The sequence below is a fragment of the Ammospiza caudacuta genome, chromosome 2 (genome assembly GCF_027887145.1).
Source record: "Ammospiza caudacuta isolate bAmmCau1 chromosome 2, bAmmCau1.pri, whole genome shotgun sequence".
Taxonomy (NCBI): domain Eukaryota; kingdom Metazoa; phylum Chordata; class Aves; order Passeriformes; family Passerellidae; genus Ammospiza; species Ammospiza caudacuta.
The window spans coordinates 90,538,716-90,591,515 of NC_080594.1; the positions used below are offsets into that span (position 1 = coordinate 90,538,716).

The 52,800-nt window shown below is 43.5% G+C and overlaps 1 protein-coding gene across 1 annotated transcript; it reads right to left on the reverse strand.

The window, feature by feature from the left end:
• Positions 1 to 11,143: 11,143 nt before the first annotated feature.
• LONRF2 (LON peptidase N-terminal domain and ring finger 2) lies at positions 11,144 to 45,047 on the reverse strand. Its single transcript, XM_058824603.1, has 12 exons — positions 44,288 to 45,047; positions 30,578 to 30,696; positions 27,237 to 27,359; positions 26,189 to 26,350; positions 25,502 to 25,727; positions 23,405 to 23,501; positions 22,921 to 23,035; positions 21,572 to 21,693; positions 20,590 to 20,748; positions 17,488 to 17,650; positions 15,390 to 15,539; positions 11,144 to 15,038 (listed from the first exon to the last, which is right to left on the reverse strand). The coding sequence occupies exons 1-12, from the start codon at positions 45,045 to 45,047 to the stop codon at positions 14,880 to 14,882; spliced, it is 2,355 nt and encodes a 784-aa protein (XP_058680586.1). The 3' UTR covers positions 11,144 to 14,879.
• Between the last annotated feature and the right edge of the window lie 7,753 nt (positions 45,048 to 52,800).

The window sequence follows — 52,800 nt, forward strand, 5'->3', positions numbered from 1 at the left end:
CAACCCCTGTATTTCTGTGGGACTGAAAAATTGGCATTCTGGAGGTCCCAGTTCAAAATTACTGCTTTTTTTACCACCAAATTTAACTGTCAGGGTATCGGGTTACTATTTCATATAACCTAAAGAAATTTATGGATCTTGTATTGTAAGGTTAAAAGATGTATGCTTTTATTTCTGCTGGCATTTTCACACATTTTCCTCAGTCTGCATGTCTTTTAAGATAAGAAAAGCCCCCAGCCTTTCTCCCCTTTCTCCCCCAAGGGAGATTGCCATCCTCCACCAAACTAAGAAAAACAAAATTTTGAAGCTTATTTATTTATATTTTCTGCTTTAGTACCCTGGGAAACCATAAAGCAAACCGTGTGCACATCCCTGTAAATTCTTCCAATTAAAATATCTTGATTTGCAAAGGTCATACTTTGACAAGGAAATTGTTGAATAGTTTTAGTTTCTTTAAAATCTAGGATTCTTAGGACTAACTTAAGAATAACAAACTGTTACCTCAATCATTTTGTTTTGTAAGATAGATGAGAGAGATATTATTGGGGGAACATTTATTCTGAACGACCTTATGTTTCCTCTAAGGGAGAAAGGATGCTCGGCTCTCAAGTGTGAAGCTCTGTTTAGCTATTGCTAATGATAACAGTGACCTCTTGTGGATATTTCTAAAATCTTTTCTAATTCAAGTTATTTTCACCTGGTGGTACTTTTGGATCTGTTTGTTGGCATTTCTAATACATTTGTAACATAATAAAAGAAGAAACAATTTCTCCCTTGATCAAGTTTTCTTACTAGATCCCTGATTTCACTGTACCAGATCTTTACGTTAGAAAGGAAAATAGTACATATATTGAACAGGAAGAGAGCTGGTTCAAAAAATAAATGGATGGGCTTGAAGTTTACTAATTAAGTGTGCTACTGTAACCAGAAGTCATGGACAGACTTTGGTACTTCCAATTAAAGATGTTATATCTGTCTGAGCAAAAGAAGTCAGTAGTAACTTCACCTGGGCTAACAAATTTTTCCTTTGACTTCAGACACAAAATGTAGGTTTGGACTAGTGTCACAGGATGTTCTGCACCATACCTTCTTTTTTGTTTCCAGCTGCATGCTTTATCCCAAAGCAGATGAGTCTCATCTACACTTTGGTCAAGGGCTGGTAGGTTCTTGCAGAAAGGCTGGATGGATAAACACAGGACATGATTATCTCTTTCATTGAAACACAGAGTGGTTTGGGTTGGGAGGGACATTAAAGATCATTTATTTCCAACTCCCTGCTTTGGGCAGGGACACTCCACTAGACCAGGTTGCTCAGAGCCCCATCCAACCTGGCCTTGAACACTTCAGAGAACGCTTCTCTGGGCAACCTATTTCAGCATCCCACCACCCTCACAGGAAAGAATTTCTTCCTAGCACCTCATCTAAATGCACTGTCTGTCAGTTTGAAGCCATTCCCCCTTGTCCTATCATGCCCTTGTAAATGGTCCCATTCCAGCTCTCTTGTAGGCTCCTCCATGTACTGGAAAGATGCAGTTTGGTCACCCCAAAGACTTTTTTTTTTCCAGGTTGAACAAACCCAACTGTCTCAGTCTTTCCTCATCGGAGAGGTGATCCATGCTTCAAGCTGAAAAGGAATTATGTGCTGGAGATGGGGAAAAAATACCTAATGGTTTTTGCCCAGGACTAGTCTTGGGAGAAATCCTTCCTGTTGAGTAACTCCTGAGGTTCACATACCCATGGAAGTGTTTTACAAAGCTGAAAGACATTGGCACAGAGGAGGAAAAGGAAAATATGTCTGAACACCCACAGGTCTGAATGAATGGAAATGAAATTCAATAATGCAAAATACATTTTTGGAAGCACCAAAAAAATTATCTGGAAGACAGGAAGAGAAACCTGGAAATGCTGAAAAGAGAGAAAGAAGGAGTGAGCTTATGATGACCCATCAATGGCATTGGGATCCATTAAGGGGAAGATTGAGTCTTGAGAGGGGTGTGTCTCATCCAAGGGGAAATATTGGAATATAATACAGTGTGCATTTCTAGGCATGTATATTAAGGACACAGGAACTTGAAAGTCAATCTAATGAAGAGATGGGCTACTTTGACTGTCAGAGAAGAGGACAAAGCTATCCTGCTCCTGCCAGCAAAAGGAGAAGAAAGTTATGATTATTCTGTACAGTTCCAGCTGGTCTGGAGGACATGGAAGGGGAAATCTGCAGAGCACACACCAACAACTGAGCCTAGCAGATTTTGCAGTATTTGCTTTGACCAGGTGGTGTCTGCAGCAGGTGAAGGACCAAAGTCCCACCACCATGAGAGGAACCAGAAGGGACCACAAAGAGAAGGATGGGGAGAAAAAGGAAGTTTAAACACCCCTTCCATGTATATCATGGAAGAGACAAAAGCAACAACTTACCTTTAGGTAAGAAAACAAGCCTTTCCATGAAGAGGAAATAAAAAGGAGCACACACTTGGCTGAAATGACCAGTCATTAGAAATGTGAACCAGAGTTTGTTAATGGACTTTTGGAACGTGCTGTCAGTTGCAGGTATTGGCACAGAATGATGGTTGAATGATGCCAACCTTACACAATAATCTCATATTCAGAGGACTTACAGCAAAGGACAGGAGACACTGCAAATTTTGCAAAGTGACAGTGTAGTTGCTTTCTTTATCCAGGAACCATTTATTAAAACAAATAACATCAACCCCCTCTTCCCCACAAAAAAAAAAAAAAAAAAAAAAAAAAAAAAAAAAAAACCAAACAAAAAAACAACCCAACCCAAACTATGTCATACTTTAAAAAGGGGAGGAAAAAAAAAGCCCAGAAAGTTATCTTCCTGACATTGACTGTCCCCTGCAGCTTCTTTTCAGGATCCTGTGAGATTTAATTTTCTGGTAACAGATTTTTCATTTTCTTTACTTATATAGTTAATTCATAGTGAAAACACCACCTTTATAGAAATATGTACTTAGTAAAGTAGATAGCTGATAAACAGCCTAACCACAACACACTCATATTATTTTTTGTACACATTGTACTGAGCACTGTGAAACTGGGACACACTGTACTTAAAGCACCACACCAGGAAACCATATTCCATTACCATTTCACATGGGGGAGGAAGGGGGAAAAAATAACACTGTTCATTTTGCTTGTTTTTCTTTCTCTGTAATTACTTTCTAAGATGCATCACTTAATATGATTTCCAAATTTCCATAGGTCTCAAATGTCTTTCTCGAGTTTCAGAAACATCAGACTGGCAGCAGCGCAGCCAGGGATCAGCATTTCACCTGGGCAGTGACACTGCCCCCACAGCTCTTGATTGATATCTCTTGCCATTAATGCAGGTCTCTGGCCTTCAGATGTTTAATTACCTCCCTTTGAAGTGATGCATGGTCATTCACAGCAATGTAATTGCCCTCCTGGCCAGTGTCTGAGACATGGGGTTCTCCTTGAAGCTGGGCACAGCATCCCTGTGATTCCTGGGCTAAAGTGCTCCACCAGCCCGGGGCCAGCAGCAGGGTGCTGCAGCCAGGGAGGACACGTTTGTGAGAGAAGCACCACCATGTCCCACAGCACAGCAAAAGGATAAAGAGAAACCACAGCAGTCTGGGAAAGGGGGCAGGAGGGGTACAAGGGCAGGATCACCAGGTTCCTGTCTGGAAGCCTACAAAAATAAAAGCAATCCTGAATTAGTCACAAGTCCAGGGGCCAAGCACTGCTCTGGTCACACTTGGGCAGAGCAAGGGCCAGACCCCTGCAGTGTACTGCAGGATTAGTCATGCTCTGAGGGAACAAGACAACACAGCAGATTAATACTGAAACAAGTCATTCCCAGGGCTCTCAGAACCATCCATCTCATTTTCTCAATATTTGTTTCTTCTGCTTGATCAATAATCTTTTAAAATGCAGATTTTTCCTTAGCAGGAATGGGAATTAAAATTAGTGTCTCTGTCCTCTGTGTGGCCACCACTTTTCACTAAAGCTACAAGAACTGAGGCTTCTCTCTCACGGAAAATCTTGCTGAAATCACCAAGCAGCTTAACATTTTGTGGAGGGAAGGACTGCTGCTCCAGCCATGAGACCTTACAGACTCCCACTGGCAGCAGCACTTGGAGCCCTCCAGAAAGATGGGAAGGATTACTTCATGTTTTATGTGCTCTGGGTATATTTTAACCACAATAATGAGTAGTGGTTGCAACATAACACTGCCTCTGTCAGTGGTTGTCATGGCTCAGTCCCAGCAGCCTGCAGGGGCAGGATAATGTAATTACCTCCCAGTGGCTCCTGGGAGAGGTAGCTGGTTTCAGTCATCTTGCACTGGTGTGGCTGACAACAGAGGCACAACCTTGCACCCAGGAAGGCTTTTCTGTCTAAAAATTTAGCAAGAGAAATGAGGCATTAAGGAGGAGTCTCAGTGCCTCTTTCCAGAAGAAATCAGGAACCAAGTTTCTCTGAGCAGGATGTGTGGATGCAAACAGGTTCATAGGGCTCTTCCTAAGCTTCTTCTGGGAACATGCAGGGAACTCCTGGCTCCCAGGAGTAAAGATACTCATTTTCCAAAGTACAAATATTATACTAAAAACTCCCAGACATGTAAATGTGCCTAGGAAAAATACTTACATCTGTACAGCCCTGAAGGCATCAAGTTATTGTCAAGAACAGAGTTCTTGACAAGACAAGGTTAGGGTGTGGGTGCAGCCCTTGGGCTGGCTCAGAGCAGCACAGGCAGCTGCCTTTTAGCCTGAGCAGGAGCCAAGAGGTGAGTGGAGGTGAGAGGAGATAGGGTGACAAGTCACCTGGTGCTCCTTTCGGACGTTATGCAATGAGGGGAGTTGGGTAACCAGTGGTAACCAAAATAAAGGATTTGTGTGCATGTTGTATAACATGGCTCAACCCCAGACAGCAGTGAAGCACCACACAGCCACTCACTGCCTTCTCCCTGGTGGGATAAGGGCAAGAATTGGGAGGGTATGAGGGGAAAAAATGCTGGCTTCAGATAAAGACAGTTCAACAGGTAAAGCAAAAGCCACACATATCAGCAAAGTGAAGGAAGGAATTCTTTCACCCCTTCCCACAGAAAAGGTGTTTAGTCAGCTCTAGAAAAGCAGGGCCCCATCACACATAATGGTGACTTGGTAAGACAAATGCCATCACTCTGAGCTTCCCCCTGTTCTCCTTCTCCCCCCAGCTTTATATCCTGAGTCCATAGGGTGTAGGGCATCCCTTTGGTGTGTTGGGGTCAGCTCTCCTGGCTGTGTCCCCTTCCAGCCCCTTGTGCACCCCCAGCCTGTTCATTGGTGGGGTGGGGAGCAGAAAAGGCCTTGACTCTGTGTAGGCACAGCTCATCAACAGTTGAAACATCTGTGTTGTCAACTCTGTTTCCAGTCCAAATCCAAAACTCAGCCCCAAATGAGCTACTGCAGAGAAAACCAACTCAATCCCAGCCAAAACCAGCACACCATAAGAACAGCTACACACAACTCCATGACCTCCTGCATCATCCTGGAGGGGCTGGAGTGAGTGAAGGAGTGCAGTGAGTCAGTCTGGGAAGTCAATGAGGTGTTTTAGCCAAAATACCCAAGTCCTGGCTTCTTTTCTGCTCACCTCTATGCCCTCGAGCTCCCTTGTATTCCAGTACAGGAAAGAGAACAGTAGACAGAAAAGGTCTAGGCAAAGAAGAACAGGAAAACTCGGCAAAGAACTGCTAGACTTAAAAGTTTTCAGAAGGAAAGCATTTGGATGAACCATAGAATAATAGAATATTTTTGGTTGGAGATTACACTTAAGGTCAACACGTCTAACTCTTACCCCAGCACTGCCAAGTTCACCACTAAACCATGTCCCCAAGTTCCACATCTTGTGGAACATTGGGGTCTTTCAAATACCTCCAGGGATGGCAGCTCTATCACTTCCCTGAGCAGCCTGTTGCAATGCTTGACAACCCTTTTGGTGAAGGACTTTTTCCTAATATAAACCTCCCTTGATGTAAAACTGAGGCTGTTTTCTCTTGCTTGTTACTTGTGAGAAGAAGCCAACCCCCCCTCACCACAAGTTCTTTTTGAGTAGCTGTAGAGAGAGAGTAGAGGGAGAGTAGAGCTGAAGAGGCTCCTCTGAGCCTCCCTTTCTCCAGGCTAAACAACATCAGCTTCCTCAAGACTATTCCCTTGATATTGCTGTGTCATTCAGGCTTATACCAGTGAAGGCTGACCTTGGGACATTACAGAAGGGATCTAAGTGGGAGACTAAGCCTGGACTCCCTGGTTGGGTAAAGCTCTAGTAGTGCAGCAGAAGTGGGGGAAAAAAACAGATCACCAGCTTGGAAGAACAATCCCTTTCCTTGTTCAGCTCCTGGTGCCCTTAATTTCCTCTATTGGAAGAAATTATGAGATGTTGAGGCCACCTGCCCATGGCTTTTTCCAAAAATCTGCCCTCACTAGCCCATTCTCACCCACCTGAGCCCTCCAAAGACCAAGTCCCTATTGTTTTCCTCCAATCTGCCAATGCCAGAGCTAGGGAGTGCAAAGGGCAGCTAGTAATAGCCTGGTCCAAACTGAAAAGCAGTCCTTTACACACCCTCCAGTCAGCCTGTGGAGATCCTTGCCAAAAAAGTGTATGGGTTCAAAACAGTGCCATAAAAAATAAAGGTGTGAGATGTACTGAGGGCTCTGGAACACACAGACGTCACATCTGGCTTAGGAAGTCTCTTCAGTGCTAGAGTCCGTGTGATGAAGTACTAGCATTTCTCTGGGCTCCAGATAATGTTACACCCTCTTCCTCCCCAGCTCCTCAAATTTGTCCAGTTCAGGAGCCATCCCCAACAGGTTTGTGTGAAGTTGCACATTTTGGGTGTGAAAGAGAATTTCACACTGTGGCCACACACATCTCTTCTGTGCCAAGCAGTGCCTGTGCCAGAGAACAATCTCACACGCAGCTTATGAACAGAGCAGAGCCAAAACCACCCCTGCTTTCCCTGTATTCCCTTTTCCACCTGGAATGCACAGAGGCAAAGTGACAGTGCCATTGGTGCTGCTGCCCAGCTGGCTGGGACCTGCAGCGCCGCTGCCTTGGCTCTGCCGGGCGGTGCATGAGGGACGTGAGCCCTGCTCCTGCTCCAGGAGCCGCTCCAGAGCAGGACGTGCTTGCTACAAACCCACTCCCCACCCGGGGACAGATGACTCAAGCAAGAGCTCAGAAATATTTAACTCCTCTGTGCCAAGAGATTTTCCAGCACCAGACGCAGAAGGAACAGAGTGCTGAGCAAAAGGCAAACTGCAATCAGCAGCTGTCTGTCTAAAGAGGAACACATATTGCTGCTAAAAAAAGGATGTAAACTCAGACTGTCTTACAACTGGAAGAACATCAACTCTTACTGATGCTTTAGGACATGTTCTCCAAGAGGAATTACCTCTTACTGCTCTCAACAATAAAATGAAAAAGCCTCTGTGCTGCAGAATTAGCACGTACTGAAAATATTTGAAAATAACTGGCCAAAGCCAGCACTTAGGCAGAGTCAATTGCTGCAAAGTAAACAAGAAAATTACTTTCTTGAAAGCACCATCTGGTAAGGAGGCACCTCTGTGAAATGAGAAGCTCGTGATTCAGATAAAGAGTTCTGAACACAACCTTGCAACTGTCTACACAGCAAACAAAACAGTTCAGCGTGTGAAGAGTGGGAGGCACATTTTTTGTACAGTTCCTTTACTTAGGAAAGTGTGATTGATTTGGGCCTCTCTAAGCAAAACAAAACATACCAGAAATAACAGAAGCTCTGAGCCTAGACAAAACAATCCAATGGAAGATCTTTATGCACAATTAATCTGAGGAATTGATACACTGTGTTACCAAGGTCACAATATTGCAGAATTACAGAGGGAATCTATTGTTTTTTATGAATGCCATGATTATGCCACATTACTTGCTCAAACTCAGAGCATCCCTCAAATTCTATATATAAATTTGGAAAATGAAATTTTTCCAGGATGTGTAGAAAAATCAAATTGAGGGACTTGGGACAAACATCTTGCCAGATTCTTTTAATTTTTCCCATTCATGAATTTCTTGTACTTTCCAAGTGTCTGCTAGTATTCAATATTGAGAAAGAACTTAAGACTACTTGGAAACTGGTCCAATTCTTATGGAGGTTTTACTCTGCCTGGGTGCAAATGAGCTTAATCTTGAGCTTTGTAGGTAAACCTGATGTGGGGACAGAGTCGATTCATAAGAGCAGTGAGCAAGGGAGAATAAAAACTTACTCTTAAGTAACTTCCTACCTTCCAAACAGTTTTTCCACTAGTACACACAAGGTTTGGGAACACTGCACCTTAAGCAAACCAGGCTGGGTATTTCAGCATTCACTTTTCCTCCGGAAATGACTCTGGTCCCACCACAGGCTCCGTGCCTGAGGTTTGGATGTTCCCTCATGTGCCCTCCTGCCCTCCACTTCCAGTAGAGACCAGGGAAAGAAAGAACCAGGTGATTTCTGGTTCTGGGTAAGTAACTTCTGTTTTCTTTGAATATCTCTATTTGAATCTTGGTTTCCATTGGCAAATGAACTTTGGGTCTACAACATAAGGCTTCACAGATTTACTTAAGAAGTTGATCTGAGAGTGCTCCACATAAAGAAGCACCTCTTGATGTGCCTGTAGACAACAATGTCCTTTCTACAGTGTTTCTCTAAGTATGGGCAGGGCTCCAGGCAGAGGCATGAAGGTATCAGGAATGAAGTCACCCTTCAGCAATGCACCAGGTGCAGCTTAGGCTCTAAGTGGCAGAAAGCAAATTTACCTTGACAGTTTTGGTACATCTCTTAATAGAAGAGCTGTTTTCTGTAACATACACATACACCATCACTGGTGCTTTAACTGAAGCCACCAGTCAGCAAAACCTTCCTGGGATTTTGGTTTATTTACTTTTTCTCTTTTCTCCATTGAAAAGAAAGCCAGTGGGTCACCAAGGGAAGAACAAGATGTTGTGATGAGAAGGGGCAGAGAATCACAGGCAAGATTCAGGCTGATGGGTAGTGGGTCCCCTGAGGGCTTTGTGAGCTGAACTGAGAGTAGGAGGATTTTATGATGTTGTGAACAGGTTGATGGGCTGAGGGGGCTACAGAGAGGTGCTTCCTTTTGGCTTTTGCTATAGTAAAGACAGATTATGCTCTTGGTCACTTGCTGTATACCATTCTCAACATGCCATCCTCAGATTTGCAAGGACACAGGCCTATAACTTTAAAAGAGCAGCTCTACCTTTGGAGCACACTGGGTAGAGAAAAGGGGACCAGAGCTGTTTCTGTAACTTTGTCTGTGGTAAGGTTAACTAGCCTGACCCCAACAAAACCTACTGTGTTCAAAATCCAGGTCCTCCCGGGAGCAAGGCTCCAATATGGCTGTTGCACAAAAAGAGCAGCAGATGTTTATGAGAAAAAACGTAAGCAACATTTACAAGTGAAGACATTTCTTCCATGGATGCATGAAGTCCCAAATTTAGCAGACAAGGCAGAACCCCACATATGGCAGAACAGAGCTATAAAAGTTGTCAGCAAGTGATATTCATCTCAATTTAGAAACAACTTGTTCCTACCATGTAATGTAAATGCAATGGAAAACATGTTTGTCTTTTAGCTGCAAGTGTAGTAGGCACAGTCGTTAGAGGAACTGAGCAAAGTGCTGGCATGGATTCACTTTCTTTTTATTCTTTTTCGCACCTGATAGTATCAGATTTTCTCCTGGTCCTTCTTATTCTATTATTCAATAGGTAACAGCTTCAAGCAAGTGCTGTTGGGACAGAATTAAGCAGCATTATTTTTGGTTCCTGGTTTCATTACTGATGCAAGACAACAAACCACTAAGGTTTCCACACTCTAAGAATGGCATTGCTCAGGGAAGCAGGCATAGTCTGAGATGCTGCCTTTCCAGGGCTTGGTATCTATCTATTAGCAAAGGACATGCAGAATAAGGGGAAAAAAAGCTATTTACTAACATAATGCAGTTACTTTACCTCTATTCTTCTCAAGTCTCAAGGAGCACGAGGATCTGGCTAATAAAAAGGAAACCTTGATAACCTCCTTTCTTCAGTGAAAGGAATGTTGTTTCAAAAAGCTGTTGTCCAGGGTATTGAAGCAACTCAAGCAGCATTTACAGACACTCCCACATACACTTGCAACCTAGAAGAGCAGTCCTGTAACTGATGTTTGTATGCTCATTCAGTGCATACGAACACAAGGGTCAGTCAATCCAACGCCAAAAGGAAAAAAATCATGCTATAGTATTTACAAAAATGCCTCACAGCAGTTTTGCTCCACAGCTTAGCTGGAGGAAGATGTAACTCAGGAACATAATGTGCTTTCCACAGTCTGGCTTGGCGTTTGCCTTCACATAACTGTTTTAGAAGAGAATATCCTGAGTTGGAAGGAACCTACAAGGATCATCAAAGTTTTGCTGCTGCCAGTGTCCCAGCCCCTGATACGCTGCTGCTAGCCATGCCCAGTTGCCTTGTTCTGGAACACTGCCTCACTCACAGCACCCTGAAGGTATTTTATTTCACTGGGCTTAAGACAATAAAGCATTTGTTGTTCTTCACTGTAACCATGTATTTTTTTAGCTTAGTTTACTGAGGACAGTCAGGTCGTGCTTAGGGCTACAAAATAATCCAATAAGCTACAAAAGGAAGAGCCCACTTCATGATCATACCCCATCTTTGTCACAACCCACTCCTGAGGAAGCTGAAGGTTCACTTCCTCCATCCCAGCCCTTGCTGAGGGCTCAAGTCCTCCAATGCTCCTTCAAATCCACCCCAATATTCCCACCCAGTGCCCAGCAGTCTGCCCTGGGTGCCCAGCAAACCCTACTGTGCCACAACCCCGGCAGCCTCCCCAGTTCCTTGCACAGGGGCTGGAACAATTGCCACAAACTCATGAACCCCAACATCTAACCACTGCTTCTGGGATCCATCTGCTTCCTAAAGCCTCATCAGACCAACTGTCAGCCCTTGGGCTCCTGTCAGGAAAACCAAACTATCACCCCTCTTCTGACAGCAGCACATCAGTGGCTTGTTTCATTCAGACCGTGTTCACCTCAGCTCTAGCTCTCAGTCCTCACAGTGATAAAGCTTTCCCCATGAACTCACACTCGCATAAATTCAACCTGGTTTATTCCAAATATCACATAAATTAAACACATTTCCCATGAATATTGCAAATACACATGAAATGAACACTGCAATTTTTAAAAAAAGTTTTGGCTTTGTTTATGCAACAAGAAGTGCCAAATGTGGTTAGAACATGAACTTCTCCTGTATTTACTAGATACAAAAAGGTGCAGATTAATAATTTATATTTATACATATGTACACACTCCATTTCATTTCTAGCTTTAAAACAGTAAAAAATGGTTTCAAGTTTATCTACATTAAACATACTCATTTACATCTGGTCAGAAGCCCCAGATAAGAGTTGATACAATCATTTCACAACTGCAAAATTAAGGCGCTACCAAAATACCAGTTCCACTAGTGTAAAATGTAACAGGAATAGAGTGTACAGCTTTCTATTTATCAATTTAAAAGTGGACTGGAGAAGAAGGAAAAAGGAGCAGTAAGAAACATGACAAGTTCTACAGGTTAGAAGTACAAAGAGATCTCGATGACTATCAAATGAACATATTAAAATACAGTAGATAAAAGGCCTCAGTGGCAAACAATTAGTATGCTTCTGAAAGACAAAAAAGGTTAAAATATATATATATATATATATATCATTTTGTAGCTTGAAATTTTACAGGTGAACAACAGATGTAGAGGTAGAGGGATTTTTTTTTTCTTTTTGGCCTCTTTATGATGTATAAAGAAGGGCCACATTCACCACAGTGAAAAGACTCATCATATATCCCAGCATCCTTGCTTGGACAGCAAGCAAGAAAAGTGTAATGAGCTAGAAAGGCAACAAATCCTGTCTATCTCTTCCAGGAGCTCAGCTCCAATGCTTCCACATGTACCTTGGCAACAAGTTACACCTAAGCACAGACTGGCTGTAACGTGGACATTTCCTCTAGAGAGCAACGAGACAGCTTTTCCCATGAGGTACTACTGGATGCTGCAGATATTATATGGCAGAGGTGATTTGGTAAAAATGAAACTGGTACTTCCCCTTAAAAAGCAAGTACCACAGGGCAGTGGTGATTTTATCTATTTATTAAAGCTTTGCTATTTGATCAGCATTCAATGTTTTGGAAGAAATGTCAGCTTTGGGCTGCTAATATTATTGTTTGCATCCATACACAGACAATTCCTTTGTTGTTATCCTTTATCCAAAACATCAGCCACTGAAATATTCACAAACGGCTTTAAACCTTGACTAAAAAAAAATCCCTCTACAGTTCAGCTTTCTTTTCAGTAACAATCACTCTATTAACTATGCAGGCCTTCATGAACACAGTAATGTCATTTCCCATGTAGAATGTCTTTACACATTACAGAACAGCAGTAAACAACCTCTCATTTCATAGGGTTTTCTGTCAGAAGTACCTCAAAAGTAGATATCTTGAAAAAATCACTTTTGCAGAGAAGAATATTAACATTAACATTTACTGAAGCAAAGCTAAGAAGACACTAACTAGCACCTTGATAATTTTTTTTTTCTTAAATGCACTCCTATCTGTAAAATTAAGCACATATAAGATCAGGGACCAGCAATATACAAATACCATCAGCATCCTCTTCCAGCTAAACTAGTAACACTCAAAACTAGGCCAGACACACAAACAAGCAAGATTAATGAGTCTTGGAGAAATCCACAGCATGGAAAGGAATGGGAAGAACAGGAAGCTAAACAGAAAGGATTGCAAGATCAAATACAGTCCATCTTCTGGTCCAAGAATTAGTTTGTGAAATCACCCTTCAGTAGCTCAGCTGACAGTTGGCTGAAGACCTACTGACTTCTGACATTTCCTCCCCGCAAACACAACAATTCCTTATACTTCAGTGAATTCCTCTTCATCATCTTCAAATCCTGGAGGAAATGCATTCAACTTGAATTTTGAGTATTTTGGTGGTGGTAGCAGAACTTGCAGAAGGCTACTGTAGAGGTTATGACATCATTGGTTGTACATTATGCACTTCACAATTCAGAGAATACACTTACAAACCACTTAAATAGAAAAGGCGTGTTCAAGGTAGAGGCAGTTACAGTACATTCAGGGTATGTTACAGAAACCATTTGTGGTAGCCGTTTGCTGAAAGGAAAAAAAACGGAATTCTTGTTTCCCAGACCACAGAGGTTATAACTACAATACCCAAAGAGAGCAGGTAATATATCCCAATCACTGCATTTTAATGCAGTTTTCTTCCAGAATTCATGTACAAAGTGGAAAAAAAAAAGTTTAAATACCTCTTCATTGACAAATAAGGAGAAAAGAACTAAAAAAGAAACCAGGCACTTTGACCATTTAGGTAAGCAGCCATTTCTTCTTACCAGACTTCTGCACATGAACAAGTCTTTACATTGGTCTTGCTATGCTTGCAGCACATGGAGATTCAAGTCAACTTTTTTTCCCTGTTGGTAGTATCAGTTCTAGTTATACGAAACGATGCCAATTGAATTGGTAACACTGAGTTATTTCATTGGCAGTTGAGCGTATGTTGATCATTTGACTGACAAGCGATCAATATAACAGCTATCAAAGCTAGATATTAACAAAACAATACATAAAAAAATAATCAAAGAGAAAATGAAGCTTAACACCTGACTGAAGCTTGCATTGAGACGTGCCTTTATAGGTTCGGTTTGTGACTCCTTTCATGGTGTTACTGTGGGCTGATTTCCATCACATACAGCAACTGGTACTAAACTACAATACTTTCGGTTTGAAACACGTTCAGTAGAGACCACCCCAAGGTAACAGGAGGTCAGCATGACACTGCAGGAAGGAGGGAGATGGAAACCTCCCCACTTTTCATCCTCGCTGGTTCCACTGGCAGAGCAGGCGTTCAGAGTAAACTGTAGCATGCCTCCCTCGTACTTGGGGTGAAATCATTATTTCACAGCAGTGGTTATTATACTTTAGTGAGTGGCTAGGTTTGAATTTAGCAGTAAGACTGGCTAGGATTACTTTGGGTTTTCTCTTTAAAGAAACCTAAGTATGTATTTCCAAACATTTTGTATATACTTATTCTGCTACAACATGTAAATCACAAAGGAGGGATTACCTAAGGCTACCAAATAGTGTGCTTATTCAGTAGCTATTATTCTTTCAGATAAACATCCTCAGATGCCTTGACTACAAATGGTTTCACCTGTTTTTGCCCTCAAACTGTTATTTGCTGAAGAGAGAGAGAGGGAGAGTGGGAGATGTGGGTGTATGACAGACTGCTTTCCAATTCACTAACAGAGAGTACTGTTGGTTATAGTCCTTGTGCATACTTCTGCTGGGCAGCGTAACTCCTCTTCTGTTCACTACCTTCAAGAAAGTCTAGGAAACACCTCTTCAATCCACTGTCCAGTTTCCTCTTCCTACTGAGTGAAAATTCAGATCACATGCAGGCCAATGGCACTACTCTAGTACTTAACTCTCTTGGCTAGAAACATCAATTCTATCAAAGTACTATGAAGCAAATATCCACATCCATCAGCTACATTCTAAATGTAGCACAGCTCTGCAGAGGCTCCATTTTCACCAGGACAACAGGAGAGTGTGCAAGGTTTGGTGAATACCCAGGTAAAAAACCGATGCAATCGATGGATGCAGGACGCAGTCAGAAAGGGCTGTTCCTTCTTGAAGGAATCTTTAAAAAATACAAAAAACAACCCCTCCACTTTTGCCCTCCCCCAGAACAACCTGTCATGAGATGTTTTTGGTGCCCACTCACAACACAAGTCCATGTTATCTGGGTCTTTTGCGAGTCACAAATATCAGTACGCGCCGGATGGCGATGAGACGATCCTTCAGGGAGGTCATAGCCAGTATAGCCAGCTGAGCTCTGTTTTCCAGAGGCAACACTGCCAAGAGCCACCAGTACCAGGCAGGACCACTGGGGTTGCTCTGCAAAAGGATGGAAAAACATGCAGTTATGTATTCACCAGCCCAGCTCCATGAAGAACATAACCATCCTTCTCACTTTCTATTTGCTAAGAAAGTCACCACAAAACAAGGAAGAAGTGAACACTTATTTGCAGGTGTTCTCTTTACCTTATACACCATTAAGATTTATCTCTTCAGCTACCAAATTACACAGGTATATTGTTTACCATGCTTCATGCCAACAGACCAAAATTGGGTAAATAAGAGTCTAGAATAAAGAGTCTATAAACCACAGCAACAATTTGTCAGAAAACAGTCTAGTGTTAAAATTATGTGTAGAATAAGGCTGCATAAGTAGGCAGGTGTTATTACCTGTGGCTCTGGCTCTTTTCCTGGCATAGATCCAAAATGATTGAGAATTTGCACTTTCATATTGTCTTTAAGTGAAGTGAACCAGGCAACAGCTTGATCATAGACTGAATCATGAAGGCGGACAAGTTCTTCATACTCTGGTCCTTCAACCTTGTTGTTAAAAGAAGGGAGATGGAACAAAACAGGTTTGATACCATGGAGTCCATATGCTTCCCCAGAAGCAAACGAAGCAAAATAATGCAGTGACTACAGCTGTTCAAATGTCCTTATGTAAACCAACTGTGCCTAAGTCTCAGATTTCAAACCTGTGATGCTGGAGGCTTTTTACCCTCCCCTAGGTGTTCTGAAGTGATATTTCTTGGAACAGTAACTGCCTCACTAGTATCCATTCCTAAATGCTGGCATAATAGAAGAATATGCTCTCTAACCCTGGGACATATTTATAATCTCAAACCCACAGCCTCGAGTCCCTGTCACAGAATGACCTCTGGACAGTGGTACATCATCTGGCAAAACAAAACAAACACTACTGCCACCGAGCACAGAGACGGGGGGCTACAGCACTTCAGAGACCAGCACTACTTTATAGAAGTGGTAAGGCCATGGTAGGACAGCCAAGGAGAAGGAGGAGGGTAGACACCCGAGCAGGCAGGAAGCAGGGAAAGTGATGCTTTCCCAATACCAGAAACAGTCATGAAGAAACACCCTCATTGAAGCAGAGTGTTTTAGTTGCACAGGCCTACTATTAGCTATTAGGAAAAAAAAAAGCATAAGCAAAAACCACTACAAATTGGTGATTTGTGGGTTTTTTTGGGGTTTTGATTCTGGATTTTTTGGGGGTTTTTTCCCCTTTTAACATGTGCACATCACATAGGTGATTTCACTTATGCTACCCACTCAGGTACACATCTGATCCACCTGCTCTAGATGCCCTTCACAATCAAGGAGAAGCAGTTCTAGAGAACAATTAATCTCATCTTAAGATAAGGATTTCAGAGCATATCAAACAGGTAGCTTTGGACTAAGATTTTTGACCATCAGACATATGGATGTAGAGCACTGAACAGACACCAGTCTCCACTGTGAGACAAGGTGAATCTCACTCTAATTATGAAGAGGTGGATCTCTGGCACCATCTATAAACAATGCCTGCATACCTGAGTTCCACTACTCTTCACTAGGGACTAAAACAGAGCACAACCCTCATTCTGAACAGATTGCCTATTCCAGCCTTTCACAGGCAGAGGCACCTCCATGAGCTCAACCTTTCCTGCCCTAGCAAACAACTGCATCACCCTACACAGGTTAAACAGCACTGCTAAGGCTTTACAGACTTTCACTTTAACTGTGAGAGTACTCTAGAGCTGTATGACAGAACTGATTTCATCAATCAGCAGGAGATTACTGCTAAGCTCCATGTTAACAGCTACCAAGGTATTATAGACACAGCCTAAAGATGATCCAGAAAGCATGGCCAAAAATTCAACTTTTGGTCAACACCTATCACAAACACCTGCCTTGAAGCAGCTTTGCTAAGAGGACTTGCTTTTAAAATCTACTTCCCTCTCTGCATTTCTCTCTTCTCAGTCAGCTCTAATGGATGCTCGTACAGGGCATGGTTAACTACGTGTCCCTAAGAACTCATTTTAAGAGCAGACTCCCACATTTACCTGAGGACCTGTTCTGTAAATGAGAACTTGGAGGACATATGAAGTGTGCCAACTGTCTGTTCAGTGCAAAAGAACACTCAGTTCTCTACCAACAGGAGCATGTGCTTTTAGAAGGCTTTAAATTCTGTACCAGTTTTAAAACATTACTCTGACCTCACCTACACACCATGACCTCAGCATCCTGGAAGCTACTTTGAGATCCATGAAAAGAGTGTAACACTTTAAGCAGAGATAATTATAAGGGAAGAAAGGAAGAAAGGGAAAGAAGATACAAAGTTTGTTCCATGATTTTTAAAACAGAGCTTTAGTGAATTTGTAATGATATTGGCTTAAAAATAATGCACAGCTAGCTTGAAATGCAACAAGGAAAGGCTATTTAAGTGAATCCAGCAATACATGGGTATGAATAACTTTGCACCATAGATCACCTTTTTATCTTCAAGATACTCGATGTTTGCTGTGTTATATCCATCTCGCTGGCCATGGCTTAAGACCCTAAAACGACGGACACCAACTGTATCAACAACTGAGCGTCCATCAGGAAAAAACTTTACGTCCCTGATCTCTAATATACAGCCATGATCTGCAAATCTGAAATGACAGAAGGGCATAAAAGTGGAAGTCATCAACAAGTGTTTATAGACATCAGGACAAATACTGGGCCTAATTCACCATTTCTTAGTTGAAAGAGGATTCTGCTTTGGTGACAATACATTTCTGCTTTTTCACATAAGCCACACAACCCCCACCCTTTCTGCCTTCCCTCAGAGGACCTGGGCAGCAGCATTTGCAGGGCAGGTTTATGGGGTGGGAGGGTTGGAAAAGGACAGGAAACTAAATGAAGCATGTTTCATGCTGGGAGTTGCCAGCTGCTGGTGGCAAATTCATCTGGTTTGCAAAGAAAACAAGATGGGTAAAGATACCGTAAGGAAAGTACAGAAAGTGAGGAACAAATGCATGGCTGTGAGGGCTATCCCCCTACTCCAAGGTGTAAGCAGAAGACTGCAGGCTTTAGAAGAAAAAAGTTTTCCATATAACAAGTCTTTTCTTGCATTTGTTTCCTTTAAAAAAAAAGTCAAATCAAACTCAAAATATCCTCTTCAAAAAACACTTTTATACCCACTATATTGAAAGTCGTAGCGCGTTTTAATCACACCCTGGAAACAGGCACAAAATTAACTTTTACTTTATCAAGCTTACCTAACTCTACCTTTGTGGTGCAGTGATTTCACTAGAGAGGCTGATTGCACAATGACTCTTCACCACAATACATTTGCAGGTCTACAACTCAGCCTACTGTTAAGCAGGAGAAAGCACTGTATCTAGTCTCAATCTCAAGATACCAAACTCTACAGGGTCTGATAAATTCTTTATCATGGAAATGCTTGTTTTACTAGGGCTTGGTCATCTCTTACAATGGAGTGATGAAGAAATGACTCCTGTTTCTGCTCTACCAGAAATCATGGGTTTGGGAGGGGTGGGGAACAACTGTTCTCTCCCAGCCAGTGTACAGGAAAGAATCAGGAAGAGCAGGAGGAGCAGAGCTGCACACAACTAAGTCCTGGTACTCTACCAACAGGACTGATTAATAAAAGCAAGTCTGTTAGTTTGTTATAGCAATATTACACTATACACTATTTAAACAGCTACATAACTATTGTTTTCAATTAACTATGTTAGTAACATTCATACTGGATTTTGAAATTAATACGGAAGTGATTTTGTCTTTTTTGTCCTTAGAGGGGTTACTTTTGGGTAGACGGGGACCTGAATCAGAGAGACAAGAAAGCACCTGGAGACAGGCATAAAATGTGCTGACAACATTAAGAGCTTATATTCTTTTACCAATTATACGTTAAAATGGAGACATAAACCAGAGGAAGGTAATGAACTAAACATGCTCTGTCACTGTGTTTTTAAAGGGAGGTATGTATCCATGTCTCAGCAGATGAGGCAAAACAAGTTTCCCTGCTTCTTGTATTCCCAAGTTGATTTCGCAATTTTGAATAAACAGAAGAACTTCTTTACTTGTGTAAGAAGCTGGAACAGCCTTGGCAGGTGTCTGCAGATTAAGGTTTCCTGCACTTCAGCTGTTTATTTAAGTCATCATGCTCAAAAAGTTTCATTATTTCAGTAACTCAAAACAGACATGACTTAGAAATCTAACCATACTGTTAATTTTAAAATACCCTTCATGATGCTATTTAATAAACCAATTATTGCGTTTTGGGGATTGTAATGCCATGGCTCTCTGTATTACTGTACCTGATTCCAAATAAATTTGGCTCTTCCACAAGCCTGCAGGGATGTAAGGAGAGTTATCACCGAAGTCCTAGGGTAATTCTGTCCTCACTCTCACAAGTATTCGCTTTCAGAAAATTGATAATAGACCTGAAAGGGCCTGTGGAACATCAGCTGCTGCTGGAGTCTGAACTCCACTGAGTGCAGTACTGACAGCATGCCAAATGGCATTGCAGCACAGCCACGGCTGACTGGAAGTTGCAGCATCTCCTGTACTCTTACAGCTACCTTACTGTCCAGTCTGGGAGAAAAATAACATTTCCCTCCCCCCAAGAAGCATGGAGTGGACAAGGAAAGGCTGCCAAGCCTCAGTAATGACTGACCCCTTCTCAGCTCCAGTGATGATCACATACAAAAATGCTGTTCCTGAGGATGCCTGTCTGATGTGTTCCTAAAAATTCCCATGTTCATCATCCATTCTACAGCCTGCTAATGCAGCTTCTGAAGTCAGCAACTATTGCATCTCATAAGGCAAACCTCTCAAGATCACCTCATGCTTCTCCCATGAGCATGGTCTCAAAACCCCATTATCTATAAACACTTAAACTTGAAGGTTTTAGTAGAATCAGAGGATAGCTTTGTGTTGTAAGGGACCTTTAATCTAGTCAGCCTCTGCATAGGGAGCTGGAAACACATCAGTGTCAGAATTCACAGAAATGAATGAAAGGTATGATCATATAGAAAGACAATGTAACCCACTCACTGCAGATAGTTTAGACATTGCAACACAGCAGTAAAGACAAACATTTAAATTCAACATCCAGCAGCAAAACAGACTTCTCAGCCAAGTGTATACTTTGTCTCATTAAAATGATACCACTCTTTCAGGAAAGCTATGGGAGGTCTGAATGTTTTGTGTTGTTTTTGTTTTGTTTCTTTTTAAACTGAGTAGTCAGAGGGGGAACCTTACCCAGACAGTCAGTTTTCACTGGAACAAACAGGCCAGCAAGCTTTCCAAACACGCAGCCAATTAAATGCTATTTTTGGAGTCTGTAGTAACAGGATGAGTTGCATTCTTGCTTAACCAACAGGGGAGTAATAAAATTACTTCTTTGTGTAAAAAGGAATCTTTAAAGTTCAAAACTAAGAAGTAAGCAACTTTAGTATTGGTTCATACAGGACTGGAAGGAACCACAGTGGTTTGGGGAGACAAGTATACTGTGCTGCAGTATTCCATTAGCTCACAGCAGCCTCTGCAACAACAGGACATTCTCAGCTCATCTCCTTACCCTTTTAATTCATCAGCTAAGCACATGCCAAACTGCTTGGTACCAGTTTCCATGCATCTTCTTATCATTAGGCGATAGCGAGGTTCAAAGACATGGAGTGGACAAGGGATGGTAGGAAAGGCCATGGTGCATACGAAGATGGGAACATCTTTATTCAAACTGTAAGAAAATTGTTTAAAAAAAAAATCACCTTTTTTTCTGGGTGCTGCTATATTCAGAATTTATCCTTAATAGAAGACAAATGGATTCCTTAGACTCAATCTTCGTAAATGCCTATCTCTTTGAGGTTTGCAATTTTCACAAGACAAACAATATTTCAGGACTCTTTTCCTTAGTACATTAAGTAAACAATCCCTCTAACCTACTTCCATAAAGGAAAAAAGTCAAGAAACAGCCAATTTCCCACAAACATGCACAGTGATACATCTTATACACATGGCAAGATTTTGGTGACAACTTTTCACAGTAATAAAGTACTTAAGACCCAGCCATGTTCAAAGCAAGATGGCAGAGAATCCCCAGAATCAGTAAACCCCTTTGATTTAAAAGCCATTAATCTACTTTTTTTTTTCAGGATTAACTGCACGTTTTGTTTTACTTTTTAGCTGAGTTATAGCACAACATTCGCAAGTCACTGACAAAACTGGATCCTTGAACTTTTCCTGACCTGAAGTATAACCCATTGATAATTTAAATTCTACTCCCAGAAAACCCCCACTGTAACTTCTGAAGCTATTATGTTGTTTCATAGGAAAAAGCAATTATCTTTAAGAATTTTGTTTTGCCTCTCCACCATCCAAGAACATTGTTACTTGTTCATCTGCAACATACACATGAAAAATACAAAACATCTGGCAGGTTCATTTACAAATTCATTCCTTTGGTGCATTTTCATAAGCAAATTAATCTCCCTCAGTAATTTAGACTGAAGAAGAATTTAGAATTTTTTGTAACAGCTGTCAGTAATATAAAGAGAGCCTACTTTGACAATTCCTTCATTTCTTCATCATAAACTTTCTTCCTTTCAGATAATTCCTCTGGCAAGTAACGGACTATCAGCTCTTCTGTAAGGACGGTCTTCTTGTAAGTTCTGCTTGCCAGAAACTACAAGGAACAGTAATCTCTTAAGTCTGGTAACAAGAAAACAAGTAACACCTCTTCCTCCCAGCCCATTCTTCCCTGAGGCCCAAGTGCACATTAGTTAGGACTGTACAGATTCCTTACCCTTTTAAGCTTCCAGGCACCAAAGCTTCCACTTCAGCCTACGTGGTTCACTCCACTGTCCTTTAAACCCCATCCCCTTTTTTGGCAAAGCTGTACTAGCAGGAAGAAAAGGCAGTCCATCCTCACTTTTGCAAAGATACATGCATCTTTTCCATCTACAGCTGTCAGCTTACTGGCAAGAAGCACTACAAATGGGATACCTTATATCTGTTGCTGACAAGTGTTGATCAGGGAACGACCATTCCTCATATACCACAGTTTCCACTCAAACAGGAAACTTGGTATGAACACAGCTATGGAGGGGTTCCCCAGGCATGAGCCTGATGTGAACTGGAAGGCTCCATTTCCCTAAGAACCAGCTAAACCACCTGTATTCCAATGAATGCCAAATATATCCTTGAGTAAATGAGGTCTGTACACAGCTTGATGTTGTCAGTACTATCTTGTTCTGCTTTCAAGGAATCATAGAAGTTTGGGTTGGAAAGGTTCTTTAAACGTCATCTAGTCCAACCCCTTCAGTGAGCAGGGACATTTTCAAATGGATCAGATTGCTCAGAGCCCCCCAACCAACATGACCTGTAATGTTTCCAGCGATGGAGAATCTGCCAACTCTGTGGGCAACCTCTTCCAGCTTTTCATCACCCTCATGGTAAAAAAATTTCTTACTTACATCTAATATCTTTAAATCAACTCTCTTTCACTTTAAAAGCATTGTCCCTTTACTAAAATGCCTGTCCCTATCTTTTTACAAACCCCCTTGAATTACTGTAAGGCCAAGCGCAGGTCTTCCCAGAGCCTTCTCCTCACCAGGCTGAACAACCACAACTCTCAGCCTTTCTTCACAGAAGAGGTGCTCCAGCCCCAGATCACATTCATGGCCCTTCTCTGGACTTGCTGCACCCTTGTGCTGGGGACCCAGAGCTGGGTGCAACATTCCAGGTGGGTCTCACCAGAGAGGAGTAGAGGGACAGAATCCTGCCCCCCACCCTGCTGGCCACACTGCTTTGGATGCAGCTCACAAGCAGAGCACAGAAAATCTCCACATAGATGTTTTCAGAAGAACACAAGTTTGTGCAGTTTTGTTAATTGGGGCAAGGACATACTTACTTCTGACAGCTTTTCCTTGCAGAGTGGGCAGAGTGGATTATGGTCAAGGCAACGCTCAAGGCATTTGAGGCAAAAGGTGTGTCCACAGGGTGTGGTAACAGGTTCGTAGAACAACCTTAACATGAAAGCATAGAGCAGAAAAGCTAAGCTGGAAACAAAAACAATTCCCAACGCGTGGAGAGGAAAGAGTCCTAAGAGTCCTAACTCTTTCTTTCTTTTCTGCTATTGTATAAAGCACAGGTGACAGGCATTACCCAAGGATACAAAAAAGGTTTTCCTTTTCACAAGTGGTAAACAATGGAGAACTGCATACATAATGGAGAAAACCACATCTGTAAAGATTCACCAGATGTAAGGTTCAGCAAAAAGGAACAGAATAATGACTTAGACATTCTCTGGCAGGTTTCTCTTCTTACACCATGATAACTTTTTTCAGAAGCTAGAGAGGCTTTGTTATGTTAATGCCAGGTCAACACAGTCATACCTCATGCAGAGGGAACACTCAAAGTCCGACGCATCCACCAGAGTTGTCGGTATTTCACCTGAAGTGTCAGTGGTGTTTTCGGGTAAAACATCTCCATCTAAGTAGTCAAGAAGATTATTATAGTAAAGATGTAAGCATTACTGTATTTTCCAATGTTCTTTGCACTGTTAACTTTTCCATTAAAAAAACTGATTTTTGTCTTTTCTTTTCTGAAGTTTTGTTTCTAACAAACATATCTCCTCATCTAAGTTTTAGATTTTTTGGCAGGAGATCTTTTGGAGAGCAGATGATGACGTCTGTGGCGAGAGAATACACTTTAGAGCTGAATATCCATTATTTGCTCCTCCAAAAATGATTGTTTTGTGGGTTTTTCTAAGCTAGTTTTTAAAATATTCTGCTATTGCTTTCCCATCACCACCCCCACATCAGCCAGGCCAGATGTTTTTAAGTACATTAAGTCCAGAATTTAATATGTTTACACACAGTCAAAATATTTCATCACTGTTTATTACAGATTTCTCAGCAGGGGTAATTTTTCTTACAAATATAAAAAGGCTTAGATTTTTCTAGACTAGGCTGTTCTAGAAATCCCAAATTTCAGACAGCTTAAAAGTTAAAAGGACTACTGGAACTGCATTAGCTGAAACAGCTTTTACTAGCTCAACAATCTGCAAACAGAGAGGCAGAACACTTCACTTAAAATTCTAGACAGACTGATTTTTGGGGGTAGTTTATACCTCTGGGTTAAACTAACTTCAAGGCTATGCACTTCAAACTTCACAGCAGCATTATTTAGGCTCAAAAGCTATCAGCTCCAGATTCTGTTGACATTTAAACAAGCAAATCCTGCAACTTCTTTTACAATTTGCATCTTTGTGATGAGTTGAAGGAGAGTCATGACTGCTGCCTCCACATGTTTTTTATTAACCAAATTCTTAATCATTTAAAAGCTCTGCTTTTTATGTGAAGTTAAAATACTAGGATGCTTTGTTAAAGAGTAACTTATGCTCAGCATCTGGTTTATCTCCAGCACCGACAGGATAGGTGGTGTGTGGCCTACAAAGAAAAACAGTGCTATCTTTAACCTACATCTCACATGTTAGCATTTAGTAATTGCAAGAACCTGGCTGAGTTAATTCTGCAAATAGTAACATGGCACTGGGACCTAGAACACACCAGAAATTAGTGCTTACAGGTAAAACATGATCTCTGGCCTTCCCTGTGAAGATACAGGTGGGTCAGATTTCACAATCTATTTACTAAGTCTGCAGTTCACAGGCAAGTACAGGTTTTTTTTTCCTCCATAATAACATGATCAGAAACTGGCCATATATATATATATCTTTTGTAGGGGTCAAAGACAGACAGCTGTACTTGAAAACATGGTAACATTTTCAGGCACAAATCAAAGTCCTGGAAGTGTGAGTTTTGTTTTTTTTTTTCATAAAGGGAAAAAATTCACGCCAGCACAGCAACATTTTCAAAGTCTATGTTAACCATTTATTACACTACTCAGTAAAGTATTGTCTTCAGCATTTTTAGCCCTGAGTATTAAAGCCACTCTGGAGGTCTTTGTTAGAAGCTTGAGAAGCATACAAATTTTAAGCACAGCTATCAAGTAACAGAAAACTGGGTAGTGGGGGCTTATTACCCTTGAAAAGGCTTCTTTGTTTGCTTGGAAAATTTCATGTAAAGTTGCACGTGACCGTTTCTAATGCCAGTTAAAGATTAGTTTCTGGGCTTACTTAATCTTTCAATCATATAGAAAGACAATGAAGTTCAGCTATAGCTGAGACCTAGAAAATGGAAATGGCACTACCAACAAGAAGATTAAGTGCAAATGGATTACCCACACATTACATTGGAAATGGCCCATCTGAGAATGAAAAATACAGTTTTCAGTCAGTGAACTTAAAACTGCTCTGGAATAGGGTAAATAGGTTGTTAGAGCAGAAACAGACACACCAGAGAACAAAATATTACCCCAATTCCTGTAGGGAATGTTTTATTGACCCCTATGAAAAAGGGAAGAGTAAAATCGTTTACAGTTTTTCAGTATACGCAAGAGAAATCACTTTTCTAAGCCATAACACAAACCTTTTTTAAGAATCTTACTGGGGACATCCAAACTCTGCAAATCCCTCATATCATTGGACAGCTTTCTTTTTAAGCCAACTCCAGGTAAACTGGAGAGAATAGCTCCCAAAGACTTCTGGTTGTCATCAAAGTAGAGATCCAGAACACGATGGGTAACAGAAGAATCAGTGCTTCTGAATACATCAGATTCTTGGGATGGGGTTTTTGTTAACCTGAACATAGTATCCTAGAAAAATAAGAAGTTATATACAGCATGAGACAATTTTGGTTTGCTTTTATCTATTAGTTTTATCAGCAATAGATCATTTTTCCCACAAGGAGCCTAGCAATGGAGAAAGGTCTGTATCAAAGGTCACTTCCCAATTGCATGAAGTAGGGCCATGTCTCTCCCTACAGCTCCTGTCTCTAGAAATTATGTTCCTGTCATACTAGTATCTTCAGTAGAAAAAAACCACTAACACAACTGACCCCCACATGAAGGCATCACATTGTTTTCTGAAGAAAAAGGTTCACTCTCTTAATTTTCTGAGGAAGTACATCCCAATAAGAGATCCAACAGCAATGGAGAGAACAGGCTTATCATGAAAGTAAGTGCCTACTCAGGTGCAGACAAAGACAATGGCACACAGATCAGAAAGATTCATATATTATTTTTGGTATTTTTATGTTTAACACTTTTTCCTTTACCTTTGAGGACCCAGCAACAGAGTTATCTTCCACAGCTGACTGTGTGTTTATGCTACTCAGAAATGCAGGTTTCAATCTTGTATGGGATGTTCGACTAGAGAAAGGTGCTGTTAGACTATCATGCACATTTTCAAAGGCTGGGAAAAACATCTCACACATTATCTAGTCAATTGGAGAGAAAAAAAAGGTAATAATTACAACATAGATATTTATGTTTATGTGAACACAGATGCACAAACTTCACAGTTTCTAGCTTGCAACATCCAAGACATCCTGCACTCCCCAATGCCCAGGGGAAACCTGGATAGCAGCACCCACCACAACCACAGTCACATTCCAAGGTGCTCTTCTGGTGCCCATCTCCCTTACCAAAGGATCCTGCTCCCCAATAGCAACAAGGGCAGCAGTTTGTTGCATCCTTCTCCTGATCCTACCCATCTCCATTTTGATCCTGCCTCCAGAACTCTTCAGACCATGCTTTCCCATCAAAACCAGTTAACAAAGATGTGTTTAAACATTTCTTGTGTTCTTCATCCATCTCCTCCATCCTCAAGCAGATTTAACCCCTAACCTGCTCCTCTTCTCACCAGTCCACACCAAGCATCTCACCAAATCCTCATCTCATTTTTATAAAAAGCTGCCCGTGTGGATGGTCACAAAGAACCTGATGATGGGCTGTTAGCACTTAATGTGTCTGACTCCCCATAAGGAACAAAATGCTACAAAGACTGCAGGATTTTTCCAGCACAGGGCAGCACACAGCTTCCTCTCCTCAAACCTCTGCCACTTCCCACATAAGTCATTTTTTGATGGGTACTAAAATTAGCAGCCTCAAGCCTACGCAGTGGAATTCACAAATATATAATCCCTCTGGATGAGGCATCAACCAAAACCAAGAGGTGCCTCACAATAAAAAGGTTTATTGGATAATCTCCTGAATCAAACTATTCTTTGGGTGTTTACTATCACCTGAAATACCATGAATTTTACTTGGTTGTGGGATTAAAAGCAACACAATGGCCAAACAGTCAGTAAATACATTTTATACCTTTTGGGCTTCTTTCTTCATTGAGCTCCATTCAGGATTTAAGGCAACACAATAAAGAAATTCCTTCAATGCTTCCTCAGTCCTTTCCAATCCAGACAGAGCTTTTGCTTTCACATAATGGCCCTGTTCACACAAAGGAAATGTACAATTCTAGAGATCATTTCTGAAGTGGCAGCAATACACCTGAAAACAAACCTGAAAGTCCAAGTCGTTCTACATATGAAGAACAAGATGCTTTTCAGGTAACAACCTCTTTGACAGGTGCGATTGAAAGAAATTCAGTCCCTTCTGGTGAAAAAAGATTCCCCAGGAACTCTCTGCTGCATCATCCCTTGCCAAAGGCACTGCTCATTTCCTTAGAGAAGAGCTGGGAATAAGGAGGGGTTTTTCCCCCCAGGGGCAAAGTCTGCTACACATCCCACTGTGCTTGGATACACCAGAGAACAGTTTCACATAGCAGGACAAACTTAAAAAGTAAGACATCTGCACAGAAAAGGCTGTGGCAGAGGGCAGCCTGGAAGCATCAACTGAGACACTTCATGAGAGTCACTTCTCCTAGATGTCTTATTAGGACAGAGATAATTTTTCATCTGTCTAATTTGGCCCAAAACCATCATGAATTTAGGGCAACATATCAATACTTAACCTGAAGCATTTTAGCCCACCCTACCTCTCCCGTGTGTTCTGGACTAACACATCCATGGCCAACAGTTATGGTACCCAGCTTGGGAATAAATTCTACTTTACTTGTTACTAGTAGCAAGAGTGGAATGCTTTGCCTCTGAACTTACCTGCAAATAGCAAACTACAGTTCTAATCTGACTACAGAAATTACTTCCTTCACAATGAAAAGAAACTAAGTGTGCATTTAAACATTTGCCCCTTGGTTATTAGACAGAAGCATGCTCTACAAGTCCACCCCTGACCCATGTGCACATCTCTGGGCTGTACTGAAAGTACATCTTCACACATCTGAGAGACTGGCTAGATACGCAGATCCACTTTTCTCGCTTCATAATAATATTGAAAGATCCAGTATCACACAATCTTCCTCAGCAGGTAACTCCCTCATTCTTTCAATACTGCTGTCCAAGCTGAGACCTGTTAAGATCTTTACCACTGCACTGGAATTGGAAGAAGGAAGCTTATGCCAAAAGCAAGCAGTAAGTGCTGCATAGGCCAGGCTAATTAACATAATTATCATTTGGTGACCTGTACAAGAAGTCTCAGCATACATCAATTCTCTCCAGGTGAGATACATTTTTCTTTTCCTCAATGCAGCAAAATGAGAGATACTGTGAGGCCTGACCCTGACCTTCTTACCTGGATGCTTGCACAGCCTCCAAATAAACTTTTACATGCCTGTCATCACTGCCAGCATCACTCACTGGGGAGCCTACAGGCTTGCTCAGACTCGTCCTTTGAGGCCCTTAGAGCAATGTCCTTATCTGACCTGCAAGGGAGAACTGAGGTGGGCTATCCACAGACAAAGCACCTAAAGATCCAACACCAGAAGTTAGGCCCAGGGACTAGAGGGCCCCTGTACTTCAGAGACTACCACTGCCACCTTCCCTTTCCTATTTTCATATACCCCTGACAAACATCAGACTGAAAGGGAGATCCAAGCAGGACCATGAGTAGCAGGCAGGAGGGCAGTTCTGTCTGCCTCTAAATAAAAAGACAACTGGAAAACTCTCCCTGCCCTACAGAGCCTGGTTTTCACAGCAACTGAAAAGAAACTAACTTATCTATAGCTCCAGTGACTATTGCATGCCAAGGAATTTCACCAGTAACTCAGCAAGCCACTACATCTGTTATCAATAAGCCAAAAGATACTGGTAGGTGAACACTTCCACCCTAGGAGCTACTCCCAGAATTAAGTTTAATTTTATGCTGTTTTTTTTTTTTTTTTTTTTTTTAACTACACAGCACATGTTTGAGCTAATCTCTGCCATTGGATGAGATGCTGCAATGCACAAAACAAAGCAGATGCCTAGAGCTCCTGGAGAACATGGATTCTGGGTCAGCACAGCTTATGTTGATGTCCTCACAAACATGAAAGCACAAGTGAAGTACGTCTGAGACACTGCTGGTTACGCCATGATGACAAATTTCATTTTCAATTAACATTCTTCAGAGATGTGATTAATGAAACCTTTATCCGCCTACGACTGACACACATCACATTTCCATGGATTCAGGCAAACAGAAGACACTTCAAGAAAATATCTGAACGTGCATTATTACTTTTTCTCCCTCTGCACAGAAATCCAGCCAGCATCACCCAAGATGGGGCTCCTGACTTGAGAAATTATCCAAGACAGAGAAGCAAACTGGATGCAGGGGAAGATTATGAACTGCCTTGCAACATGAAAGGTTTTAATGGGTGACAGCATAGATAGCCTTCAGAGAAAATTACCTAACTTGACAGAGACTTGATGTTTCAGACAGCACCTCTCTGCCTGCCCTGCATCACCCCTGCCTGGGAATGGAGCACTAGATGCATAGCCCTGCTTGCTCAGGCGGGAGGCCAAGGCATTTATGCAACACCTCCTTAGTCTCCACAGGAAGACAATGTCTGCCTAAAATCCTTCCCCAATTCCCCATGCTATGCTCTCCCCAGTAAGCAGCCAGAGGCTTTATCTGCTCAAACCTGTGCTGCAGTTCTGCCGCTGACAGGAGAGACTGACTGCAGGTGTAATCCTAGGTGAGGTGAACTGCTGAACACTCAGTCCAGCCTCAGGCAACCAGTAATAGTGAGGGGCACCACAAGCTTCTTCTTCCATTTCTCCCTCCAAACATCATTTCTGATACTTGCTTCAAACTGCCCACTGCTCCCTGTAGCACATGCTTTGGTTATGAAAAAAACCCCAACCCCTCTATGAAACACCATGACACAGGTAGACAGCACAGATATGAAATCTTAGGATTAAAGAGGGAAAGAAAATAATCCTGAAATACAGTCTGGATGGCTTCTCAGAAAAACACCTGGCCAGCAGGTTGTCAAAGTTACCAGTTTCCTGGGGACACATCATCCCAGAGGGACCTGCAGGGCCATCCTGGACTGCTAGAGCCTTATAGACTGATTCTCCTGCCAAGCTGCAGCACAAGCTGTAACAGATAATAGGTACCATGACCAAAACCACACCACCAGCTGCCCACCACCAAAATCCCACCAGTCAGAGAGATTTGAGGACCTTCCAGACTTATTCTTTGAAGAACTTAAGATGTTTTTGGCCCTGTTACTGCCACAATGCTCTTTCAACACCACCCCCAGCACAGAGAGAACCCTGAGAAGAAGCAGTTTTCATTTTGCTCTTTACAAAGGGCAAGCACCATACCGCAGGCCAGTGGGGTTTGCTCCGGCACAGGATGTCGGCGTCGTGAAGAGCTTGCTGGTAGTTCTTCATCAGCGTACAGAGCTCCGCCCGCTGTGCTATCAGTGAACACTTGCAAGGAGCTGGGAAACAAAAACAGTTGCAAGGAACTTCATTAAAAGAATTACCAGGACATGTTAAATACTATTACCTCATATCCAGCCACAGTAACAAAAAAAGTCACTGCTTCCCACCCACTGCATTTATACTCTCCTGTAATGGAAAAAAGGCAATTCCTTGATTCTTTCCTGCTTAAAATATATTCTTCTCACTCTGAAGCAATCACTGTGTTTTATCTAACAGGACGTATTTGATACCCACAAATGGGATGCCACTGCTTATTTACCCATCTTACTTACAGGGCACTTCAGAGAGCAAAAAGAAAAAAGCTGCAAGTGTTTCTACTCTCAGTATGGAGAAAGAAATCACCAGTGCAGAACTTCAGCTAAAACGTTACCAGAAGCCATTAATAACGAAAATGCATGCAGCCTTTACGCTTCATATCCACTTGCCTTCCCCAGGGCAAGCAAACCTCTCATGATCACACACCTTGCCTCCACAAAATCATGAATCATTCAGTTCACATGGATTATAAAGTTCCCAAGCATTATTAATCTGTTCTTTCTTAAGGTCTCTAGAACACATGTTAATTTCACAGAAACACTGGCTGATCCATGTTCATCCTGTCCACCAGGACCTCCAGCTTTTTTCTGCAGATCTGCTGTCTAGTCCAGCCCATCCTATTGCACAGAGTTACTGTGTCCCAGGTGTACTTCCTTTGCAGAAGTAGACAATGCTGGTCAGCTCATACCCCAGGTTGTTGGTTTGAATGGCAGCCCTGCCCTTCAACACATAAATCACTTCTTCCTCTCCCAGTCTGGTGTCACTGACAGTGTGCTCTTGCCTGTGATGGAAGCTGTTAGTAAGGTGCTGAACTGCGTCAACCCCATTACTGATACCTGGACAACGACACTGGCAGCCATCTGCCCAGCAGCTCCCAAGCCACTAGGGACCACCTCATGCTCATGGTCCAGTCAATTCTCCACCTCCCTGCTACAACATCCCCAGCTTGGCAAGGACACTGCAGCAGACTGAGGCAGCATCCTTGCAAAATACACACTAAGTCCCAAATAATACTCTGCTTTTGTTCACTAGAACAGATATGTCATCATAGGTGATGAGATTTGTGAGAGATTTACTCTTGGTCACTGGTGACCTTCATGTACTGGGAGAGGCCTCTGGAAGGCTGAAAGGGGGCTCCTGGCAGCTAAGTGCAGTAATCCTTTCCCAAACGTGAGTTGATTGAAACTGTGAGAACTGGTAAAAAACTTTTAAAAGGCTCCAAGGTGTGCTGAGAGACAGTACCACATTTCTGTAACTTTTAAACTTCACATCCAAACTAGCTCACATCTAAACTTTTCCAACAAATATCCCCTTATGCATGTTCACACACAGGGCTCCTGTCTCCATACTCTCTTCAGCCTGCTTTGGCTTCACTGTTTGGATCTCACTTCAGCACCAGCATCCTAAACACACCCTCAGTAAGAACACATTGTCCATCACAGCTCAGGTACAAGCACATCTGCATAGACACAGAGCAAGCACAACTGCTGCAGGTGCCACCACTCTAAGTTCAAGGACCTACAAGGAGGGATGGCCCAAGATCACATCCCCTCCCACCTCCTCCCCTCTCGTGCTGATGCTGCTGCTTGCGCAGCAAACCAGGCTCGCACCCTGCAATGAGAACCAGAGCAAAGAATCAATTGACTGGAAGTTAATTCAACAGCAACAAACAAATAGAAAGGTTTAAGAGGATCAGTTTCCCCTCAACTAGCTCACTGTCCAGCCACACAAACTTGAGTGCCAGGACACCGGATGAGAAGGAAAGAAGCAGCAAGGAGAGCTGCCTTTTTTGGCTGTAGCATGGACTGATGCCAGATACACTAACATACCAGGGCTGATGCTTCTCCAACTGCTCTCAGACACTGACAGCTAGAGACTACATTTAAAGAGCTCTGCAAAAGCTCACAAGGTGGAGTTCTGTGCTGGTTTCTGCTTGTGTGGTTTTGTGGTGGTTTGTGGTGGGTTTTTTTTAACTATTACACATGCAGACTGCCACATGCAGTGATCCACATTTCTACCTGATAGTTTTTAAAAAGACTGCAAGTTAAATGAAATTGAAGAGCAATTAACCTAAGATCTTCAAGTAAGCTTTTTGTTCCTTTTAGCAAATGCTCAAATACAAAATTATGTAGCTGCATTTGAACAGTAAGGAATTTACACTATATTTCCATCTTTGTAACTGCTCTAGGGTACCCAGCTGCAGGGTATGCTGAGGTGGGTAGAAGCAGCAAGCAGAGTTAGGCACCTCCACAGGAAAGCAGGGTGCAGGGTGGGGTATTTCTGGCATCCCAGGGAAAGGAAGCAGTGTGAGATTAGGGGACAAAGCAAGTCAGCTTGCTGCTTCTGTTCACTACTGCACATTTTAACCACACTGATGCTTTCCAGCACTCTTCAGAACACTTCACACACCCAATAGACCCAGAGATAGAACAGGTTCATCAGCTCTTTTTCAGGAACTTATCTTCACTGCAAGAGTTTTAAGCAAAAAAAAGCCATTGCAGAGCACAGCAGTGTGGGAATAGCAGCAGATCCTCCTGAAGCACAGTCCAAAGGGTCTCACAATATAAAGGGAAAATAAGCCAACCTGGAGGCAAGCCAGAAAAGCTACGTGCATTCAGGGCTAGTACCTCTCGTTCCCTGAGACTCAGTCAGCAAGCAAAAGGTGTGGCCCATCTTAATGAGTAACTGGCAGGGAATGTCTAGTTAACTGAGAGAAAGGATAAAAAAAACCCAACAAACCAAACAACTTTGCTAAAGAAAACAGTATTTATGAGGCTATAGTGTAACAGGTCTTCTGCAGGGAGAGGAAGCATCTAGACTAGATGCCGTAGCTAGAGTGGTGCCTAGCCACCTCCATTCAAGCTCACCTCACTCACAGAGCAAGCAGTGCAGCCTGAAATCTTGCTGGCTCCACATCCAACCCATGCATCCCTAGTTCCCAGCCTCCTGCTATCAGCAGGACTGTCCCAAGAGGGTCTGCATCCCATCAGGGCAAAGCCAGATGGACTGAAACCTCATTCTTTATCAGCAGAACTGAGGTACCAGCTGGCTGACTCCAACTCAAGATTCAGGTGGAAGTGTATACCCACCCACAGGCTAAGTAGCTACAGGGCTTCTTGAGAGCACCATGATATTGTTCCCTGCTACAGCAAATGGTGTGATGAAAATAATTAGTCACAGAAGGTGGAAGGAGAGGGCCTGAGGATGTACAGAGCTTGTGAAAGTTGCCAGTATGCCAGTGTTCAAGACCAGGCTCAGCAACGCCTTGAGCAACTCAGTTCAGTTGTCTAGTGAAAAGTGTCCCAGCCCATGGGACTAGATGATCTTTAAGGTCCCTTCCAACTCCTAACATTTTGATTCTACACTATAATAACTGTCAAGTTTATTTTTTTAAATTAAAAAACAAACAAGCAAAGAATCAAACAAAAGACAAAAACAAGCAAAACCCACAAACAAAACAAACCCAAAGAAACAACCCTAAAAGAAAAAGCTGCACAATAGTAAAAATTTGTTTTAAAATAATGCACCCTTTCTCTCTTTTGGAGATAAAGAGCAGAGAAAAAGAAGATTTATTTTATGAAATGACTCATTATTTCAGGCCATATTAAAAAAGAAAAGCGTAGAAAATTTTACTGTTTCCACAATACCAGCAGATGGCATTTTGTGAATCCATCTCCTCCTGGGAATCTACAGCTGCACAGCAAAATTTATGTCCTTGTCAGCATCAGGGATGCAGTGCTGAGGCTCCCATGATCTGCGGCTCCGGGCAGCTGGAACACAGGGACTTCCTCCAAGACACAAGTCCTGGAAGTCTTCCCAAGCATCTCCCTTCCCCCAGCCATAATTTCACTGTACCAGACAAAACCCTAGCCCATACAGGGCCCAGAGCAGAGGAATGTTTGGGTCTTTGCCTCCTGGACTCTCCTATGGACCACCAAATATTGCCTACCCTGAGTGTGGCTGTCAGCTTGGATTTCTTCCAAATCATTAATTTTCCTCTCACACCATGTTTGTGCTCATCTGCACATTTGTTACACTATGCTTTAACTTATGCAGAAGCTATCACCCAAAATTACTTTTCTAGATATGCCCAAGAATTCAAGTTTTTTAAAAAACTATTCTGCTGAGTTCGGGAGGCAGGTAGGAGAACAGGGCTCCCCAAAATCTCCTTGTGCCTGGAAGGCAGTTAAAGGAATTATGAGAATTTGCCCAACTGACTGTAGATGATGATAGAAGTTTTACTGTACACAGTGACTTTTTCCAGGAACTCAGAACAGAAAGAACAAGTTTAAAGAACTCTCTAACTCTCCTTATATGATAATTCTTCCTAGAAAATTGCATCTTCTTCACACCTATTTCAATACTAAGCATACTTCCTGAAGGCATGAGCAGAACTGAAAGTGTCATCACAAAAACATTTCAGTATTGCTCTTAAGAGTCAACCTGCACAGTATTTCAGTAGAAACTTCTCTCATTTAAAGAAATTCTGCTCTGGAGAGAGAAAGAAACTTGGCTTGTTTTGCTACATTATGCATTTACTTCTGAACAATTCAGTATCGAAAGTCTTTTAATAAGCTTGACAAATAATATGAAACATATACTTTTATTTCAGTGAGAAATTAGCAAGTTTTAGTAATTAACTGAATAGCAAATTAACTTTTCACTTCCAACTTCACGTAAGCATGACAAGTACACACATAAAAAATGGATGCAGAGGGCTGTTTGGTAGGGAGAGAGGGGGTGGCAAAGAGAAAGGTGCCGTTTAGATAAAATAATTAGCAGAAGTAGTAAAGACATTTAGGACTTTAAAATAAAACTTCATTTCACAGCAAAGATGAAAACCAGGGTCAGCTTCCCAAACATGATTAAGGGGGACAACAAACATGACCACCTACTTGCAATCAGCAAACCCATGTCTTCTGAATCATTAGTCTACCTTAATTGGATTAACAACTGGACTTTAAAAGGTATAGCTGAATAACATGGCTTTTCCTACTTGCATTAACCTCACTGGCATCTTCCTGAAGTAGAGTAACCAAAGACCCCAGAGGAAATGTGCAAGAGCTTTTAGTGCACAGAGAATGCAATAAAAGGTGGCTCTTCCTCCAGAAGTCTACTTGTGCAAACTAGCACCCTTCCACAGCACTTAGAGACAGGCACTTGTGAGCAGGGAATGCCTCTGCAGGCATTTTCCCTGGAAGACCAAGGGACGAACACTAGCAGGCAGTAGTGTATGGCCTTAGGTACCCCTGAAATAGGCTTTGGTGAGGATGAGGAGCACAGAGCACCTCCATCTTCCATTTGGAGCCTATGCCACCAATTTTTAAGGAAAATTTGATTTTAAGAATGATACTAATTTCTCTCAGGCCCCTGTATTTTGCTGCTCAAAAGTCCAGGCTTAAAAACCCAGCTCTTGTAGTGTGCTGAAAAAAATGCTTTAGATTCTCAGCAGTCTTATTTCAGGCTCAGTAAGTCCTCAGCTAGGAAGCTCCATATGTTATTTAAAGCTGGACTGTCATCACTGCTAAGCACAGCTAATCACTGTTCCCATTACTACTCAGGAGATACACTGTAAGGGAAGTTGTGTGCTACCCAGAAGAGCTTCTACAGATTATGCAGCTCATTCTGCATCCTTGCTTTTGTGCTCTAGCTCTGGCCTCATGAGGAAGAAGCATGTCCATTACATTATTAAAAATTAATGTATTACCAACTACATTAACCTACAGTTTAGGTTCCATGACCACAACTCCAAAGCCAATGATAACCTTCTTCTCAAATCCATGTCATGAATTGTAGCTGCAGCACAAGTCCCAAATTCAAGAAAGTCCCAACACAGAGCTACGCACAATATATGAGATCATTGCTCCCGCCTATGCAAATCCTAATCTTTCAACACTCTGATAGATGCCTGCTACTGTTTCCAGATAATGCAACACGAAACAACACACTCTCCCTGTATTTTCAGTTCCCACTCTACCCTTTGGACATTTGGGCCGCTTCACATAATGTACCCCAAGGTCATCTATGGCCTCTTGCCATCAGTATAATAAAAACAGTTAAGTACACAAATATGACTCATTTTTCAATGCTTACTAATTCACCCGGCATTTAGTTCAAGGCTGGGAAAGGTTTCCAACCAAAGCCTCAGTCAGAATGGAATTATCCTCTCAAACAGCAGGTACAGAGACTGCCCCAAATCAAGAAATCTACTGACTGAAGTATGATATAACAAGCAAGATTCAAAACCAAAACAAAAACCATCAAGGGGTCAACCCAGATGTTCAAAGCACCCAAGGAAAAGCTCTGATCTTTGCAAAGAAACAGGGACCTATGCTAGGTGCAAAAGAACCTGTGATTGCAAGGAGGCTCCAAAGACACCATTGTACTTTGCAGACAAGGCAGGACCAGCCAAGTAGATCTCCCACAATCACAGTTTATTTAACAAGATCAGTTTATAGCCAGATATTCTATCATAAAACTACCTTACCAGTGACAACATAGTTGCCTTCTTTGACATGACTACTACATAAGCTACATTTCTAGAAGTTACCCTTCAGGTCTCTGTAACCTCTTTTTCCAGTTAAAGCTTGTTTCAGAATTTCTGACTTTTGCAAAAAAGGACCCTCTTGTTTCTCTGTTACTACCTCACTTCTTCTGTCCTCAAAACAAGCAGGTCCCTCGATACAATTGTAAAAAATAAAAGAGTACTGCAATACCCTACTAATTTTAAGATAAGGAAGCACAAGTCAGTTCTATAAATGTCTTCTTTCAAAAGCAAGAGACATTCTGTTATACTTAATCAAAGAAAAAAAAAGAGCATGCTGTTTGAAGAGACTTCAAAAATTCTTCAGACTTTAAGTAGGTATAGTTCATTCTCGGCAATTGCTGAGGCAGTTCAATTATTTATAGGAAGTTACATCTGGGTTACATACATGAAGGGGGAGGGGAAAATACAGTTCTGTACCATTTAAGATGGAGTAAGTTACATGAGCAATGTTAATTACTTTTTTAAAAAACACAGAAAAAAACCCAAAAACCCAAAGCAAGACTGTGTACTGTACAGCACGATGCCTTCTCCTCTTTGCCAGTGATGAATAAGCCTCCTGACCACTTTGGCTCTGGTCTTGCAGCTCAGCAATGCCTCTGCCTTCAGCAGACCCTCTGCAAGCAGGCAAAAACTTGCAGAGATCCAACTACAGGATCTGAGCACTCAACCACAAGCTCTGTACAAACCAAGAGTAACATGAGCTTCTCCTCCAAGCGACTTGACATGTTTCCAGTGGTGACATACATGAAGTATTTACTACTATTTTTCAAGCACTAATTCACAGTAAAATGGAAGGGGGAAGAAGGGGGGAGGCACTGAGGGGCAGAACTCTGCAAAATATTTCAAGTTTAAAAATAACTCTGGGATTACTGCAACAGTCTCTCAGTAACCTTGATTCCTACTTTTACATGTTCTTCTGTCCATGTAGAACAGAGTGAAGAGGTTTTGGACACACACTTTAAGTGGATTCCAAGACTTTACAGAGGGATTCCAAGATTTTACAGAGGGATGGGAAAGTTCCTTTTTTAGCACAACTTCTCTAAGCAGCAAGCAGCTACTATTTTTTGTAGCAGGTAATTTCAGAAACACTACCTCTCATTCTTCTATTAAAGTCAGCTTACATTAGGAAGTAAAAAATTAAATATTCTTCTGATAAATTATTAAAATGACTGAACCAGTTACTGTTGTAGGAGTCATGACAGCTGTCTACCACGGTTTTTTCTTGTTTTTGCTAAATGGCTGGTACAACATCAAAGACTTACTTCTTTACTACTACCAACAGGAAAGCATACCCAAGACCCTGTGAGGAAGGAAGATTTGGCCAACATCTGTTTTATCATATCACGAAAAATCAAATTATCTTATCTTTAATAGCAGCCTTCTAGAAATGGTATACAAAAGAAGAGACCATTAAAGTACTCTAATATATATAATGCACATACAGGTGCATATGGATGCTCTCTCGCAGTTTTCTTTGAATAAGACTTTGGTGCAAGTGCACCATTAACAAGGGTACAACCTTAGAAAATGGCAGAATTAATAAAATGCATAAAATGGCATCAACCATCTCTACAAAAGCTTATGCATAGCTCACTCTAAAGACAATTCAGTCCCTTTACAGACTGGGGCTCTTTGCTTCTTCAGACCTTGACCCAGGACTAACATCCATCACTAGTCAGGGCTGCAGTAGGAAAGCACCTGCAGAGTGTTCCCCCAGTCCACCAAGAAATTCTGATCACCCTTTCCCACCCTTACCTGAAACAACTTAGATACAGACACAGAAGGAAAATGCCCAAGCAAATTATTCCTGGGGCACAGCAGAACACTTGCCAACACCCATCTTATGGCTGCAAGCACTCAGTCTAACTCAAAGAACGCTTGGCTTGAAGTTTACCTGCGTCATGCTCTCCAGGAAGGAGTGCAACCCCACGATCTAGCATTTACCTGGCAAGAAAACCTACAGCAATTGCTCTTGAAACAACTCACATTGAAAGTCTGTAGCTTCTTTTGTGTCTTTTTGCTACTGCCTCCTGGCTTGCCCCACCCCTTTAATTCAATTCTTACAAAGAGAGAATTTGGTAGGCATCAGATAAATTTCCATTAATTGCTTGACCACAGAAGTAATTAGTGTTGAGTGGCCACAATAAGCTTTCTTTTGGATCAAACCAATTTATGATGATCATCCACTGGGATGAGAGGGGAGGGCTCTCCAAGGTCTGGCCAAGAGGCAGATTCTCCTCTTTCCACCAAAGCTCACAAAAGCATCTGCATTTTGTTTCTAGCAACAGCACAACCACCACCCCATGGGCCAGCGGTCAGTGAGCAGCTCTGCCCTCCCAGAGACCAGAGCATCCCCAGCAGTCACACAGCAGCATCTCCCGTGCTTGCCCTGCAGCACTGCTACCTCTAACACTACTCTGGGCTTGGTACAAACTCACCTCCTCTCCTTGGCCTTTCCTACACCATCCTTTATCCACTTAAAACAAAGACCCACACAGATGTATGTGCAAAGGAGCCCTTTCTTCCTAAGGCCTCAATCTGTCACTGTGTTTTGAAAACTCTGTGATACAGCTGAGCTTTATCTCCTGTATGCTCATTCTGGAAACCTTGGCAGGGGTGGAACTAAAATCCTGGACAGTGTGAGTGGCTGCATGCATTAGCTATCCCCCCCTGCCCCAGGACAAACATACTCCTGCTCAGAAAGAGTCCATCACACTAGAAGTAAACACAATCACTTAGAGTGTTTGCTGAGCTCTTACAGCTCTTCAGAAACAATCATCTTCTCAGGCCTGATGAACTTTGCAGCAGTGGGTAACTACACACTGAAGCCAACATGTCTCATGAAGAAACAAGGTGTCCTGCAGCATGCAGATAGGATGTGTGCCACTCTCAGGGCTGGGACACAACTGTACAGCACACAGCAAGCAAAAAAACCCCACACTTCACACCACAGGAGCCAGGGCAGGGTCAGCCCTCCACACCACAAGCAGCTCATTTGAGAGTAGGGTCAGGTGGGCAGAAGGTCACAGCCCTTCCCAGCAGAGCCACAGCTCTGTGGGCAGGCCTGAGAGATCATCCAGGACCTGTAACATGAATGTTGTCTAATGAATATACCCTCATCCCCATGAGAGCTTCATCTCTTTTAGAGCTCTACTTGGGAAAAGCTCTATTCACAATCTTCCCAACGCTACCCGTTGCCTCTGTAACTGAGAACTGCTTTGGAGAAATAAAAAAAAAAAAAAACCAAAACCAAAAAAAAAACCCTAAAACCAGAACACACTGCCAAAAGCACATCCTCAAAATACATTTCTTTGTCACTGAAATCTAGCTTACTTTAACTTCAGGCACACAGGTTAAAGAACCTGTAAGCCTGGATATAAGGAAATGATTGTACTCCTCCCCAGCATAGTCCCTCCAGAGAGTACCTCCATCAGCGAGAGAGCAGCAGGTTAAAGAAAAAAAGGGTGCAGAAAGCACATACTGCACAAAGAGGTCCCAAACCCAAATAAACAAAAGAAAACAACCCCACAAACAAAGCAATCCTGCAAACATATCATATATTTCACTTTAACTAACCTAGGAGTCCAATCAAAAGGCTAGTTAGAAGAGAAGGGATGGCAGAGAGGAAGCCCACCCCACACAAATGAAATTCAGAAAGCTGGGGTAACAGCCATGAGAGCAACATTTGGACAATAGTTGATATTATGATGGCTGAACAGCATAAAGCTTAGCATAAAAAATGATCCATCTGGAAACAAATGCTTTCTTTCAAGCAGCTTGACATGTGCTTGCTTTGAAGCTGTGGTAATTAGATACCTTACAATAATGAAGGATCTATTACAATGTCTATAGCAGAGGGGAAAAAAAGGCAGTGACTTTGTATAATACAGCAGAGATCACATCTCAAGAGGACTGGAAGGATCAAATAGCAAAGCTGATTTTCTCAAGAACAAAAAACCCCACTTAACCACACCTGAATCCATAGCAGACTACAGGAGTGAACATGGGAGCAGCACTGCTGTTGTAAATGTGATAGTTAAGGATAAAAGATGAACATACTCACTAACAGTATGAGTTTGTAAGACTAACTAGTTCAACTGGAAAAAGCTGAAGGCATGTAGACCTCTTCCCAGACATCCCAGATTGCCCCAGAAATGTAATTCAAGAATTGAAGAACCTCAAGAACTAAAGTGTCAATCAGGAGGTCACAATCAGAACTAGCAAAATGACAGGAAAACTTGCTTTGATATTGCATCATCACACAAAGATAGTTGTAACAAACAGAGTAGGAAAGTATTCCACAAAAAACACCGGTAAAAAAATCCCACTGAAGTATGTGTGTACTGCCAAGAAACCTGGAATTTTACCTAACTTCATATCACAATTGTATAATCAATGTGCTCATGAGCCTTCAGTCACTAAAAAAAAAAATCAAATAGCCAGGCCCTTGACATGTTTGTGCAATACACAAGCATTTGGAGGTTGTAAAAACACTTATCTTCTCACACACCAGAAGTGTGTTCAGCTGGGAGTAGAGGAAACTGAGAGGACACCTCATCACTATTTACAGCTTCCTCACAAGGGGAAGTGGAGGCCCATGCACTTATATCTTTTCTCTGGTGGCCAGGGACAGGACCTGAGGAAACAGCATGAAGCTGAGTCTGGGGAGGTTTAGGTTGGATTTTAGTAAAAGATTTTTCACCCAGAGGGTGGCTGGGCACTGGAACAGGCTCCCCAAGGAAATGGTCATAGCCACAAGCTTGACAGTTCAGGAAGCTTTTGGACAACGCTCTCAGGCACCTGGTGTGACTCCTAGGGCTGTCCTGTGCTTTTAAGTCACCCATATGCTAACATTTCAACACTGAACAGTTGGAAAAGAACTGGGAGGTTTTTCCTTATTGACCATGATACTTGGCTGGAAAACAAGAAGGCAACTCCAGCATACGGAAAAGCAGTGAACATGTGGCAAGAATTTAAGAACACAAGGTTCATACACAGCAGTTCAATTTGTGAGGAACAGCACCAGCACGCACAAAACATCAAAAAAGATGATGGGCTGGGGGCATGGCAGGAATTTGGATCCACTACAGGGAATTTGCAACATGTAAGCCTGTGGCATTTGGATTTCAAAAGCTAGCAAGATACCTGTTATTAATTTCAATTGCAATTTTATTAAAAAAAAAAAATTCAAGTTCACTGACAGAGTGAGAACTTTCTGAATGGATTCCTCAGCTGCTTGGGAAATCACTGAAGACAGAAATAAGGGCACTGCAAAGGAGTTATCTTGAGATCCTGAAGCACAACAGCCATGGCTGGAGATTGCACTCCAGGGAGAGGAAGGAGAAAGACACACGCTGTGTGAGAACACCAGCAGCACATTACAGTCTCCTCTCTCCTTTCACCCCCATGCAGACACAGCAAGAAGCAGAGAGAATAGTGAGAAATAGTTCTCTAAAAAACTCTTCAAACATTAATTTCATTGATGAGATGCTATTTTCCCCAGCAGTAGGACCCTGAAACCAAAATATGAGGATGCTTCCTTACTGAAAACTCACCGTATCCACCAGTGACCTACATTAAGCCTCTCCTCTCCCTCTGCTTCACCTTCCTTCTTGGGCTCCATCCTGCCCTACTTTAATAGGGATTACTTCAGCTAAACCACATAACAGTTTTGTAGGGATAGATAAATAGTTTTATAGGATAGTTTTCAAATAGGACTGAAAACTTGTCACATCTAGCTGGGAAAGTGAAAGAAACAGCAGAAGTAATGGTTTCCACAGCCAGTACCAGCTGTATGTTATGCTATCCCATCCCAAACTCCTCTATCTCCAATGCCTATCATTAAGCCGTGGCAAAAACCTGAAAGTGAGCCAAGGACTGGAATAACGGTGAAATTGCTTCTCTCCACAACAAAAGAAATTTAAAAAAAAAAAAAAATCAGAGCCATTTATTCCTGCATGTAAGAGCCACAATCAAGGAACACGATTTTAGTCAATGCAGGGAAGGAGCTCATTGACAGAGGAGCGGCACAATTTTCCCTACGCTTGTCTTTCAAAGACATTTACCCGCAGGATTTCGTCAGTTGTAAAACGACAGAGGCATTCTCCCCCCTTCCTCCTCGACTAAACCGGACATCCATCTCGCTGAGAGCAGAGGAGCGGCAGATCCCGGGGGATCTCTCCCCGCCATCCCCGGCGCTGCACCACCCCCGCCGCTCGCAGGGCAAACAGCCGGGCGCACGCACACATCCACTACTACAGGGCTACAACCGAGCGAGCAGCATCCACCTACTACTCGGCGCAGAACCTGAAAACAAGCTAGTCTTGATAAACTACGGCTGCCATCGGTTTGGCAGAGGAGGAACGCAGGCATTATTATTGAAAGCCAAGCTTTTTAGAGAACACCATGCACACAGAAATCCTGCGTGTCAACAAAGAGCTACGCTCAAAACACGCGTGGGCCATCTCTCCAAGGCTAAACGTAACCTTGAGTATTTTGCACAGTGCAAGATAAAGGAAATTTTCTGAGCCTTTACACCTACTGATATCCCATCAGGTGTTTTCAAAGCTTTTCTCTTGCTGAAGGTGCAGCTGCACGTAGCTGAATGAATCTGATCCACACACTCATTTCTTCCAGGAAGCCGCGGCGCGGCTCAACACGACCACTACTGTGTATCCTACGCTGAATGATGGCTTCCCCATAAATAGGAAAGCGGGTTTTCTAGAAATACTGCATAATGAGTCATCGGCAGCGAACAGCTAAAACGCCAAGCACCTTCAGAGCAAGGACAAAAATACCAGTGGAACAAAAATAGCCATTCACTGGAGCGGGGGGCGGGCGTGAGGAGACCCGCTGGCAGGGTTCCCGCTCGTAGCCTCCGGCAGGCTCCCGCTCCCACCGTTCACCGCAAGCCCCCTCCCCGCCCGGCTGAGGAGGCCAGCCCGGTGCCGGCGGCCAGCGCTGCCCCCGCCGCGCCCCCTCCTCCTCCCGCCGGCGCCACTCACCCATCTCCAGGGCCTGGTTGTACTTCTCCAGGGCGGCCGGTAGCTCCTGGCGCTCCCGCAGCGCGTCGCCCTCGGCGCGGAGCCGCCGCGCCCGGCTCTCGGCGCCGAACCACTTGTGCAGCAGGTTGCCCAGCACCACGTTGACCCGCGGGCGGCCGGCGGCCGGCGGCAGCGCGGCGGCGGCAGGGGTCGGCTCGGCGGGGCGGCGCGGGCGGTGGCAGCGGCCGCAGTCGCCGGGCTCGGCGCAGCGGCGGCAGTGGGTGTGCCCGCAGTGCAGGGTCACCGGCTCGCACAGCAGCCGCCGGCACAGCGGGCAGGCGAACAGCTCGGGCGGGCGGCAGCACGCCGGGTCGCCGAGACTCTCGCCCTCCGCCCCGCCGCCGCCGGCCGCGCCGCTCCCCCAGGGCGGGAGGCGCAGCTCCTTGTCGCGGATGCTGAGGGCGACGCTCTCCGCCAGCTCCCGCAGCTCCTCGGGCCGCAGCCGCGCCAGCCGCGCCGCCGCGCCGTAGGCGTCCAGCGCCTCGGCCATGCGGCCGGCCCTAGCCAGCGCGTCGGCGCGGCGGAGGCACAGGCCCCGCTCGGGCTGCGGCAGCCCCGCCAGCTCGGAGCCGTAGATCTCGGCCGCCAGCTCGAAGTTGCCGCCGCGGAAGGCCTCCTCCGCCACCTGCAGCATCTCGGCGCAGGGTCCCCCCGCCGCCGCCGCCCTCGCCCCGGCCCCGGCGGCGGGCGGCAGCGCGCAGGGGCCCGGGCCCAGCTCCATGCCCGCGCGGCGCCGCCGGCCCCGGGCCGCCCTACTCCATGCTGGGCCCGCGGCGCTGCCGACTCCGGCTTCTTCCTGGGAGGGGACGGCGACGGAAGGGAGGGAGGGAGGGATGGAGAGGGGGCGTGTCACATCTCTGCAGCAGGGGGGCGGCTCCCGGGAGGGGGAAGGGGGAACGGCGGCGGGGATGGGGGCGGACCGGCTCCTGGCTTATGTAAGGGGCGAGTGGTTGGGTAAAAGCATCCGAGGCCGGCAGACCGCCCGCCCTCCCCGGGGCAGCGGTGTCGCGGCGAGAGCTCCCTTCCCTCCCTCGGCCCCTCCCCCGGTGCCCGGCCGGCCGCTGCCAGGTGCCGGTGCCGCACGTGCCCGCCCCGCACGTGCCCCTGCGCCGCCGCGCCCGCACGTGCGCCCGGTCCGGCGGCGGCGGCTGCAGCAGCGGGAGCGGGGCCGGGGGGGCTTCCGCCGAGCGGCTCCTGCCGAGCTCAGCCGCTTCCTTCCCGTTTCCTGGTGCCCGGCGTTAACCGCTTCCCCGCCGGGCTGCCGGACCCTCCTGTCCCATCGCCTCCCGTCCCGCCGTGCCCCGGGACCCCTCGGTGCCCCCCCGCCACCGGACGCGGCCTCTCCGCCAGCAGCACCGCACCGTGTGGGTCGGGGAGCGTTATCGGTTGTTTATTTTAATTTCTCTGGCCCCCGGGAAAGCAGGTACTTGCTGTCTCTTAAATAAATAAATACACAAATAAAAAATAATAACATTTCCCAAACACCACAACTGTTAGAAAAAAAATCCTTTTCTGTAAGTGGCAGCCTCGCCAGCACAGCTTGGGATCCACGGGTCGTGCTGAGCGCTGGCTTGTGCATCGGCAGCAACAATAAAGATAATGCAGCTGGAAGTTAGTTAATCATGCGTGAGTCAGAGAGGAATCCAACTTGCTCCGCAGGAATAACAGGAGCGGGGGAAAAAAAAATAAGTTCGGCAACGTTTATTTTAGACACAGCTGTAAACAAACTGCTCTGGAAAGTGGAAAGCCTGTGAATCCAATGGGGAGAGACCCACATCCAGCTGCTTTTTGGGCAGCAGCTGGACAGCAGAGGGGATTTTTAGCTTTGCCTCTCTTGTTAGGCCTCCGGCCCCCAGCTAATCAGGAAAACCTCATTCATTAACTCTTGTACCAAATAGTCTTTATACTGTGAAAGTGTACGGATTTTCTAAATAGTAAGGTATTAACCTTCTTTAGATGTATGTGGTTGTTGTCATACTGCACAGTCTGGCTTAAGTAAGCATCAGTATTCACAGTGGAGTAAGCATGACCAAAGGATCCCAGCTAACAGCAAGGAACAGGACCTTTGTTCCTCACATCCTCGGAGCCATTCCATGACAGATAAAGGATACCCAGGGACTGCCAAGACAGCACCAGCCATCCTAGCCCCTCCAGCACCTCTGTAAAACCCTCCTCTTACTTTCATCATAGATGAGAAACTGTAGCAAGACTGGCTCTGGGATGTCTACATAAATAATCAAGCAGGTGGATGATGGCTCTAGAAGTATTGTTGGTTTTCAGAGCAGTAATATGTTTGCACTAAGTTGCTCCATGACTTATCCATTTTGCACTGTTCACGTTCCTAACAGTTGATTCTTTGGGCAATGCTCACTTCTCCAACAATGGTACCATCTTCCTTGGCTCAAGGCTTCTACTCAGAAGGTGACCTTGGCATCCTGTTGGTATTTCATCATTCTCTCTCTTGACATATTGACTTGGAGTTAAGATGGGATGGAATCCCACTGCCATTTTATCTAAGTCACTTAGGGACATTATTCACAGCATAGAGAGGACAGAAACACGGTGGCTCGTTCTATTCTGTGGTATCAAGGACAAGCCATGGAATCTTGGACAGATGAGGAAAATGTGAACTCAGTGCTAGAGCCACCCCACTGCATTATTCTCTCATTCCTATGACCCCAATAAGGAAGAGCAGCATTTTGGCTGACTGCCCCCATCCCACACATCTGGTGATCAGGCTCTTTGGCTGGGAACTCCCCAGCAGCCCTCCTTGCTTTCCTGAAGGAGGGGACAGCAGGCAAGTCCATCCTGTCACACCACTTTTCCCCACGTGTCTTTGGACTGCTATGTGAAATTCCTTCAGCTCCATCTGTCCCTTCTGATGGGCAGGGATTTGGGAGGCTCAGGGGCTGGTGCTGGACATGGCCCCTATTTGCTGCTGTGCAGGTGTCATGCCAGGCTGGCATGCTGGGACGGCTCCAGCCCTTTCCTCATCAATGCTTAGCATGTGTTTCTAGAAGAACCTCCCATGAAGTGAGGCTACTACTTTATTTAGCAGCGTGATCAATCACCTCTTGGCACGCAGCCTCTGCTTTTTTCCAAGACATTTATTTGCAAGGGAACAAAATTACCTCACTGCTGTTCAAACTGGCACAGCTTTTCCCCGCTTCCCAGGAGCAGAACTGCTTGCCACCTTGTGTCTGAGCACACCTGCGTCACTCTTCTCCCTGATGCCTATTTTGGGGGCTGTGTTCTTTCACAGGCCTTCTTGCTCCAGGACATGGTTCATTTGTACATCTGGCTGCACTTGTATTTGCTTTTTTCTTATCTGAGCAATAAAGCCACTTTAATTCAGCTGCCTTTTGCAAAATTGATAAGAATTCACTGAGCTGCAGATCTTGGAGGGACGATGAAAATTTGGACTCACCATTTAAGCCACCTCAAAGTATTAATAATTATGAGGAAAGAATGATAGATGAAGAAACAGCATGAACCAGGGGAAAATAAATAAAAATAAAATTATTAAAAATGTACACTTAAGAAGCTCATGCTTCTTACTGAATTTATCAGTAGTATGCCTACCACAGCAAACGTGACATGAGGACTCCAGCCAAGAAAGACCAGTGGAACAGGTGGCCCATGACATGGTCATGTGGTTTATGGCTTCTTGCTGGATAAACTACAAGCAACTGATTTCAGCAGCCAAAAACCAGAATGGATTTTCCATAAAGGAACTGAAAGGTGACAAGACACCAAGTTGATTTATAATTTTTTTTTGAAGAAAAGCTGTAGCTAGTGCATAGGATTGAAATGTTGCCTACCACAGGAAATAAAGGACCACCTCTTGTACTCACTAACTCACTAGCAGGCAAAACTGCTTCTGGCTTCATCATTTTTTAAAAAGCCCCATCACACAAAGTTGGCTACGCCATGGAAGGCTGTTAGAGGCTCTCTCCTTTAGCAAAATTATTTTCCTGTCAATAATGTGCTTCCCCCTTAGGACTGGCCTCATCATGCACTCTCAAGCCACATGTAGAAGTCCATCCACTTCCCAAGGGGGGAATTACAGGTACTTACTCCAATGAGTCACGGTTACACACTTCAAAGTTGTCATGAGGTTTCCTTTAAGTTTGTAGCCTAATTTTCAACTTCTTCCTGAGGCCCAGCTTCCTCAGGGTTTTCCCCAGGGTAGAATTTACTTGGAGCTTGAAGGGGAAATGAGAAGATGAAGTAACTTTGAAGTGACAGCATTTACATATTTGGAGGGCATTTTAAATTCCTCTAACACTTTTCTGTTCCAAGGTAGTTTGAAGTATTAAACTCCAGTTTGTTTTGATGATTTTTTTGGAGGAAATCTGTCTTTTATTGTTTCAGAATAAGTAATTAAGATATTATCAATGCACAGGCACACATACAGTTGCCATGCTAAAGCATTACAGAAGTTGAAAAGTCAAAGACATGAAAATTAGGGTACAGTATAATTAAATCTGTGTAGGCTTATTTAATATCTTCTTCACGCATTAACCTGATATGATTTTAATTAATTACATACTATTTTCTCTACAGGATGCATGCCTGTCTTGGTTTAGTCACAGGAAAGAAGATAATTAATGAGCATCCAAAGTGTAATGCTCTCCCTGGTCACTGTGCAGTCCCCTTGCACCTTTTAATTTGTATTAGTCCTACTTTGCTGCAGTATCAGAATTATAAATTTCCTTGTGTGTTTTTCTGTAAAACTCAGGGTACAGCACTGGAATATTCACAAATATGCACACATTTATATTTTCAACAAGAGTATGAGTCAAAAGGAATAACAGTTCACCCTCTGAGAACTGGGAAATTGAGGTAGGTCTAGAGTGGCTACTAACCTGAGGCATTGGATGTAGTGGATGAAATTTGAGAATATGAATTTTCACATATGCAGATTATTTCAGACATACATCTTCCTTGGGTTGGGCTGCAACTTGGACAGAGGTGCTGAGACTTCAATCTGTGTTTGGGCCTCAGCTAGAACAGTCTGCAAACAAGAGCTACACAATTAGCACCACCACCACCTCCCAAGGCATGATGCAAATGCCTTACACTTTGGCACAGAGAAAAGCCATAGCAGTGTCAAATGCAGTCCTTCCAGCCAGCACTCAACTGCTTTTCTCCTTCCCTAATCACTGACTCATTTATTACAAGCTTTCCAGCTTTCAAAAGAAAAGGTCACTGTGTAATTATTACTACTAAAGTCTTTGCCAGTTTAATGAATTTGCCCCAACTGAAATAGCAATAGTGTAATTTTTTTTGTTTTTTTTTTTTTTTTTTTTCAAGAAAGCCTTCTTTCAGAAGCATTTTTGTAAGAAAGTTGCAGGGTAGTGCCAGTGATGAAAAAGGTGTTAGCTAAAATCTACTGATGTTAAACATAGCAAAGTTCTTTCCCCCCCGCAGAAGACACGTAATACATTAATCCAGCTGCTGTGAATTGCAGGAGCTAGAACTGTTTCTAGAGATTCTTATTTTTCTTTGCAAGATCCTAAAGAGGGAGATGGATCTCATCTTTCCAGAGTCACACGTGTGTTCTGTACAAGAGATGTTATTCTTAACTACATCCTGCATGGGCTGATGGGAAGATTAAACAGCTTAATAATTGTCCAACAAATCATTAACACATCTTATGATGCAAAAGCAGCCAATTAAAGTGTACTACCGGATTCCCTTGCAATAGCTTCTGAGATAAGCACTTCTAAGAAAACCCCCTTCCCTAGCTATGATAAGAATCAGTCTTTATAGAATGAAAATGGATTAACTTTTTCAATTTATGTATTAGTTCACATTATACACTGTATTCTAATGAGGTGGTATTGTTCATGCTTAAGTAAAAAACCTGAAGGACAGCCCAGTCCCAGTTGCTTTGCTTTCTCCCAGCATCAAATCAGGGATTTTTTTGGTCTTGTTCAGTAAACATCAGTTTGGATTTTCAGAATAATACACAGATATTTTCCACTGTGCTGGTTCACATACCTGAAGAAACATCAAGACCTGTGTTTCTCTCTGTTGCTGGCACCATCAGGGCCTTTGTCAGGCACAGGGTTGAAGCAGGATGACTGATCTCTGTTCAGCTTTTGATACCCGGGGTGATTTTGCCCACTGAGGGGAGAGGGTTCTGCAAACAAATCCATGGTGAAATTGGGTGAAGTTACACTTGTTTGCAATCCTTGTTTGAGCTGTGGCTTAGGAAAGCACATCTCACACTCCTCTGAGCTGCTGCAGATGCTGAAGTGCAGCAGCACCTGGCCAAGGCTGAAAGGCTACAGCCAGGTGCACTTACCCTGCATGGGTGGAAAGCACTGTCACCCTGCCTCATGTTGCACCAGGGCATCCCAGAGTTCAGTGAGATGACACATACCCTGGCAAGGGACTCTTCAGGCATCTGGCACTGAGCTCATTTGAAAAGCAGGATAGCATCGTGGCATCCCAAATCCCCTCTGCTGCCAGCCATCCACAAGGTGGTCACACAGTGATGGCAGGCACCACAGGTGTCATCTCCGTGGGGACAAGAGACATCTATTGGCATCTGGGGCCTCTTCCATTTCTGCAGCCCTGCCCTAACATTTTTCAGGGAGATGGTGTCCCTTGGAAATGTGGTTGGGGAGAAGCTTTTCTCAAGGGAGACAAATGTGTTTGGGGAGAAACTTTTTCAAGCTTCTCTTCCCAGTGCTGCTAGGACACCATTATGTTCTCAGATGTTTTCTCTCATCCATGTCACACTTGACTTTGGAGTACATATAATCTTACATCTCTCTTTTCAAATGGCATGTTTTTCATCATGTTCTTTGGCTACTATTGTTAGTTGGAAAAGTATCCATTGAAATGAAGCACTTTTAATCCATTTAATAAGAAATTCCCTATAGTTCTCCAGTGTTGGCATGACACCACATGCCAGCAAGTCTTCTCTGAGACTGTACTCTGGAATGAATTTTCTAGGAGACTGGAGGGCATTCTGGTGTTGTGTTTGAGCATCCTACCTGTGCTCAGTTTCCCATGCTCTGTGTGCTGAGGCCCAGGTCCTACCCTTATTAACAGAGGTGTGAGGGCTTTCATTTAGGGAGTGCTGCCTGGGATTCACTGAAGGGAAAGCTGAGCCTCAAGCACACATTTCTTTCCCGACTTTGAAATTCTTGTTCAGTGGCAATCTAGTGTGAAAAAAGCAAAGAACATCAGTTAGATGCATACATGAGATACTATTTTGCCTGAAAGAGATTTTCTTGTCCTGTTTTGATTGCTTCTTTACTGTGAGTCAGCCTATGACACATTTTCATGAAAACTCCCAGACATTATGCTAGCAAAATTAAATGTGGGTCAGATGGGAAAAACATTGTGAAGAGCTGACAGTGTTAAGGCAGAGGAGAGATCATGTTCTTACAGGTGGGGAGCAGTACCATGCCTTGTTTCCCCTGGAAACTAGGAGACAGCCAATCACTGTCTTCACATTCCCACTCAAGGAATGCTCTGGAAGTCCCTGCTGCAGCTACCAGTGATTCCAGGTAAAGATTTCAGTGTGGATCCCTCACAGAGGACCCATCCCCTTGAGCCACATTACTCTCATCAGGTCAAGCACTAACAACCTCTCAATGACATTGGTTTTCTGGGGTGAGAGGCAAGGATTGGAGGAGTATAGTGGTTTCTCATATTTTAATTAAAAGCTGATTTTGGGTCACCATAGCAGAGCAGACTGCTTCAGAAGCCAAAAAGCCAGGCAAGTGGGGCTGAACAAAGCTATGGAGAAGTCTGAGGGGCTTCCTTCTCTAGAATAGGTGAGGCAGTAAGATAACCTGAAGGAGAAATAAGAGAATAACAAACAGGAAAGGGAAGAGATTTGAACAGTTGACTAATAAATGAGCATCATCTGAAAAGAAGCCAGAGACAGAGAGCAGGCTATGCAGTCATATGAGAACAGCATGGCCGAGACCAGGAAAATATTACAGGAGTGTGAAGAGACATGAGAGCTTGTTTGGAAAACACAGGGCAGGCCAGAATAAAAATATTGAGACAAAACCAGAACATTAGGATCTAACCATAGGAAACCAAGATTACAGGTCTGATGTTTAAGAAGGACACAATGAAACTGATGATTGTGACTACGTGGGCTAGCCAAGGGTTAGGTACCCACCAAGGAGCATGAGTCCTGTTTGTGGGAGTGAGCTGTGGGCAGAACAAAGCTAACAGCTGAACCTGTGTTTGGGGCTCACATGACTCAGAGGGGTGCTGGAGAGGAAAGCTCTTGAGGACAGCACTGATTTGCCTTAAGATCTGAAAGAAAGGGAATCAGAAGGCAATGGTCCCAAGGTCTTCACACAGGACAGGATGTTGCTGAAAAACACATTGGGTAGGACACAAAAAAATACTGGAGTGACCTAAAGTGGAATTAGAGTGGCACATTGATGGTATTTGGAGGTGAGGGGTGGCAGGCAGTAAGGGCAGCACTGTGT

Coding starts and splice junctions, on each gene's coding strand:
- LONRF2 (XM_058824603.1), bottom strand. CDS start 45,047: ATGGAGCTGGGCCCGGGCCCCTGCGCGCTGCCGCCCGCCGCCGGGGCC. Junction 23,502..25,501: donor CAGTAAGATTCTTAAAAAAG/GTTTGTGTTATG, acceptor TTGACTACTTAG/ATGGAGATGTTTTACCCGAA. Junction 20,749..21,571: donor GAAATGAAGGAATTGTCAAA/GTAGGCTCTCTT, acceptor ATTTTCTTACAG/TTTGAATAAAGATGTTCCCA.